Here is a 72,089-nt window from a genome sequence, read left to right as displayed (position 1 = left end):
TTTTAATGGGAATAACATGAAATGATTTACCAGTGGCACTAAGCTAAGCATTTTGAATTTAAGGACTTTTCTGTAGACGATGATAAGTGAGCTTTCCCAGGGCTGAGGCTGTATCTGTCCTATTTATTTCACTCATGGTGCCCTTTATCCATGGCAGACACTTAAGGTGTAGAATTTACATAAACATGAATGAGGGTCCAACAGAAAATGTGGTTGAATGTTCATGCATGACAGCAGGACTACCCTCCCTCAAATTCTGCCATGGGCTAAAGAGTCAAGGCTCATGAGGATGGCCGTATGAGGATGAGTAACCAAGGCTTCAGCACCTTGTATGGTGACACTTCCATGAAGATGGACACTCTGTAATCCACCCTTTGATAAGTACTCTACTAAGTCTAAGATTATTAGCAAGTAGGTGACAAAGGGCCCCTTAGGAAAGTCGGGGGCCCTCTTAGGAGATCAGGACTGATCAGGATTAAGGTGGGGAATAATGTAGGAAGAAAGGGAGTATGTGAGACTTGATGTTGCATGACGCTGGACTCTTCTAGTCTGAAATCTCTGATTCAAAGAACTGAAAGGTATCTTGACTTGCCATCACACAGATAAATGGCAGATGATTCAAATCCAGGCCCTTTGAGGCCAAATCCAGCCCTTGTTCCGTTGCCCCCTAGGTGCATGCTTCCAAACAACCCCCCATGGTCTTCTGACTCTCATCTTGGTTTGTGTCTAACCAATTACAATCAAGCAGGACTGATTTTATCCCCTTTCTGATCCTTAAGTAAGGACAGTGTGCTTTAGTTAAGCAAACTGCATTGAGAGCTGAAGGGTGAGGAGACATTCCCCATCCATCCACCACACACATACACATACATACACACACACACACACACACACACACACACACACATACACACACACTGTATTTATGGGAAATGATGTCAGTGAAGGTAGGCTGCCAGACTCCATTTTCTTCCCCAAGGTTTCTGCAGAGCTCATGGACTAGGGGGTGGCAGAGTGGGGTGGAGAGGGGGAACCATGCAGGGGGCTCTGACCAAGCCCAGCCAGACTTCCTGTTGAGCTGCAGAGGCTTTGGCCACCCTGTCCTGGAAAGCAGAATGGCAATTTCAGAATGCAAGGATAAGTGGCGTTTTAGAGCTAGCAAATGCATTCTCCATAGAGGATGTTATTCACTGTAGTAGCTTCTGTTCTGTGATTGGATTACAATTGTGGCCAGGGGGGAACTAGATTCAGAGTAATGTCCTTTCACTCCCTCACGCTACCTAAACTGGTAAAGAAAAGTCCTGTCTTCAAAACTAACAGTCAGTGGACATTTGTGCAAAGGTGTCATGACCAGAATTCTGGGGTTGGAGTCAAGAAACCCTGAATCCCACCTGGCACTAAATGGCTGTGTGACCCTGACTAAGTCATTTAATCTCTCTGAGCCTCAATTTCCTGACCTGTAAAATGTGGTTAAAAACAACACACTTTCCAGGGTTGCTGTGAAGTCACCTGAGCTACTCGATGAAAAGAGCTCCAAATGTAAAGACTATTTAAATGTGAGGTTTTGTTATTAGAAATAATAATTTTTTTTATTTCTAACTGTATGAATGGGCACCTCTCACTCTTTCTTTTCTTTTAAAAAAATTCATTGATCTGTCTTATCTTTACATCACTTTCCTCTCTAAATATCCCTCCACATCCCCTTTCCAGAGCAACATCCCTGGTAACAGGAGAGGAGGGGAAGGGAAAGGACAGGATGAGGAGAGAGGGTTTAGCCCAGCAAATCAGCACAGTAACCCAGTTGGAAAATGTATACAATATTCCACACCCATAATCTCCCACCTCTTCAAAGAAAGGAGGGAAATTCTGTTTACCTCTTGCTTTTAAATATATTTTCAGAAATTCAGAATCTAACTTTTGAAGTAGGAGTCATATTTTAACCAAATATGTTACTCCTGAGGGAATTCTGTTCTTGTAAAGACACCTACAACGCGATCTTTAATCCAATCAGGTAAGCAAGCTACTTAAGTCTTGGAGCTATTTGCTCAGGCCCATCAGAACACCCAAATGTCATGGAATCATTCAGGTAACAAGGTACAGAGAAAGCCAGGAGTGGCTCCTTAAGAAATGAAGAGCCACCATAAAGATGATTCAGGCAGTAACAGAAGAAATATTCAGTTTGGGAGCACAGATCTCAGCTGTGCTTGGCATACTGTAAGGTTGTAGGAAATATCCCTGGAATGGATCACTGACTGACTGCATGGATGAATCAGTGAATAAAGCCAGAAATTCTCAAACTTTTAGGTCCCTGTAACCATTACACTCTTAAAAATTATTGAGGACCCCATCTCCAATATTTCTTATTCATGTGGGTTCTACCCATCATTATTTATCCTAATGGAAATGAAATCTTCTTAGTATTATTGCAAAAACAGTTTTGACCTTATAGACCTCCTGAAATAGTCTTGGGGACCCCCAAGGATCCCTAGAACACACTTTGAGAATAGTTGATTTAGATAATCACTGAAAAGTAGTAGAGCAGACTTGAATGACAGAAGAGATTTTCAATGAGAAAATGGAAGATATAGTGTGGGGAGGAAGGAAGGAATGTTGAGAAGCTGGGTATCCTTAGAGCTCTCTTAGATTCATAGATTTTGTAAAGGGCTCCGTCATTGTGCTGGCAAATTCATATTTGGCTCTGGAACAAAACTCATTGTGACAGGTATGTTCCATGACAACTAGATCACTGTGCTTTGTGTGCTGATAGTCAGACAGGACTCGATATGGGGATTCTGAACACAGTCTTATAAAAAGGAGTTTATGTTCAGAGAACCTGTATCCAAAGGCCAGCTCTGCTAACCTTTAGATCCTTGGGGCGAGTCACTTAAATACTCTCTGTGTCTCAGTTGTATCATCTATAAAATGGGAAAGTGGACCAGGTAATCCCTTTCAGGTTTGATTTCTGTGAAAATGATAACTAACATTTGTAGAGAAAACAGTGAAGGGCTGTGTCAAACATTTTAAATACAATGTTACATTTGTTCTTTTCAACAGTGAAACAGTTTCTACCATTTCTATTGTTCAGATGAGGAAACTGAGTCCTGGAAGAGCAAAGGAGCTTTTCCACAGTCATATGGCTGGTATGTCTTGTAGGCAGGGTTTGAATCTAGATCTCTCCTAATTCTGGCTCCAAAGCTTTTTCCAGTTGACACTACCCTCTTCTTGAATACAAGCTAATGTTTACACTTCCAGAATTCTCTGGAACATTCAGGGACAGCCGAAATGCTCAAATGGAGAATCATTTCACATTTATGAAATTTAGTGCTAAGCATTGGCCACCCACATCCCTGCCACCCAAGGGAATAGCTGGAAGGACAATGTAGCTTGATTTTTTTTCTCTAACAGCTGCATCCTTGAGTATCTTCCTTGACACAAAAAGAAAAAGTTTTAAACAGTTACTGTGACAAAAATTCAACTTCCTTCCAAGGTTTTTCACACCTCAAAAAAATGGAAATATTCCCTAATTCACAATTACACTCAAATTTTCCCTAAATTACAATTAATAAGTAATGAAATGAATTACAAAAACATTTGTGGAGCTGGAAAGAATGTTTTAGAGGAGGAACGAGAGAATAAAGGGGCAAAGGAAAAGAGAAGAAATAGGGAGAATTCAATGCAAATGTTTAGGTTGGATAACTATGGTTCAGTGAAAACTTGGCTCAGGTTTGGTAAATTTATGGAGAATATACGGACTAGCTCTTTGGCTCCACAGTGTGCCTTGATTCTGTCTCTGGCTGTGGGTGAGCTCCTTAGATGGTTTTTGTAGCTGGACGCCCCACAGTGGGACCTGCTAAAGTCTTTGGTGAAGGGACAAAGCTCATTGTGACAAGTAAGTGCTTCAGTCATGTTTCCATCAATTAATCCCAGGTAAAAAGTAAGGCTAGATCCATTTGGGATGTTTGCAAACTAAGTGGGACAATTTCTGGTGGGAAGGCAGTGAGTACTTGATTGAAGTTAGCGGCAGTGGGGAAATCATTTTGCTGTGGAGAGAATGGTGACAATGCACCAAGGCTCAGAGGAGATGCTGGGTTACTTCAAAGGATTTTTTCTGTCATTTTTGTTGTCATTCTATTTTATTTTTGGAAATATGTCTGATAAAATCCTCTGGGTAAATGCTGCCTGAGGTGCAAAACAATCTCGTTTTTACACCTACGATTCCTTCAAAGTCCCTTTGACTTCACTGTGGCTTCATACTGATTGCATAAGAGTCTATCATATGAAGGAAAAGTTAGGGAAATATCAGCATCCATTAAAATCTCAGTAATAGTTAAAACAAGACCGCATGCAACTAACTGCATCACATTTTTACCTATGACTTTTTTATTATTTAAAGTTCTCTTTTATTTAAAAGGTCATTCACAAAATACCATATCCATAAATTTACTTCCTGTCATACCTATGACTATTCAAGAGGGATCAGAAGCATTCTGTTTGGCCCCAGCAGGCACAGCAGGAAGCCATGGGAAATGCTGTTTGCAAAGAGGCCACCTTGGTATGGAGGTTGGGAAGAATTTCCTCCTGAGAACTGCTCCAAAGGGAATGAGGTGGGAGTGAGCTCCCCTTCACTAGACATCATCAGAAAAAAAGCTGGATGGCCAGTTGATGGCTCTGTTCTAATGGGAAGTCTTAGAGGAGTCATGGGTTAGCCTAGATTTGCATAAATGTAAAAACCATTCTTAGCTCCAGACCATAGAAAAGCAAGCAGGGTGGTGGGTGGGAGCCATAGCTTGCTGACCCCAAGCCAAATGGTCACCAAGGGCCCTTTAATCTAGGGATCAATGAGTGACTCTGTGGGGATGACTTTTGTGTAAAAGTTAAACTTCACAGTTTGGCAGTCAAGTGTGATCCATTAACAGATGTTTCTTGGATATCTTTTAAAAATTGCTGGGAGTCAGGGAACCTGGGTTCAAATCACAAGTCTGTCTCTTATTCCCCCTTGTGTGATTTTGAGTAGGTTATCTCTGCTAACTCATCTGTAAAAAGAAGGAATTTTAGAGCCAAGGGTTCTAAGAACTGTGAACTTTAGATATACATAGATATATAGATATGGATATGTATGTATGTATGCATGCATGTGTATGTATATATATGTATATGTGTATATAAGTATATGTGTATGCATATACATGTACTTGTATCTAGCTTTCTATGTGTGTGTACATATATGCCTATGTATATAATTCTACAATGCATTGCAATGCATTTAGTTTCCTGGTACTCCTATGCATTTTACTTTATATATTTATATATTTAAAAAGCTTTATCCCAATACGGGACCTATAGACTTCACTGAACTGCTGCCAAAGGGATGCAGAACATAAAACCACAAAAAATGTTAAGAAATCCTGGTCTAGACAATTACAAAGATCCTTTCCAGGTCTAAATTTCATGGTAATAACAAGAAAGCTTACTTTTATATAGGTAAAAGGCAGAATTGGAACCTGAGTCTGTTCAGTCCAGGTCCCGAATTCTTTTCCATCTCTATCACACTGACTCTCATGTTATGCATCAGGAATTCCACAGAGGGTTCAGGGACAACCTGACTTCAAATGGAGAAGTGAAAAAGAAAGTCACTCAGATGATAGCCACTCTGGAAATCATTTGACCACTTGGAAGGAAACAATGTTTAAAGAATTTTTCGAGAGGATTCTGGGAAAATGGCAGAGTAGGTCATAAAATTCTGAGCTCTGAAGATTGTCCCCCACAAGAGTTCAAATAGTACCTTAGGGAAGGAGATAAGTAAGGATAGGAGCATGACCAGGGTCTTCCTGGGACAATTTGAGAAGATCAGAAGCAAAATCCCAGGACAAGGTTTGGCCCCATGAAGAGCAAACACCTCCAAACTAGCTGCAAGTCCTGGAGTTGGTTGGTTTGGGAGGCTGAATTCACTCCAGCATCTTCAACTTTTACCCCCTGGACAGTGAATAAGCCCAGGAAGACTGAGGGAACCTTTGCTGATAAGGAATGCCAGACCCAGCTGTATGGAGAAGAGCTGGGGGCCAGAAGGAACCAGTACCCACCAGGTGAGTGCAGAAGTGGGGAGTTGAAAGCGTCTGGCTGCTGGCACTTACTGGAGGTTGGTTTTGGTTTTGTTTGGTTACTGGCTTTGGTTCCAAGTTAGAGGGCAGCACTGAAGCTCTGGGGCAAGATGCACCATTTCCCAATACCCCAGGGTTAGAGGAGATTACAAAAATTAAGCTATTACCACAAGAAAAAAATATACGGGCAAAGGAGAAAGAATCCAATGATAGAAAGCTATTATGGGAATAGAGATGACTGGAGACCATGTTCAGAGGAGGATATTGAAGCAAAGAAACCCCCAAAGAGTAACCTGCCCCAAAAGAATTTATAGAAGATCTTAACAAAGACTTTAAAAATCAAAATGACAGAGATGGAGGAAAAATTAAAAAAAAAAAAAGAAGAATCCAAGAAAAACCAGAAGGTTATGAAAGGAAAAGGAAATCCAGACTCTCACGGAAGAAAATGACACCTTGAAAATTAGAATTGGGCAAAGGGAAGACAGTGAAATTATAAGAGATCACAAAATAATTATAGAAGAGAAAGTGAAACATAAGAAGAACAACAGATTTGGAGAATAGATCAAGAAGAGAAAATAGAAAAATAATTGAACTAACTTAAAGTTATGATCTGACAGAAAGAATCTTGATACAATCATACAAGAAATAGTTAAAGAAAATTGTCCTGAAGCATTAGAACAAGGGGGAAAGTAGAAATAGAAAAAAGTCCTTCGATCACCACTTTAAAAAGATCCTATGAGGAAAACTTGTAGGAATATCGTACTCAGATTCTGAAATCCCCAGCTGAAGAATAAAATATTAAAAGCATCAAAATGAAAACAATTTAAATATGATGGAGCCATAATTAGAACCACACAAGACCTAGAAGCAGAGACATTAAAGGACTGCAAGTCTTGGAACACAAGAAGAGTAAAAAAAAAAACTGGAGTTCCAGCCAAGTTAAGTATTATTCTGAATGAAAAAAATACGGATATTTGATCAACTCTCAGACTTTCAAGACTTCACTAAAAAATTCTTGAACTTAACAGAAGATTTGACATATAAGAACCAAAAAAATATAAAGTATATTTATACCAATGACTGATTATGAGGGACTCACAAGGCTAAGCTGTTTACATTTTATACATGTAAAATATATGTTTAAGATTCTTATTAATAATTGGTTAGCTAATAACAAAGATTGGGGGAAACATAACTATAATATTAATTTAAAAAGTAAAATCATTTAGGAACAATTAAAACAGTAATTATTTTATAAAAATGAGGCACAAGAGGAAGAACTGATACAGAGAAATTAGATGGGGGAAGAGGGTTAGTAGTTCTAGTAACCTACTTTCATGGGGAATGGGCTTGAGAAGGAGCAATAAATGTATGTTTAGAAAAATGTAAAAATCTTCTAAATTCAGAGGAAATAAAACGGTAGCAGCATAGGGAGGGGGAGGGGACAAGGGAGGGATCTTTAGAGGGAAGGGTGAGGGAATAGGTAAAAAGGGGGGTATGAAAAGGTGTTTAGATTTATGGAAATGGGAGGTTATGGGGAGGGATGGTTGAAGAAGGGTAGGCAAGTAATAAATAGGAGGGCAAGGTAATGAGTAGAAGTGAAGTAGAGGAGGTAGGAGGGATAGGAAACAAGAGATATGCACAAACATAGAAACAAAGACGAGGTGCAGAATATTTGGGGGAAAGTACATGTCTACATATGTATGTATATATATATATACATATACATATGGAGAGAGAGAGAGAGAGAGAGAGAGAGAGAGAGAGAGAGAGAGAGAGAGAGAGAGAGAGAGAGAACATATCTAAACTTTATTGTCACTTTCTGAGGGTTTGGGGAGAAGGGAAAAAAGAACAAAAAAACTCATGGCAGAGAACAAAAGAAAACTCACAGGGAGGCAAAGACCGATGGACAATTCTCAACACTGTATTATTCATCATAAGGCTTTCGTGAAATGAAAATTGTTACATATGTTGAATCTTCTTTTACGCTCTGCCCTGCATACGACTTGCTTTCTTTCTTACTTTGTATTTAATTTCCAATATTTAAGTTTATGATATGTTTTTGTTTCTTTTCTGTTTTGTATTTGGTTTTTGCTCTTTAATCCAAAATTAAAAAATAAAAAGATGGAAGTACTCACCTGGGAGACCCAGGAACCTGCTTCTGGGAGAAGATATTTTCCTAGAAGTGTTTCTATATTTGTTAATGTTATGTCAGTAAAGTAAATATTACTTTGTAAAAGTTCAAAAACAGAATTTTTCTAAGTACTCCAGGTGTTTTGTCATTGGTGTTTTCTCACTATCAAGAAATAAAGGTCAGAACATTCACAGTGACTGACACATGATAGTCTTCGGAGGTTCTTTGCAAAAGTGGACATGTTCTCTAACCAATCAAATAAATTAGAAAAACTGTCACAAAATCAAAAGGAGTATTTTGAGAGGAGTAACAAAAGGAATGAGGGTAAAAAGAGAAGAAAAGCAAAATTTACAGAGAATCTACTCTAAAGTGTAAGTTGGAGAACTAATGTTAATTGAAAATATGGCTGTGATTCGGTAAATTTATTTTGTGGAGTTGCAATGAGCATTGTTTAGAGGAGCAATGAGAGAATAGAGGGGAAAGGAGAAGAAAAGAAATAGGGAGAATTCAGCGCAAATGACTGAGTTGGATAACTAAGGTTCAATGAAAGCTTGGCTGGGGTTTGGTAAATTTACGGAGAATATACACACAGGAAAAAATACCATGGAGACACACCCTTTGGCCCCACAGTGTGCCTTGATTCTGTCTCTGGCTGTGGGTGAGCTTCCTTAGGTGGTTTTTGTAGCTGGCTGTCCCACAGTGGGATCTGTTAAAGTCTTTGGTGAAGGGACAAAGCTCATTGTGACAAGTAAGTGCTTCAGTCATGTTTCCATCAATTCCTAGGCATCCCAGCCATAAAATGAGGTTTGGTCCATTTAGGAAAGCAAAACCCCACAGGTCCTGAAGGTCTATAAGTAAAGCAGGCTATTTTCCAGTAGGGATGGCCATAAGGATATGGCTGAAATTAGTGGGAATTGGGAAATCACCTTGTTCTGAAGGGGGTGGGTACACATAGTAAAGGACTATGGCTCGAGTGGGGAGAGCCCCTGTTATTTTGCTGTATCTTTTCATTATTTTAGCTTATTGGGAAATGAAACTAATGAACTTGTCTGCATGATAACAAAAAACCTCAAAAAAACTGGCTAAGGTGAAAAATCAAACTTCACATTTAATTAACTGATTCCTCTAGTCCCTTTGACTCTGGTATGGTTTTACAGTGTATGTGACTTATGAGTTTTTCCAGTCCTCATCACCAAATCAGCAACTTATGAAGACCTTCACAAAACATAGCTCGGCTGATTTGGGGATGGTGGACACACAGCTTGGTGCCTGTCTTGGAGGAATATACCAGACCTTGTGATCCACTGGCACAAATTTTAAGAAGTCAAATTCCTCCCGAGACATGAGGAGGCATCAGTGTAGGATCTCAGTGGAAGAATTTAATGAAATATTGGTGAATGCATTGGCTATTTTTACCCTTCTGGCAGCAGCTCCATTAAGATGTCACATTGAGTCCTAATGATTTAATAAGTTCTTACAAGAAGCCCTCAGGGCATCAGATCCATCAGCCTCTTCACAGTTCATCATTCCCAATGTAGGTTGTAATTAGTAGGGATCTGGAACAATCCTATTGCCAGCTGGATAGACAAAACAATGGAGAAGGTGGGCATTGAAGGGTAAAGTAAGTGATTAAATGTATTTGTATTTGAAAGATGCTGAAATACATAGAAAATTCCCAATTATTAGTGAAGTTCAACCTAGGAAAAGGCAAGAAAAATCTATAACTCACATAAAACTTCAGAAAGCAAAGGCCATTTTGAAAAGACCAATCGAATCATTTCTCTGAAATGTTTTGGATAAAGCACAACATGTTATTCCTGGTAAATGTGTATCTCAAAATACAAGGTAATGATATACAAAATAAAGTCAACCCCTCTTCTGGAAAACAACTGGTGGGAGGAAAGAGCATGCTTTATCAAGAGAAGGCAGCTTTTCAAACTTAAGACATAATTTATACTTTTGGAAGGAGTATGAGATGATATGCTCTTGAATAATCTAATGATTTTCTTGTGAAAAATTAAGAAAAATGTAAACTTTGAAACTGAGCAGAATTTTTAAAATAATATTTTATTTCCTCCTCATTTACAATAAAAGCTAATTTTAACATTTGGGGTTTTTTAAGTTTTGAATTCCAAATTCTAACCCTCCCTCCCTTTCTTAACCACTACCTGAGATAGTAAGCAATCCAATATAGGTTACACATGTGCAATAACCTAAAACATTTCCACCTTTATCATATTGTGCAAAAGATTCAAACAGAAGTGAAAAATAGGATGCTCTGGTATGTATTCAGGTAATGCAAGTTCTTTCTCTAGAGGTGGATAGCATTTTTCATCGGAGCTCCTTTGGCATTGTCTTGATTTATTCTGTTTCTGACAATAGCCAAGTCATTCACACATCTTCATCGTACAGTATCATTATTTATACAATGTTCTTCTAATACTGCTTCACTTTGTATTAGAGTTCCTGTAAGTTTTTCCATGTTCTTCTGAAATCATCCTACTTGTCATTTCTCATAACACAATAATTTTCCATTATAATCACATACTTGTTCAGCCATTCTCCAATTGATGGGCATCCTCTCAATGTCCAATTCTTCGCCACCACAGAAGGAGCTGCTATAAATATTTTTTCTGACCAGAATTTTTGAGAATTTGAAAGCTCCATATTCATGTTTGAAAGCAAAAGTTGCAGTCTGATTTACTTACATTGAACACTGATGTGAAATTCCCTTTGGCAACAACATAATGTGGTTTGTTAAAACTTTTCCAAGCATTTGATCCTGTATAAAATTGAATAAATCAGGTGACATTTGAATTAGGTCTAGGAAGAGAAAAACTGGTTTCAGCATCACCTAGAAAAAACATCTGGATGAATTCTAAAGAAATACACAAGTCAGTCAGTTCACAAGAATGGCCCTTCTTAATGTCATCTCCCATACTGAAGGCCAGATTTCCTATACAATTTCCTATTCATCAAAACTGGTGATTACCCAGAAATAATGTGGTAAAAGTTTATAACGGGTTGTCATCTGGAAGAGAGTTTTGCCCTGCTCTGCTGCTTGACCCAATATGGCAGAACTGAGTCGGAAAGAGGCAAATTTCCACCCAAGATAAGGAAGTTCTCTCTAACAACTCAAGCCATCCAAAAGTAGATGGAACTGCCTTCAGAAGTAGTGGCTGCCTCAGCGGGATGACCATTTGGGTATGGTATATAGGGAACAGTTTTCCAGTTTCAGGTTCAACTAGGTGACTACTATAGTCCTTTTGAACCTTGAAATTCTGTGAGTCTAAAACAAATGGTGCCCCAAGAAGCCTAAGGGGCATCTTTCTTTGGAATAGCATTGAGGTTCAGAACTTTCTTTGACCAGCATTAGTGGCACCAATATTACCCTTTCAGTTTTTCCAATAGATATCTTTTTGTTTTTCGGTTTTCTCTGTAGATTCTGCTATTAAAAAGAAAGTACAAAAATCCATAGTTTTTCTCCCTACTTTGGAAGAAGTGGAGAAAAAAAAATCTGGGACCTACATTTGCCTGCTGGAGGATTTTTTCCCCAATGTCGTTAAAACATACTGGAAAGATGAGAAGTCACGCTCGCTGGATGCGCAGCTTGGACCTATCACTAAGGTCAATGGTTCATACTCGCAGGTCAGTTGGCTGACTGTGCAAGAAGACACCCAGCCTAAAAATCTTATCTACTACTTCCAACATGAGGAATCGGGCATAGAACCTGTGGCAGTTCGTCTTCCTTCAATTTCGGAAGGTATGTACCCTGATCTCAGGAGCAGGGAAACAAAGTTCCATATTTCTGCATGTTGACTCTTCTCTCTCTCCAAGGGCTTTCCATTAGCAGAATCAAGAATTGGCCTCACTGTCATTCATAGTTCTGCCCAGCCTCCCAAAGTCAATCACCAATAATGCATTAAATACTTACAGTATGTCAAGCATACTAAATACTGCAGTTACAAATTAGAAATTCAAAGAGCCCCTGCCTTCAAAGAGTTTATATTTTTATGGGGGAATTTAGACAGAAAGTGAGAGAGAGAATAGGAAGGAGGGAGGGAGGGAAGAAAGGAGGGAGAAAAGAGGGGGAGGAGATAGGGGAAAGAAAGAGAGACAAAGAGAAACAAAAACAGAGACAGTGAGAGACAGAGACAGAGAAAGTAAAACATACAGATAAGCCCCCTAATTGTTATAACTGAATTAACTGGTCAATAACCATACTGAAAGGACCAGACAGGATTGGGACCGTTGCATCAAAAGACATAGGTAGACCATAGAGTCCTATACCAAAGTAAGTTCTTTTGTTTCCTTCAATAAAGAGTGACTTTTGATAATCTTCCCTCCTTTTAGTCCATGAACATATCTAATGTTTTTGCCCCCACATTACATTTCATCTTCCATCCAAACAAACCACTAAGAGAAAAGCAGAGACATCTAAGATTCACATAATGTTAGAATAAATCCTTTCATCTGGTATGTGAGCTCAGCACAAAGATCTCATATCAAATATTTGCACATCAAGCTAGTGGGGCCAAGATTCTGTCCTCCCATTGTGTTTCAGTAAATTCTGGGGGAAAGGCAAAGGCAAAATCCTCTGAGTACACGGGACTTCATCTACATCCTTCTACATCTACATCTGCATCTACATCCTTCTACATCTACATCCACATCCACATCCACATCCACATCTACATCTACATCTACGTCTACATCTACATCTACATCTACATCTACATCTACATCTACATCTACATCTACATCTACATCTACATCTACATCTACATCTACATCTACATCTACATCTACATCTACATGTATATCTACATCTACATCCATAGAAAGACCAAAGGGCACTGGACTCAGCACCCAGCTCTAGCACTTACTCATTATATGCTCCTCTCCAGACCTTGGTGTCCTCATCTTCAGATTGTAGAGGGATATAACATCTTCCCTACCTTTTCAAGGAACAAAGGGCCCTTTGTGATGTCAAATTTTTCAGGACCTCAACATGAGTCATTTTATTATCAATTCATTGGTTTGAAAAAAATCATTAATTATGAAGCACTTATCATTTGCCAGGTACTGTTCTAAGAGCTGCAAAATATAGGATAAGAAAAAGCTCTGAATTCAGTGACATTTAAGAGAATTTTTATGTCATTGTATTTATTAAATGTGAGACAAACTGCTCATTTAGTCTACGGAACGTATATTGAGTACACATTTGGGTTTTCAGACCACTCAGAAGAACTCCAAGTTTGCACTAGACAAGACAATCTCCCAAGGTGCTTCCTGCTCATAATCACCGATTACAGGGACACTTATACACCAAAGAGAAAGTGAAAAAAAATGTAGAAATATATCTTCGTTAGGAGATCACATGGATCTTGGCAGATCTCACAATCCCAGCCACAGGGAATCAACCATTAGAATTTGCTGACTGGAATGTCTAGTACTCCCAGCTGCTTTGCAGTTTGTTGCTCCAAACCCTCAACTCATAACATCAGAAGAAATTCAGTCCACTTCAGTCCAAAAGCAATCTATGAAACTACTATGAATCAGACACTTTGCAAAGTACTGGAGATACAAAGACAACATGGAGAATAGCCCTTGTCCTCAAGGGGCTTATGTTCTGTGGAAGGGAGGCTATAAGTATATGCCTACTCACTAGGGAAGGGAGAGAACCCCAACAGTGAGGGAGACCGAGGAAGGTTTTAATACAAAAATTCAAAGGGTGAGGTGGGAGTCCATTTCAGTCACGAGGGGCAGCTGATGGACAAGTAGGAAGATGGAGATGTGAGTTCATGAAACAATAAGCGGGGAGTTTGGGTCCTGGTACATAGCATGCAAGCTATACTTTGGTACCTCCCTCCACTGGAAAAAAAATCTCTACATTGGACCTATCACTATATATACACACATATATGTCTACGTCTGTGTGTATACATATATAACATGCACATACATAATATATATAACAGATATAATATATATATAATATACATACGCATATATTTGAGAGAGAGTGGCTTCATGGGAGACCTAGCCTTGGAAGCCAGGAAGACTTGAGCTCAGTGTTGCCTCTGACCTTTACTGACCGTGTGACTCTGGACAAATCAATTAACTTTTCAAACTGTAAGTTTCAGAGAGGAGCCAGCCTGCTCTGGCAGGGGAAATTTCCTTCCCTGGGCATTTTCTTGTCAATAATATCACAGGTCCAATCCCTCTCCTTATACTGGTTTCTATCTCTTCTGGTCATAAAATTCCTACAATTCTCAGTAACAAACCCCAAGACCTGGTGGTGGTGTGGCTCATACATCATCACCAGTCAGTTTTAATTGGTTGATTCCCTGGTGTGAGATCTGTCAAACTGGGTATTTGGGATCATAAACAAAATACAACTTTTAAATGTTGCTTCTCAGATAAATAACAAGCTCCTTGGGAGCCTGATTTCCCTCTGTCTCTACATCTCTGGTGCCCAGTAGAGTGAACAGGCATAGAATAGATGTTTTATAAATGTTTGTTAATGGATTGGTGGCTCCTTTACCCACCAGACAGAATAACACCACCTTATCCTATGTTAGAGACATCCAAGGAGTGCAGAAGGTTTCCACCTCCCATTGCATCACAATCTACTTTTTGAAATGAATGTGAGAATAGCTTAATCATAGCAGAGAGATGGAGTCTTTTCTTTACACTCTTTCCCGCTTTTGTCACAGTGGGACAAATGCCTTAGGGGAAAAGTCTCTAGGTGTCGAGGGGAAGAGTGACTAGAAATGGTCTGTTGAGTCTGTGTCTGCTTTCGAAGGGATGAGACAATGTAGTAGAAAGTCCACTGGCTCTGAGGTCAGAGGACTTGAGCTCGAATTCTGTCTCTCTTATTACCAGTATTACATGACACAAGAGGCTTATCTCTGGACCTCAGTTTTCTTATCTAAAAAATGGAGGCATGAGGTCCCTCCCAGTTCCAAATCCATGCTCCATATCCAAAATCCTATTTTTAACAGAATTTCATATTTTTCCCCATGATACCTTCTCCTGCTATGCCCAGACACAAAGTGAAGGGAGGAAATCTAGGTGTTTCACACCCACATGTATCACTCAAGTTACTCAAGGCCTTTGACGTCAAATTAACCTCAATCCTTGGGCCTGTGAGGGTTGGGATTTTTTTTTTTTTACCATCATGTTGGGTTTTGTCTTTTTGCCTGAATAATACTCTCATGTCTGCTCTTCATTCTATTGCGTTAAACTGAGCTTTATTCAATGTCTGCATTAGGTGGTTCAGTTTTGTCTGATTGCTGACTAGTTAGCTAATAAAATGAATCCGATGGCTTTTTTCTATAGACACAGTCTATGAGCCCCAGAGGCAGGAGGAGTTTGAAGTAGAGATGAGGAAAGGAGAGGGGCAATGCTGGTCATTTCCACGAATACTGGCTCAGAATTGGGTTCTCTCCTTTGGGTTCCAGTGACTCATTCTTGTAAATGTACTTACCACTTTGGTTTTCATAGGTGTCCATTTTTTACATAGATGTGACTTTCAGAAACAACAAGGAAACCAACCCTGAGTGTCCCTTATACAAGGAAGTTGTTTTTAATGAAAACATCCAAAGAATCCCCAGACATTGTTTTTAAATGCATCTCATTTGTCACTTCAATGAATTGACTGATAAAAAGGTCACAAGAAACTCCCTAAAAAACAAAGAAATTTAGTAGAATATCATGTTTGCTTGAAGGGAAATCACTCTGCCAGACCATTCTTGGTCAACAAATGGCTTCCTTATCAAGTTTGATTTTTTAAATCTGATACAATTTCTTCCATTTGTCCTTTGTCATTCATTCTTGTCACTCTGCTGTTGATTACTTTCCAAGTGTAGAGACACAAAATTCTATAAGCTTGCCCAGCACGCAGGACAGGATGATGGGAAGGATGCTTGATTTACTAGCAGAAGACCCAGGTTCAAATCCTGGCTCTGTCACTTGTGACCTGGGACAATTTGCTTCACTTGTCTGGACCTTGGTTTCTTTGTCCATAACATAAATAGGTTGGGTTACTGCGGTTCTAATTTATTTTTATTCATGGACCCCTTTGGCAGCCTGGTGAAGGCTATGGACCATTTCTCAAAATTATGTTGTTAAGTGCCTGAAATGGAACACATAGGATTACAAAGTAAAGCAACTGTACTGAAATATACGTCTTTGACAAAATAAGTTCACAGATCCCAGGTTAAGACCACTGTTCTAGATGAATGTTAAGGCGTCCCTTTAGTGCAAGTGGCCATGTCAGCTTGGTGGAGTGTACTGGCCAAATATTGAAATGAAGGATGCATGCTTCAGCATTTTCCCAATGAAATGTCTGCCTCAGTTGACTTCTAGCCGCCCAATGGCATGTAACAATGCAACGAATATTTGTTGATTTGAATTGTTAAAGTAGGTTCCTAAGTTAAATTCTAAGGAAACAACAGTCATTTAATGATCATGTAAGAGTGAAAGAGGGTAACCATCGGTTTACTCCCTTCAAGACTTCCAAGAGTGATTTGATCAGGGACTGTGGGCACGAAGACTGAACAATCCCTGCCCTAAAGAAGCTTACATCCCACAGGAACAATGTACGCAGATAAGTCAATGCCATGGGCATAAACCATCATGTAAAGTCATTTCAAAGAGAAGTTTCATTGTGTCAGTATCATGGAGCCCACACGAACCGAACCAGGGATAGTGACTTTCCACTCAAGAAATCGAATATCTTAAGGGCTGATTCCAACCCTTGAAGGAAGGATGTCATGTGTGGTGTCCTAGCATCTGGCAGGAATCATGTTTACTCAGGAGACAAGCACTCTGTTGTTCTGACTGGGCTGAGTGATCTTCAAGCTCTCTTCCAACTCTACACACAGCACAGTTTCTAGCACATGGCAGGCAGTTAATAAATGTTTGGTGATTGACTGAATCTACCATTCCCTAAATGAATGATTTTTTTTGATTCAAAGAGTCAGACCATCCATACAAGGAGCTAACACAAAGTCCTTGAAGGAGACACCAATTTGTCTGTTTAATTGTTTGATTAAATATTACCTGCTTGGCCCATCAGTCCCACCATATGTTCAAAACTCAATGGAACTCAGTACAATGAATGAATGAATGAATGAATGAATGAGAATAGAAAAAAGCACCACCTGAAAACACTCTTTCCAGAATCATATGGTTTTCTCTGGATGGATGTTTTTCTGTGGACATAAACATATGTGTGTAGCTAACTAAATGGAAATTTTTTTCTGGTTTTCATCCTTTTCCTAGTTTTAAAAGAAAATCACTCTTCAAATCAGTGTAACAAAACTGAAGTTGGGAAAGGTAAGATCCCCAATAACTTCTTTTCTGGGTCATAGGGAGTCTTTATCATGGTCAACACAATTTTGTACTTCTGGAGATTGGGGGAGGGATAGAAGCAAGGGATCCAGAACAAGACCCCCGATGTTGCAGGGATATGTGGAAGACTGGCTTGTCTATGTAAGGACACTTCCTCTGTATCATAATCTGACTGTACAAAGTCTAGGATCTAGGGCTTCTGGGGCCAGAAAGATTGGAAGTGTTTGACTGATGCGAGCTTGGGAAGCAGCTGGCCTGGGAGGTCCAGGACAGAGGCATCCTAGACCTTTCCCCAAGAATCACCCCAGGTCTTGGTCAACCCAAGGCAAAAAAAATTGAATTAATGACCTTGTTTCCCAGCTGTAGCTCTGACTAGTTGTGTGTGAACATGGTCGAGTCACTGAAGCCCTCTGGGTCTCCACTTCTTAGTGGAGAAAATGTCGTGTTTGTAGTCAGGAAAATGCAGTCATATCCTGGACAAGACTGACAGCTTGATGCTTGTCAGGTTGCTTAGCTTTTCTGAGCCTCAATTTCCCCATCTATACAATCAGGACCTTGATACCTGGTCTCACAGGGATTTTTAGGAAAGCATTTTATAAACCTCATTTGCTCTCTGTAGGACATTGGTTAGGTCCCTTCCTTTGCCTAGCTCTTGTTTTCCTCATTGTAAAATGGGAAGAAGGTGAAGGGGATGATATCTAAGATTCCCTCTGAATCCAATGAAAACAGTCCGGCTCTATTTGCCTTTAAGCACTAATTTATGGGGCAGTATCTCTGTCACATCAGTCATGTTACATGGAATCATGTGCCATTCGAGGGGGAAGGGATTCAGAATCATCCTGGTACAAATCCTCATTTTATGGTTGAAGACACAGACCCAGAGATGAGAAGTGACTTATTCATGCAGCAATGTCACAGAATGAAAGCTTCCACAGAAACTCTGGCTCAGGATCAACAAAAACTTTTGGTCGAGGGGCACAGTTCAAGTGTCCAATCTAGGCCTGGCTGACAATGGTAACAGTAAAAATGCCTCCCATTTGTGTTTTCCAATGGGTTTTTGGAGCTTTAGTCAGGATTGGTTCTCACAGCAATCCCATCTGGTCAACAAGTCAGCCTCAGACGAGAGAAGAGGAGGGAATGAGCCAAAGCCCTGGCAGGATCAGCAGCTGGGGATGGTCCGCAACTACTGACCCTGCGAGAACGGCTCTGAAATGAAAGTTTTGCACTTGCAACACTGTCTTCTCTCCAGACCTGTGGGTTCAAACTCAAATAGGGAGGCACTAATCCAAGGCTAAAAATCCCTCGGGGCTACACTTTGACTTAGTTTTTAGATGCAACATCATGTATGTCTTCCTGAATTTTTATTTATTTTGCTAAATATTTCCCACTTACATTTTAACCTGATCTTTTTAGGAGATTTGAGGAGTATTGTGGGCTACTGGCCACAGATTTGACCCCTCCACACCAGACCATAGTGCTGCGTATTCAAGGATCCATAGGATTTTAGGGGCAGTCCCTTGCAATTACATGATCCTTTCCCAATGCCGTGGACAAATCTGTCTTAAGCAGACACATGCAACTTCTGATTGTCTCTGAGGAGAATAACTCCCATTTCCATGGACTTGTTATATCTCAGTTAGACATCGTTCTTTCCTTGCAATAAGCCAATGAGGTGAGAAGCAAAAGTATCGTCATCCCCATTTTACAGATGCAGAAGGTAAGGTTCAGAAGAGTTTGAGTTGACTGTGGTCATAAAGTTAGCAAGTGCAAAGGTGCAGTCTGAGATCTTTAGAGCCTAGATCAGGGCTCTTTCCTCCTCACCTGTTCCTCAGTTTCTAATTAGGGGCTCAGATTGGTGAAAACTGAGATTGTCTGTAGTATTTTTCTCTTGGGAGGTAGTGGATTCACCTTTACTGGGGTCTTCAGGCAAAGGCTGGATTACCATTTGATGGGAATGATGTAGATTAAGGGCTCTTTACCATTTTTGCACTGTGGGCAGGCTGGTAAAGGTTTGGGGTCCCTTCTCAGAAGCATGTTTTTAAATGCATAAATTAATAAATAATAACTCGTTATGTGCCAGGCATTGTGCTAACCATTTTATAATGATCTCAGTTGACCCTCACAACCACCCTAGGATGTAGGTGCTACTGCTATCCCCATTTCACAGATAAGAAAACTGAGACACATTCAGTGACTTACCTGCCCACGATCACACAGCTAATAAGTGTGCGAGGCTGAGTTACAAAGGAAACGAATGTGTTGAAATGCAGTTATCAATTTAAAAAAAAACTAAGTTCATGGCTTAATAACTGCAAGACTTTAGGGACTCCTGTTCAAGGAAGGGTTTCCCTAGGTGGCCTCTGAGGCCCCTCCCAGCTCTGACATAGGAATTCTCTAGAAGATCTGGAAGGATGACTCCATCCACTAGTATTGCTTTTATTATTAACGATAAAAAGCATAATAGCCCCTACTTATGCAGTACTTCAGGGTTTATAAAACATGATATAAATGCTAGTTTTTTATTAACATTATTATTATATTGCTGTATGCTTCCGAATTAGACCCAGTGAGGAAAAGAGAATCCAACAAATGGTAGCATAAAGAAGTGTTCTGAGCAAATATACAAGCACACTGGTAGCCTAGCATATCCTGCTTTCTCCAGTCTCCTTTCACGGCTCACTTTCGTTGGTGCTGTCCCTGCCAGAGCCCAGGGTCAGGGGCTTCTGCTCCCAATGCTTGTGCTCCTATATCTCCTAAAGGGCCACACAGCACTAACCACGCTCTCTCATTTTAGAGCTCCAGGAGCTGCATTTTGCCAACACTTCAGCCTTTTATACCTATATGATCCTGCTTGTGAAGAGTACCATCTACTTCACCATTACCCTCTTCTTCCTCTACCAGAAGAGAGTGGCTTGGAACCAAGGCACAAAGTAGGCACGCTGAGGTGCCCTTCAGCTCTCACAGAGGAGAGAGTTTATCTGCGTGTTCTGTGTTATCTTCTGCAGGTGGCCAGTGGCCACATTATAGATTCTCATCATTTTCTTTTTGCTTAGCAATGCATCTTTGTTGTAACTTGGAAAATACAAGATGGTTTCTTTTAATCTGTTGGACAAAGAGGAAACTTTAGGTTGTAAAAATTTTGTTCTTTTGTGTGCTTTGCTCTAGATATCTAGGCACCTCCTTACTGATAGACCTCTCCGCAATAAAAAAGTCGCTAAATTTCCCTCTTTTCTGTGTCATCTCTGTTGGTCCGACCTAGTCCGATGCTACCCAGTGATGGGATGATGACATCTCACCTCTGTGGAGCACGTTCAGGGGTGCAAAGTACTTGACACACAATACTGCCTTGGAGTCTCACAACAACCCAGTGAGGGAGGTATTGTGAGTATAATTCACCCCAATTTGCAGATGAGAAAAGACTCCCAGATCATCAATGACTTAGTCAGTCACACAGCTAGAAAGTAATGGGGGCAGAGTCTGATCTTGTGTCTTCCTATCTCCAAGTCTCATTCTTTCCTGTATTATTCTTCATATGAAATTGGAGCTGGAATTGGCTGATGTGGTTTCTTCTGCTTGTACATCTGGATACAGATGGCACCCATTTATTTGGTTCCTCTGGGTACAGCCAGGGGAATGAAGGAGGGGCTTTCTCTGTGAGTTTCTCAAGGGCACCAGCTAGAAAGCCAGTAGGGAATGAGTTAGTTAGACAGTCATTAAACATCTGTTAAGTGCCTAATATGTGCCAGCACCTGTGCTATGTACTGGGGATACAAACAAAGGGGGGAAAAAACAAACCAGCTCCTCTCCACAAGGAGCTCACATTCCAAAGGGGAGACAACTATGTACAAACAAGAAACAAACAGGATAAATCAGAGTTAAGAGGGACCAGGAGGCTTCTTGTAGAAGGTGGGATTTTAGCTGGAACTTGAAGAAAGCCAAAAAGCCGCAACGGGAGGACAGTATTCCAGCATTCTAGGAGCACAGCGAGGGAAAATGCCCAGTCTGGAGATGGAATATCTTATATGTGGAACAGCCAGAAGGTCAGTGTCACTGGGCTGTAGAATACACAGGGAAGGAGGCGGACTCCAAGTCTGGGTGAATGCAACATCATACCCAAACTAAGGCCTGAAGGAGCTAACGAGAGTAACCATGGTGAATGTGTATAATCTCATGTTACCCTTACAACCCTGGGAAGCAGGTGCTATTATTATCATCTCTACTTTACAAATAGGAAACTGTGGCAGAAAGGGGGTGACTTGCCCAGAGTCACGCTAAGTTTCTCATGTGCAATATGAGCTGTGGTCTTCCTTCCTCCAGTTCTAGCACCCTCTCTACTATCCTTCCTAGCTGCTGAGCCTCACTGGTGACTTACTTCATTCATGATGCCTATGATAAAGCCCATGCTTTAGGATACAGATTCCTTCCCTCATCAATAGAAGCTGTGAGTTGAATTTTCTTAAAAGCATGATGGGAAATTACAACAAGAATTGCCTTTCTTCCAAAATGGCAGCTTCTTTGAAATGGCATCAGATGAACTGTGCTGCCTACTGTCTGTGATCCTGGAACTCTAATTTCTCTGTTTTCTCATCTCTAGAATGAGCAGGGTCCTGGATAGCCTCTTAGGCCCCTTTCAGTTCTAAAGCAGGCCTGCATGGTTCTAACCATCTTGGTCTCAACTTCTTCCTCTACAAAGTGAGAGGGTTAGACAAGGCTACTTCTAAGGTTTCTTCTGGTTGCAAATTGGTCATGTCATGATCCTATAAGTGATTTTAACTCTCTGGGTTTCTCATTGGATTAGCACATCTCCAATAGCTCTTCTGGCTCTGAAGGATGAGCCCACCATATTTGTCTTATTTAGTGACATGAAGGTTTAAGATCTATTCATTGTTATGGTGCACAGCATCAAGACAGAGAGATGATGGGTAAAATCTGGAGAAGTTAGTTATAAGGCTGGTGCTCTCAATCTTCTGGTGGCTTGGACACAACACTCAAAGCCAAATGCACTAGCATCAGGCATTCTCCATTCCCAGGATCCCCATGATTTTGGAAGGGATACTCCCAAGGTATAAGAAAATCCCAGGTGGAACCAAGGCTTTATCAAAGTTGTGCAGAAAGTTAAATCAGAGAGTGAACTTGACAAAGTCAACATAAAATCTTGGCATCACCAGCAATGGAACAGTCCTGACGTTGCTTTCCCTTTAACTCTCATAAGCTCATAGAAGATTGGAGAGAATTTTCTATCTATTTAACCCAATGCCTAGCTGCCAGCACCTCCACGTACTTTGGGGGAAGCTGAGTCACACTAGTATTGAGGTCAGAAACATGAAATATATTCAGTGAGTGAGCATAACAAATCAGGGGATTCCAGATTTGGAGCTGGAAAGAGTCTCTCAGTTCTCAGCTCAGTGTGCTTGCTTTATAGATGAGGGAACAAAGACCCAGAGATGGTGGTGACTTGTCCCAGGCCACCCAGTGACTCAGTCAGGATCATGTATCTAGAGCATCTTATTTAGTCCATCCTCATTATACAAATTAAATGACTTCCCCTTGGTCACTGGGCTAGTGGTAGGGTCAGGGATTCAATCTTCCAGTGCTTAGCATCCTTTTCTGTATGAGAGCTGACTTGATGATGGCTAAGGTCCCTTCCCTACCTTAGCATTATATAATTATCATCCAAATGAAGGATAAAAGAGGCAAATAACAGCCTTAAAGGTGGTAGGGCATGCTTGTGCTAAAGTACATGCAGAACTACTTCAAAATCTTGGGGTCTAGGGTGTGAGACTGATACCTCTTGTATGCTTCTGGAGACAAAGAGAGAAGGTCCACACTCCTCCATCTGTTACTGGCTCACTTCCTTATTAATTCTCTCTCTGGGTCCAAAGACCATCTAGTAGAAATGTATTGATATGTCCTCAGAAAATACTTCTAAAATTTCTCAGTCACACATTCACATTCTCTTTCACTGTCTCTGAGCTACAATCAGTTATCATGAGATTCCTGCCATCACATAATTCACGTTGGCACAATCAGTTCTTTGCAGGTCCCCCTGCCACCAACAAGTTTTTAGGAACAAATATCCCTGGCACAAAATTTGTAGGTTTGCAAGGCTATATCGACCAGTGATGGGCACAGTAGCTTGAGCGTTGGGAATATTTAATATGTACGTGAACAATCATACAGAACCTACACAATTACATATTTTCTATCAGCATAAGAGGAAGAAGGGAAAAGGGAAAGAGGGAAGAAAGCATGAGAAGAAGGCAGACTTTAGAACAAATAACCCCAATAATTCCAAAGCATTGAGAGTACCATCAACATCCCAGAGGAACAGAGAGGCATCCAGGAAACCTCCCAGAGTTCTTATTTTTTCTTAAAGAGCAGGGGAGAACAAAGAGTTGGAAAAAAAAAGAATCATTTTTTTTTTTTCAGATTTTAGAGCTGCTAGCTTATGCTCCTAGGGGTGCCCAGATCTTGTCACTCATTTCTTGTTTTTGCTTATTGGTGATAAACAAACAGTGAAATGAGCATTTTCACTCAAGTCAATAAATAGTATTGTGTTGATTGCACAAATTAGCATCATTCTCTTGGGCTTGATTAGAAAGGCTGGAGGTAGAGGGGAAAGGAGAGTGAACCAGTGAGTCCCCTTTCCCACACCCCTCCTGAGGTTTGATTTGGGCTTCCAAAGGGGTGGTGGCCTCAGCAGCGGATGTGTGGATCATGGCTTCCTTAGGCTTTGCTTTGTCTTTGAGGTGGGCTGGGGAAAATGCTTGAGTCAAACAAGCCTCTTCCAGTTGAGGCTGGGGGATGGGCAGAGGGGCTAGGGTATTAAGTGACAAAATAGGGCAGTTAAACCACAGCTCAGCCTGCACCTTCTCAAAGGCCACAGTTAGTGGTAGATAAAAAGCAGCCTGCATCAAGGGGCCGTGCAAAGGGGCTGTGGCTGGCCTCTCTGGGCCTCACACAAGGAGTCCTTCATTGTACTTCTGCCTTAGGTTAAGGATAGGAACCATGCACACAGTATTAAGTCTGATGAAAATGATCAACAGGCCCTGCAGGCCCATCCACCCTTCGATGTAATGCTGTGATAGGACACAGCTTACATGTCTCTGTGTGCTGCCTCCTGAGGCCTCTTAGCAGATGACGTTCCCAGGGTTTGTTGAATGAATATTAGACTCGAGACAGTGTGCCATCTTTTGGCTCACACTGTGCATGCCAGTCCTAGCTACAGTTGGCCATTTGTCAATGCCCAGTCAGTTCCCATGCCTGCTGCCCCACACAGGAATGCCTGGATGGAAAGGCAGGGACAGTGATACTGAGCACCTGCTGCCTGACTCAGGGACCACTCAAGTAAAAGGTCAGAGCCAAAGGTTGAGATGTTGCCTTTTATTAATGATTTTAAACTGTACAAAGAGCTCATATGCATGAATTAAAAAACACACAAGGACATGTTATTCTTTTAAAAAGAAATATAAAATAAATCTGAGACAAATAAAACAATTCCATTTTGTGAGTCAGAAAAAAAAATCCATGTACTTTTGTGTTGTAGAAGATGTGTTAGGTGGCTATACTACCATGGTGTCTATTGATTAGGAATACAGCACGAGGCTTTCCCAGAGCTCCCTCCCTTTAGACGAGGCTCAGCAGCAGAGAACAGCATGGGCTGTTCTGGGACATTCTCACCAGTCCCAGGCAGGCAAACAGATATGTGTGGGTGGGGGACAATCTTCTGTGAGGTATCACAATAAATAAACCCTTGATTAAAACAGGTGGGCACGGCTTCCTGGGCAGAGACCACGATGCTGGGGGCCTTCACACTCCCAGCTCAGACAGACAGACAGATGGACGGACAGTGAAGATTCAGAGACGGGACAGGCTGGGGTGGACATAAGAAGCAGACAGGTTCAACATTCATCATTCCTGTTGTTCCCTGCACTTTTCTGAAGTTCTTATGTTTTTCTGCAAGATTTTATTTCCCCCCCAATTACATGCTACAACCATTTTTTACAATTTTTTCTTTGGGGGTTGCAATTTTTATCCCTCCCTTCCTCCCCTCCCCCTCCCTAAGACAGTAAACATCCAGTGCAGGTTGTACATGGGCAATCATCCCATACATTTTGGCATCAGAACCTATCTAACAAATACAACAGGAAGAGCAAGGGCCTTAGAGGGGCTGGTTGAGAATGAAGCCTGTGGTTATTCCGATTTTGTAAGGCAGCTTGTCCTTTGAGAGTTACATGATGAGGCCAAGCTGGAGCCTGAAAAGCAGCTCTGCCTCTTCAGCTTATGTGGCTTTTGGGGGCTCTGAGAGGGCCTAGCCTAGCCTGCCTGTCAGGGATGCCTAGAGCAGAGCTGGGGCAGTGAATCAGTGCCTGCTCTTCCATCTTAGAAATTTCCATGTCCTCGATCTACTGACCGTGGCAGTAGGAGATAGACCAGCCCCACTTTACAGGTGGAGAGCTTGCAGCAAACAGAATTGTTTTACCCAAGGCATACTCTTGGTAAGGAAGCCTGGCCCAGACTGGGCATGCCAGCCTTACCATCAGCACGGCTCCCTTCCCCACTGTCCTGCCTGCCTCTCCACGCACAAACTGGGCACAAATGGCAAACAATATACAGAGTGCTGGCCCACTTAATAAAGACTCATGTCACCTCATGGGATCAGGGCCTCACAAGTGCCTGGAGACTCCCACTCACAATGCTTTCCCAAGCACACACGTAGACAAATATTAAGGTATTTCACTCCCTGAATATCAAGGCAATTTGCTGACTGACTAAAGGATACATCTAAGGAAGGCTGTGCTGGTCACCTCAGTGAAAACCCTCCCAGAGACAGCATTTGTACTTTGGGGCTCTCATCTTTTGTTTCCAACACTTACTTTCCTCAAAATTCTCACAGCTACAGGACTGGCTTTTCACTATCCTGCTTTTCTTCTGCTTCTTCATCAGAACCTATGTGGGAGAAAGGAAGAGAAAGGGATCAAGCATTTATGAAGGGCCTACTATGTGCAAGACACTGTGCTAGGCCTCCTACGTTCATGATCCTCACGACAACCCTGTGAGGTTGTTGCTGAGATTAGCCCCACTTTTCAGATGCAAAAATGGAGGCTCTGGAAGTTGAAGTAACCAGACAAGGATGAGGGAGGTATGACTGCATGGCCTCACCAAGGCTGCACCCAACTAACCTTGTTAGCCATCTTTGGCAGGGTTACTAACATAGGGAACCCAGTGAATGCTGCTGATCTGATGTAAACAGAGTTCAGCAAAACTTTTAGTAAAGCATCTCATAACATACTTAGAAAAAGAAGATGGAGAATTGTGGCTCAGATGGTTCAGCTAGGAACAGGGAGCCGTTCTTACTGGCTCCAGGGTAGCTCAGCCAGTCTTCAGTGCTGTGGCCCAGGAATCTGGCGTGGGCCTCAGGCTGCTTATCATTTTTATGCACTTGAGCCAAGAAGGAAGAGACAGTCTGGTTGGAAAGTTTACAGACAGAATAAAGCTGAAAAGGAGAGTGCAGAAATCAGTGGACAGTCAGGCCCCAAGCACTACTGACCAGCTCTAGCCCTCTAGAGCTCTCCTTTTTTGATTTTGAAGCATTCTGACACCTGTGCAGAGTCGCTCAATGAGCCTCCTTCTTTTGTCTGAGCTGCCCCCTCCCTGGGGCAGGCCCTCCAGAGCTTTTGGGTTCCATGATTCTGTGACTTGAAGAGAAGGCTAGGTAGGAAGAGCCAGGAGTGGGATGCGTGCCCACGAGCAGGGGATGACAGGGCTGGGGCTCTATCCACTTCAACACACTGCCAACAATGCCCTTGTAGGAGAAATTCAGTTCTTACTGGTAACCAAGCAGTCCACCAATCCACAAGGCTCCAGGGGACCCTGACTCAGCCAGACTCACCACGACAGATAGGGTCCAGGCAGGGATTCAAACCTCAGTCTCCTGAGTCTGAGATTCAGGGCTCTTCCCACTGGGCAGCCCTGCTACTGCATTAGAACACCTTTCATCAGGGTAGGGACTTTCTGGGGAGGAAATTCCATTCACCAACATAGAGCTACCCACAGCATAAAAAGCATGTGACTTGCCCAGGGTCACACAGTCAGTATGTGTCAGACAGGACTTGAGCTGGAAGGGGACAATCTATTAAGTGCCTTTTTCCCCCTAAGCCATGACGCTGAGCTAAATGCTTTCCAAATACTGATCCTCACAATGCCCTGGAAGGAAGGCACTATTTATGATGATGCCCATTTTATAGATGAGGAGACTGAGGCAAACAAAGAAAAAGTGACTTGCCCAGGGTCACACAGCTAAGTCTCAAGGTCAGATGTGAGCTCTCCAGTATCTCTCAGTGACTGAATTATGAGCTGCCCACCTCACCAAAAGCCTGTCGCCTTCAAGTGATATCAGAGTGAAGCTGAGAGCACCCCAAAGCAGTCTAGAATCAGGCCTGAAAAGCCACTTCCATGTTCATACCTCTGACCTCCAGGCACAGGACCAAGAAGGGCACACCTCACACAGCTGGCCTGCCCAAAGGCTCTGGACCCAAGCAGATGCCTGCTGCCCACAGAGTGGGCAGCCAAACAAATTGTGGCCAGTAGATATTGGGTGACAGTGGAGACTTCCAAAGCCTGAGCAGATGCAGATGAATGGGGAGTGAAGAAGGATGAGGAAAACAACCTTTACAATCGTGCCAATGGAAGAGAAACATGAGCACCACAAGGACCCTCTACACAGTGCTTCACGTAGAAGCACAAGTCACAGCCATCTTTAGCAGATGATGGAGGGGGCTGGGTGGGGTTCGGGGGCGATGGGATGGTGCACTGCACACACTGTCAGGCCAGGCCACGGTTTTGCTGAACTGCCGGCTTCTTCCTCTGTTGTATTGTTTGTTACAAAGGATGGACCACCACGCAGGGGAGGAGGAGGGATAAATGAGGTAAAAACAAAAAGTACTGATAAAAATGAAACAGTTATTAAAATTTTATCATAGAAAAATCACATAAAAGTAGAAATCCCAGCCTTATAACAGAGCAGGACACACTGGGGAAAACCAGAAAGGTCAGTGTGGGCCAAGACTTTATAATGCATGTTTATTCCTGGTTCCTCTCTCTCATTCTCCCTTGCAATATGCACACAAGCCCACACATGTAGATGTCTGAATCTTTGTGTACAGTACATATGTCTACATTCATGTGTGTTAACCACTGACCTGCCCTGGCTCCACAGACTGCCTTGCCTGGGCCCATCTGCCCCCAGCAGCAAGTGAGAAGAGGCTGGTTACCAGGGCATGCTGCCCCCAGAACAGCTGCCTGCCCCCTCCACTGTGAGAAGGCTACAACTCAATTGGGGGCCTGCTTCCTGATTAAAGCGGCTGGGGTGGGAGCTTTAGCCAAGATGGAGGATCTGGAGCAGAGTTCTGCCTCACACATTCACTCGGGCCACGGTGTGTGCCTCAGCTCAGAAACCATGTCTTTGATGTGAAATTAGTGGTTTAAAAAAAATCCCCCACAGGACGCAATGAGCAGGAAGCTTTGTTTCTCAGCTATACAGTCACAAATCACACAATCCTTGCTGTGGTTTAACCGCTTTCTTCTCTGGACACTGCTTTTTAAGGTAACACTACCAATGCCTCAGGCTCATTCAGCACCAATAACCTCATCTGGCCTTTGACAAACACCCTTAATTAAGCCTGCGCTGTTCTAAAGCCTTCCAACTGTGCTCTCTCCAAAATGTGGCTGGGTATTTTTCAGCATCCGTGGGTGTCAGCTGAAGGAGAACAAAAACAGTCCCTCCACCATGTCTGGTCACCTCTCCCAAATGAGACCCAACTCCAAGGCTGCCACAATGGTGCCCGAGCTCACTCAGATGGTCTACACCAAGAGGCACACAGATTTCCATGACAGACTTTGCTTTCCCAGAACCAGCCCAGCTGAGTGCAGGGAGGTTCATCACAGAGAAGCTGGTGGGGAGGGGATGAATCCAGTGTTTCCATGGCAGAGAAACAGAGTAGCCATGGCAACAGAGGGACCAAAGCTTTTCACCATGTCATTAGCTGGTGCTTCACAGATCCCAGAGCGGTTCACACCACACCCCAACAGTGATCCGTTTCCACACAGTCTTTGGTGACAACAGAGGCAGCGTTTCTTCACCAACACCATGGGTCTCTCAGGAGAGAAATCTTCATACAATTTCTGAAACCCAGTGGCCAAAGGTCTGTCCGCCTTTCCCACTGAACAGACTCATCAGACACCACCCCTCTCCATTACATCTCCACACACCTTTGCACACACAACCAAGCCACCATGGATAACCAGGCACTGGACTTGTAATCAGCATGCCCTGGATTCAGACCTGCTGCTACCTGGGGGACCCTGGGCACATTACTGACCTTCCCCCTGCACCCCCAGCTCTGTACCGGCTCTCCAAAGCCCAGGGATGGCAGTCTGAGAATTCCAGACCAATTTCAGAAGGCCCCCTTTCTGGATGTGCAAAGGAGATCATCTACTTCCTTCTGATTCTAAGGAACATTTACATTTTAATGTGTTTCCTGCACTGGAAACTCAAGAGGTGACAATGACAAAGAAATACAGAATTACCCAGCCTGGCCCCACCCCTCCCTCCTTCCTCAAAGCCCCGCCCGGCTGCCTGGCTATGGTGCCAAGGACACTCCCCAACACCACCAGGTGGCACCATGAGCAAAGAAAGCATAGCCAGTCAGAGGCCAAATCCTACCATTCCTCCCTTTTGGGGCAGTCACCTGGAACTCAGAAGCATTGAGGACACCTATCAAGAGAATTTGTGTGGATCCAGAACCTCCTCCTTGCCTCCTCGGGAGGGGACCATGAAGAGTAGCAGGCAAGTGGAAGTACCAAGCCGGGGTGGGGGTGGGGGAGTGGTTCCCAATACAGCAGGGAACAAAGCAACAGCCAAATGCCCTTTACCTGCTTCAGACTCAGGAGGAGAATAAAACTGCCCATTTGAGAGACCTCCAGGAGGCTGGATGAAGGCTGCCCTCTCCAAAGCATCCTGAACCAACAGAAGTCCTGGAAGAGAAGGGATTGAGAGCCTGGGCATTAGTCTCCCACATCAGGACAGAGGGCTAGCACCATCTAAAGATGCTTGTCAGCAGGTGCTCACACCCATGCATATGGCGGTGAAAGTGGTGACTTTGAAAATCTCTGGAACACCACAACAGCGGCAATGCCCCTCTTCTCACCCCACCCCAATACAGGACACAGCTGGCCTGTGGGACCAGAGTGCCCAGGGCTGCCACTGGACTTTTCCTTCTATCAGTCCCCTGAGAACATCCTGTTCCCTTCAACAACAAATGGGTCGCACCAGCAGATAAGAGACTTGCAGCATCTCTTGAAAGAGAAGGCATTTGAACCAGCCACACCTGGTACCTTGATGGACCATCAAAATAATAATGTGGGGCAAGAAAGAAGCTACTGTACGTGACTGGCCTCCCTCTCAGCAATGGCAGCATCTGCTAGAGCACAAGGTGATGCATGCACCAGCTCCTTGGGAGCACTGTGCCATACCCTGGCATCAAGGAGGGCATGAAGAGAGTGAGGCCTCACCTCTGCTGATGCTGGTCAGTCATGTGCTCTCATGCCCCATTGTTCTCAAGCAGTCTAATCATCTGTATCTCTTACTTGAGGTGAAGCCTTGTTCCTCCTGGCATCTCCCTCATCCAACTGGCTGAAAACAAACTGCAGGGGTGTATCCAGAATGACTCAGGAGGCAGAGGATGGACCCACAGAGCAGCCACAGGAGGGAGGAGTGCCTGACACGTGGCTTCTTTCCCCACCCCCCCAACTCACTCCTATACTGTCTTTTCTTATATTTTAATTTCATTGCCTTATTTTAAAATTCCCTGAAAATGGGTACAGAGAAACAAAGCCGTGTGCCAGGACTTCCCTAGGCATCCTCCCTCCCTTTTATTCAGTGTGTTACAGTAACATTCAGCTCCAGGCTGAACATGCAAATCCAAGAAGTGCTTTAATGATTAGTGCTGGTACTGCTTGATGGCTAGGCCTGAGCACAGAACTTCCTAAGCATTTAATGAGCTAACACAAAGGGGGACCAAAGGGTATCTAAAGGTGGAAATGGTGCCCTTCCTACTGCTTGGAATTTGCTACTTTTAGACTAAGTGCCCTGAGAGGAAAGGACATCTAAAGTCTGCAACAACAGCGTCAGAAAGAAAAGTCCAGTATCTGACCTGTGGCTCCATGAATCATTTGGGCTTCTACTCCAAGCCATCCTCTGCAAAGACAGCCCTGGGGCCCAGCGGTCAGAGCGGTGGCTTTGACGTGACTCGACGGTGAGACACACCAGGCCTTAGACACCGGGATCTCATCACCTCCTGATCCTCCACTCAGCTCTGAAAGGTGTTGTTTACAGGTCCTCTATCAGTCAGACTCAGTCCCCTTCCCTCCAGACTCTGCTCTCAGGGCAGGACCAAGATCCATCTCATATGTTTATTTCTATAATGTCCACTATATTATACATATAGATGCAGGTCCTATCGTTCCTGCAGTGTGACAAGGTCTATGTTTTATTGACCCTGGTACCTCCTCAAGCACTTAACCAACTTAGAAGAGACAGAATGACTGAGTCAACCCTGCAAAGTCACTGTGGTCCACCCCCAGCAGCCTCTGCATGGCCAAGGAGGTTCCCAGGGACCTTCCTGGGGCCCTCCCCCACCCAAGGCAAGCCCTTGAGCTGTGAGAGGGGAACTCACTGTTGTCCTCCTCAGCTTCTTGAGGCAGTACTTTGAAATCTAGGAGCCAGGTTTCAACCCACGCCAGGATGAAGGAGATGATGGAAAGCATATATCCAAAGGCGCCCTGAGAGAAGAGCTGAAAGATGGAGGGGGAGGGGAAGGGTCAGCCTTTGGCTGTTGGCAGGCAGAGTGCCCAGGAGACGTCCCTGGGGAGGGAAGAGGGCCTCTTACCTTGGACAGGATGACTTTGACTAATAAAAAGGCACTCGTCACAGCTGTCGTCAACTGAAAGACAAAGGAGTTCAATGCAGATGCCAATAACAGTCTCATCATAGGCTCAAGTTCTGTAGGAAGCGACATGCCAGCCACAGCAGCTCTGGCTCCCCAGAGAGGGAACAGAGGCCCCTGCAATGCCCCTGGACCAGGCCTGAAGCCTTGGGCCTGCTCCTCACTTACTAGGCATCCAGGTGTGTGCTGGGAAGTGATGCCTTGATCGTGACCACGGGGTGATCTCTGGGGTCCCAGATCCAAATTCACCACTTCCACCACCCAAGAGTCAGAGAATTCTTGGAGGGAAGAGAGCAGACCCACAGAGCCAGCATTGCATGGCCCTCTCTCTGCTCTCATCCTTCTTTAATATTTGAATATGGACAAATGTTGGTAAGGGTCCATCAAATGATCCCTTATTCACGTAACTTACCTGAACAGTGAGTGAGCAGCAAGTCAGTCAAAGGCCTTGGGGAGCAGCTTCACTCACAGACAATCACTGCCCAGAGGAGTTTTGTCCACTCTCTGGACAGCACTACCCCTCCCCAGACCCCTGTCCACCTGGAGATGCCACCCCTCCTTTCCTCTCTGGCTTGAGCCTCACATTTTGTCTCCCCACTAGAATGAGAAGAGGGGTCACTTTGTTTGCTTGTTCTTGAACCCCATGATACCTGGCTTAATAAATGCTTTATTTCTCTATTTCTCTAAAGAACCAAAGAATTCAGATGGATGGCATTATAGAGATCCCCTAAACCAATACACTCTTTCTACAGCTAGGGAAACTGATGATCAGGGAGGTAAAGTCACTCAGGTTCAGAATGGCTTAGGTGGCTGGCCAGATGGCAGAGGGGGCCAAATAAATGACCAATTTGGACTCCAGAGTACCCAAGTTCAAATCCTGCCTCAGATGCTGGCTGGCCCTATGACCATGGGCAAGTCACTTACCCCTCAATTCTCTCATCTGTAAAGTGGGGTAGCGAGAGTACCTGCTTCCCAAAGTAAAGCCCTCTAAATTCACTTACTGTGGGTCAGCCTCCCTCATTTGGCCCAGAGGTGGATCAGGTACCATTTTAGGCTCCTTCTGCAGGAGGGCATGGTGGGAAGGGGGCTACCAGCTCCTATGTCATATTTCCCGACACCGTGTTTTCCAGCCCCAGGGAAGGCAATCTCACCTCCCTCCCATCTGCCAGGGCCTCTGCCCTCCTCTGACTTGTGTCCTTGTCCTCAAATCCCCATAAGAAAGTAAAAGCTCCCTGGGAACAAGGTCTTGATCATATTTACAATTCCTTGCCTGCAACAGGCAATGCATAAGTGTTTGTTGAATAAGTGTCCACAGAGCTGGACCTTGACTCAGGAATCAGGCCACCCAATTGCCACTACAAAATGTCCAGGGAAGGCTTCTGAGCCTCCATTTTACCATCTGTAAAATGGGATAAGAGGATCTGACAACCTTAAAGGGTTGCTGTGTGGACCGAAAGAGATTATAGCTGTAAAGCAAGTCTTAATAAAGCTTTTGAGGCCACACAGACCTGAGCTGCTATCACATGCTACCTACTAGGAATGGCTGGGTACATCAAGTCAACAGCACTTCTGTGCTTAGCACTGTGCTAAGGGTGGAGAAGCTGCAGATGGGATGGAAGGGGGCCAGCATCTTGCAGAAGGTGGAAGGTTGTCTGGGATCCAAAGAAAGCTGGGGAAGATAGAAGGGAGAGATGAGGAGGGAGAGGACCAGGCATTTAGGAAAGAAGATCCCCTGAGCCTTGCCTGTCAGTGACACCCTTGGCGATCCAGGCCCCGGGACAGCCCAATCCCTGCCCCCCAAGCAGCCCTGAATTAGAAGACATCACCACAGACACCAGGGTTTTCCTAAGAAAGGGACATCATCACTCCCTTCACAGCAAGGGAGATCCCTGCCTCCAGACATTAATGCTTCCTCCTCCCTGGGCCAACACAAACAACAGAAAGCACAGAGTTGTCTGCAGCTGGGTCCAGGACACGAATGCCCAGTTACACAGCAGTTTGTTCCCCAAATGAGACACTGATTGGGATAACCCTGGCCTCAGGAGAGCATCAGAAATGCACCCAGAAATAAATGGAAGAAAAAAGAAAGATGGAAAGATGTCTATTTAGAATCACAGAATAATATGAATGAGGGTAACAGCTAATATTTCTATGGCACTGACTACATGCCAGGCACTCTGCTTTACAATTACGATCTCAGTAAAGGCTCAGAAAGGCCCAGGGAATCTCTTTTTAATAACTGAGGAAACTGAGGTCCAGAGTGGTCACCTGCCCAAAGGCCTACAGCCACTTTGCTTTCCCTTTCCTAAATTCAAGATTCCCCCTTTTCTTCCCTGTATTTATTTCACTTAAAGCTGCTGCCCCAAAAGTGGACTGGCTGACCAAATCCTTGCCTCCAATTTCTCCTTTCACTTTTTCTCACTTCCCCCACCTCTAGATTTCAGGTTACTGGCTGGGAGTACTTTCAGTCCTGGGTCTTCAGGTGCTTCATTGACAGAACAATCTCATGACTGCACAGATTTTCATTCCTTGGTCCCTTCAGGTATGTGCAGCATGAGGAAGGGAAGGGTGTGTCCCCTTGGCAGTGACCTATGTGGCCTTGTGATCCACAGGATGAATCCTGTTATCTTCTCATTAGTAGGTAAAGGAAGAGCCTCGAGAGCTAAACCAACCCTGAGTGTGCTGAAATGCCCACAAACGGGTTGGACGGCACATCGATGTCAGAGCTCTGTCGAAAGGCAAACTGGGCCTCTGCTGTCTCAAACAAGAGACCCTGAGGTATGAAGAAGGAATTCCAGGGGTCTCAGCGCCCAGCTAGGCTCATTCATCACTGTCAGCATAAAGAGCTGTTTTGAGGATTTGGCACACAGCACTGCATTTGCTCATCTGCGCCAGAACACTCACAAACACCAAGACTAGTTTGATGAAAATGATAGGGAAATTCAGAAGCTGCTAAATGAAAAACGTGAACTCCACAGGATTTACCAGCAGGATAGGTCATCCACCTCTATGATGGCAGCATTTAATTCCATCAAAAGCAAAGTACAAGCAAGGCTTAGAGAGATGAAAAAATCCTGGCTCAGTAAGAAGGCAGATGAAGTTCAGTTTTATGCTGTTAGTAACAATTCAAAACATTTTTATGATTCCCTGAAACTTGTTTATGGACCAAAAATCTATGGTGCATGACAACTATTCAGTGCTGATGGAGCCATGTTGATTACTGTTAAGGACACGATCCTAGAGAGATGGGCTGAATACTTCCATAGTGTTCTCAACAGACCATTGCTGAGGGTATTCATCATTTACCTCAGGTTGAAGTCAATTCCTCCTTAGCTGTACTTCCAACTGAAAAATAGGTTTTGAGGGTCATTAGGCTCCTTTCAAGTGGCAATGCACCTGGTGCTTAGACTATTCCAGCTGAGATTTACAAGGTAGGGGGACCAGTGCTCATATAAAAGCTGACTGACATCTTCCAGATTATATGGCAAGAGGAAGTTATCCTCCAGGAGTTCAAGGATGACTACATTGTCTATCTCTATAAGGGTAAAGGGAATAAATTGTCCTGTAACAGTCACAGGGGGCTCTCTCTCTTAGTCATTACTGGCAAAATTCTAGCTAGAGTCCTCCTTAATAGGCTGATCCTTCACCTGGAAGATGAGCATATACCTGAGAGCCAGTGTGGTTTCAGAAATGACTGAAGAAGAGCCGATAAGGTGTTTGCTGCCCGACACCTCCAGGAGAAATGCCAGGTGCAGGACAGAGGTCTGTACACAATGTCTATAGATCTGACCAAGGCCTTTGACATAGTTATTTGTGAGGGCTTATGGAAAAGTATGTCAAAATTTTTTTTCCTGGACTAGTTCATCGAGTCAATTTCATGATGGCATGTTTGCCTGGGTTTTGAAAAGTGGACAAAGCTCTCGTGCCTTCCCAGCCACCAGTGGAGTGAAACAGGGTTGTGTGCTTGCTCCCATGCTTTTAAGCATGATGTTTTCAACCATGTTGACTAATGCTTTCAATAAGGATGAACACGGCATCAAGGTCAACTACCATACCCATGGCAAGTTCTTCAATTTGAAAAGGTTACAAGCCAAGACCAAAATGCAGGGAGTGTTGGTGCATGGTTTTCTGTTTGCAGATGATTGTGCACTCAATGTAGCCACCAAAGCTGAGGTGCAAAAAATACGAATCAATTCTCTGTTACCTGTGATAATTTTGGCCTAATAATTAATACAAAGCTCCATGAGCCACCACACACCATCCATACAAGGAATCATCAGTTACAACAAATGGAGAAGTTTTGAATGCTGTGGATAAGTTCACTTACCTTGGTAGTATACTTTTCAGGGATGTACACATTGATGATGAGGTTGATGCATGCATTACCAGAGCTAGCTCAGTGTTTGGAAGGCTCAGAAGAAAAGTTGGCAGAGAAGAGGTATTACACTGACTACCAAACTGAAGGTCTACAGAGTCGTTGTGATGATTACATTGTTATATGCTTGTGAGACATGGACAGTCTACCAGCTCCATGCCAGCAAACTGAATCATTTCCATTTCAACTTTCTTAGGAAGATTCTGAGGATCACCTGGCAGGATAAGATACCAGACACAGAAGTCCTTGCTAGAGCTGAACTGCCAAGTATTCAAAGTATGCTTCAGAGAGCGCAGCTCCTATGGGCTAGCCATACTGTTTGAATACAAAATGTACGCTTGCCAAAAAACACTATTTTATGGAGAACTTGCATGGAGCACGCGATCACATGGTGGCCAGAAGAAACAATACAAGGACCTTCTCAAAGTCTCTCTCAAGAACTTTGGATTTCACTGTGCAACATGAGAGACACTGGCACAGGACCACTCAGTATGGCACGCCCACATCAGAAAGGGTGCAGCGTTCTTTGAGCAAAAGAGAATTGAGACAGCACAAAGTAAATGCAGGATGAACAAATTTAGGATATCCACTCCAAATATTCAAATGGGCTATCTGTGCCCAACCTATACTAGAGCATTCCAAGCTCCTATTGGTCTGTTCAGCCACAGTTGGACACACTGAAATTTCACTTTATCATGGTGATGTCATTTTGGTCCTCTTTGAAGATGAAGGACAACAACCAACCAAGCAAAGTGATTTTCCTGTGGTGTATGAGATGTTCATGGGGAAGTCTAACTCCTCTGATGTGAGGGCTACTTTTAAGGGCTTTTTTTAAAGAGCCCTTTTAAGGGCTGCTCATCCACCTTAGGTATGCATCTGTCACCCAGCTCTCACCTGTGGCTCCAAGAAGATGTCCTATGAACAGGAGCCACACTCCATCAAAGCCACCTTGGCAGACAGGTTACACCAGGCTGAGAATGACTGACAGGTATCAGCACTGTTCATGAGTCAGGAGGATGTCCACCACAAGCATGAGAAGACTTCATCTAGCACAGTGGGTGGATGAGGACTGTTCATTCCAACACCCATGAAGGGAGCGAAAGCAAGTGCTGTCAAACACTTAAGAGCTTGGTCAGACATCAAAGACGTCAAGGCCATGCACTGCATCCTGGGCCACTGCCAGTCATCTTGATAAATCTCTTGCCCCTAGAAGTCAATGATTGTGGAAGAGAGAGTGAGGCTGAGGGCTTTGTGCAACTCTGAATCACTTAAATCCAATAACACACAAGCCAAGATGGCAGCTTCACGATGTCATTGGTCCTCTTTGAGAACAAAGGACAAATAAAAATAAGAAATTCAGAAAAACAAATTTATGAAGTAGGAAATAAAACAATTAGTAAGAAAGGCTTTATGCTTGGTATTTAAAGGCAATATGCATTTAGCATTTGCCAAAACTAAGATTAAACGAAAAACAATGGTACCATAATGAAGGGAATATTACTATGACTCCTGTTGATATTAAGTTTTTAATTCATTTCCCAATTTATAAATTTTGGAAAAGCAACATTTTGTTTATTTAAAATGAGGTCAAATTCCCTTCTTGATAAATAGTCAAAGGATATGAACAGGCAGTTTTTAGAAGAAGAAATTAAAACCATCTATAGTCCTATGAAAAAATGCTCTAAATCACTATTGATCACCTATCAGATTGGCTAACATAACAATACAGGAAGATGATAAATGTTGGAGAAGATGTGGGAGAGTTGGAAAACTAACTAATTGTTGGTGGAGCTGTGAGTCGACCCAACCATTCTGGAGAGTAATTTGAAACTAAGCCCAAAGGGCTATAAGAATGTGCATACCCTTTGACCCAGCAATACCGCTTCTAAGGTTGTATCCCAAAGAAAGTATAAAAATGGGAAAAGGACCCACATGGAAAAAAAAATTATAGCAGCTCCCTTTGGGGGAGCTAAGAACTGGAAATCAACAAAATACCCATCAACTGGGAAATGGCTGAACAAGTTGTGGTATATGAATGTAACGGAATGCTACTCTGCTATAAGAAATGGGAAACAAGCGGACTCTGAATACCTGGATAGACTTATATGAATTGATGTTAACTGAAGTGAGCAGAATCAGGAGAACAGTGTACACAGTAACAGCCTCAGTGTCCAAACACTATGTTTGATACACTTAGCCCTTCACAGCAATGCAAAGACCTAAAACATTTCTAAAGGACTCATTATGCAAAATGCCAGCTACATTAAGAGAAAGAACTATGCAATCAGCACACTGAATGAAACAGACTATTTTCTCTTTTGCTATGTTTCATTTTGTTTAGCCTTATTTGTGCTTTCTCCCATTCATTTTAATTCTTCCATGCAACATGACTAGTGTGAAAATACATTTAATAAGAATGTATGTGCAGAATGGATGTATTTAATAAGATTGCATGCTGTCTTGGGGAGGGAAGAGGGAGGTAGGGGGAGAAAATTTAAAACTTATGGAAGTGATTGTTGAAAATTGAAAACAAATAAATAAAGTTGGAGGAAAAAAATAAAAATTTTCCTTTCCAAAAACATAAAATAAGATGAGGACAGCCATTTGCTTTCACAGAGAACAAATATGTGATTTTATTAGCATAGGGAACCTCCTCCAACTGAGATGAGCAGTTCATCTGTAACTTAGAGTATGAGATGCTTAAAGTAATTTGAAAATATCTAAAGATTAACTCATGGACAAGAATGCAAGCTAAAGAAAATTCAAATACAGCACCATCACATAAAGCTAAGCAATTTTTGTCTGCATACACGCACCTCACAAAGTTTGAGGAAAGCTAGACTTTTTTGCTGACTTTTTCAAAGCTTGACAATGATTACTGAGAAGGGCTCCAGTGAAGAGCGAAGTGGGATGAAGCAATACACCAGATTCTGGAACTAGGAGAAGTATCAACAGTATGAAGTACTACAGGAAACTGAACAAAGTCAAGATCACAAACATATCCTTATCCGACAAAATAATCCTGCTGTTTGCAGAGTGTGAGAAGCGCGAGTGACCCTAAATTCAAGTCATTTCCACAAATCACTTGGCCGGATTTTCTTATGGCTGTGTCCCTGTAAAACCCAACACAACTCTAAGTATGAATGATGGAAGAACACAGAGAAATCTGCATTAGAGATGATTACTAAGTTAAATTGCTAACCAGTTCGGGGTAATATCAACTAAAATCACCTGCCCGATTCTTCAGCAGAAATTCAAGTGGAAGTTGGACCACATGTAAAAGACAAGGCACACTGAAAGGCTAAATGTCCATGCCAGGGCAAATGAAAAGTGCTGTAAGAGAAATGTCAGGAAAGCCTCCAAGAGGCCCCTCATAGCTTTCTCTGATGTTATGCAGAACTCTATCAGTCTTTATGGACAATGAAGAACCTTTAAGAACGTCGAGATAGTCACCAAAATTTATTACCATACAGCAGTCTGACATAGTGTAGGATCAGAGATTTACTGCTACCAAGTCACCTTGTCCAAATGCCTCATTTTATTGAGGAGGCAGGAATTACCCCAAATCACACACTAAGTAAAGAGATTTAGACTCAACTTCTCAGACTCTGAGGCTGACTGTTCTTCCACTCTATTAGATTCTCTCTCTCTCTCAAAGAGATGTGTATCCCATCAAGCTTGGGAGTTGGGCTGGATCATTTCAACACACCTTTGGGATGCCTTCCCTCTGTGGAGCCTTAGAGTTCAGAACAATCACGTGTGGAAGACGACAAAGTTCTTCATTCATCTCATATTAAAGCTAGAAGGTTAATAAACAAATTTCCATAGCCTTCTGCACAGTGCTTAGAATTACCCCTTCTCATGCATGACCATTATATACAGAAGTAAAGAAAAATAAATGAGGGGCTAGGGAGAAGTAGAGACAGAACTGTTGAAAGCTTCTCTGTATCTGTGGGTTCCAAAGGAAGAGAGACCCAACTCCCAAACCTCTGATCTCCCACCCAGAAGGCACTACAGCAGAAGTGAGCAGCAGGGGGCAAGGCAAAGAGCCCATCTGCAGCCAGACCACAGGAATCTGGACCGTGGAATTTTTCCCTTTACTGCCTGTGTGGCCTTGGGCAGATATATCCCCTCTAAATTGCAGGAGCTTGGCCTGGGAGGGTCTCTGAAGTCAGAGCCAGCTTTACCTCTGATATCCTGGGATTAAAACACAACTTTTGACTGCATCATTCCCCTTCACTAAATTGTACCACAGTTTCCCAGTGCCTACCACAGACCCCTCTTCTCTACTACTCTGTTGTCTGCCACACCTAGGCTTTTCAGCTTTTCTACCTAGTTTAACGTCATTCCCTTTCCCCAGAATGCCCTCCAGCACTACCTACTGAAACTCTGCTCATCCTTAAAGGCCCAGGTCAAATGCTCCTTCCTCCATGAAGTCTTCCCTGGTCCCCCATCACACCCCCACCAGCTGGAAATAATCTCTCCTCCTTTGGAATTCTGGAAACACTCTGATAATCACAGTGGGGAGCAGGGTCTCTCTCTTCGTCACTGCTGGCAAGATCCTTGCCAGAATCCTGCTTCATGGGCTGAACCTTCACCTGGAAGATGGTCATCTACCCAAGAGCCAGTGTGGCTTCAGAAAGGGCTGAGCAACAGTTGATATGGTGTTTGCTGCTTGACAAGTCCAGGAGAAATGCCTAGAGCAGAACAGAGCTCTGTACACAATAGTCAACAATCTGACCAAAGTCTTTGATACTGTCAGTCATGAGGGCTTGTGGAAGATCATGGCAAACCTTGGTTGTCTGGAGTTCTTCAGTATTGTTCATAGGTTTCATGACAGCAAGCTTGCTCAGGTTGCGAATAATGGATAATGCTTTCCCAGTCAGCAATGGAGTGAAGCAAGGGTGTGTGTTTGCTTCCAGGCTTTTTAGTAAGATGTTTTCTAGGATGCCATTGGACACCTTCAATGAATATGAAAAGGGCATCTAGGTCAGCTACCTCATTGACTGTAAACTTTTTAACTTAAGAAGATTACAAAATAAACCTGCACAAATCTTTTGCATTCCTATATATTAGTAACAAAGTCTAACAGCAACAGAAAGAGAAATCCCATTTAAAGCTAGGGTAGACACTGTAAAATGTTTGGGAGTTTACTTGCCAAAACAAACCCAGGGGCTATATGAACACAATTACAACACACTTTTTGCACAAATAAAGTGAAATCTAAGCAAGTAGAAAAACATCAGTTGTTCATGGGTAGACTGAACCAATATAATAAAAATGACAATTCTGCCTAAATTAATTTACTTATGTAGTGCCATACTAATGAAACTATCAGATGATTATTTTCTAGAGCTGGATAAAATAATATCAAAATTCATCTGGAAGAACAAAAGGTCCAGATTATCAAAGGGATTACTGGAAAGAAATGCTAGGGAAGATGGCCTAGTGCTACCAGATCTCAAATTATATTATAAAGCAGCAATTATCAATACTAGTCGGTACTGGCTAAGAAACAGAAGGGTAGACAAGTGGAATATACTAGGTACTCAAGATGCAGTAGGCAAGGAATATAACAACTTCCTGTTTGATAAACCCAAGGACTCCAGCTTCTGGGATAAGAACTCATTGTTTGACAAAAATTGCTGGGGTAAGTGGGTAACAGTGTGCTGGAAACTAGGCATAGACTCATGCCTGACACCATACACAAGAAGAAAGTCCAATTAGGTACACAATCCTGGTATAAAGACTGATACCATGGATAAATTGGGGGAGCAAGGAATAGTGTATTTATCAGATTTATGGAGAAGGCAAGAATTCTTGACTGAAGAAGAGACAACAAGCATTTTGAAGTGCAAGATGGATAATTTTGGTTACATTAAACTAAAAAGTTTTTGCACATCCAAACCCAATGCTACCAAAATTCAGAGGATGTAGTAAATTGGGAAAGAATTTTTATAGCTAATCTCAGGGACAAAGGCCTCATTTCTATATTATATAGAGAAATGAGTCAAATGTGCAACAATACAAGTCATTTCCCAAATGATAAATGGTCAAAGGATATGAATGGGCAATTTTCAGAGGAAGAAATTAAAGATATGTATAATCATATGAAAAAATGCTCTAAATCGGTATTGATTAGAGAGATGCAAATCAAAACAACTCTGAGGTACCACATCACACCTATAAGATTGGCAAACATGACAGAACAGGAAAATGATAAATGTTGGAGAGGATGTGGGAGAGTTGGAACAATAATTCATTGTTGGTGGAGCTGTGAGTTCATCCAACCATTTTGGACAGCAGTTTGGTACTATGCCCAAAGGGCTACAAAAATATGCATAACCCAGCAATATCGCCTCTTGGACTGTATCCCCAAGAAATCATAAAAGTGGGAAAGGGTCCCATGTGAACAAAAATATTTACAGCAATACTCTTTGTAGTTGCCAAAAACTGGAAATCAAGAGGATGCCCTTCAACTGAGGAATGGTTGAATAAATTATGGTATATGAATGTAATGGAATACTATTGCGCCATAAGAAATGATGAACAAGGGGAGGAGCCAAGATAGCAGAGTAGAAAGATACACGTATGCTAGCTCCAAACCCACAGCCTCTAAAATACCTGTGAAGAAGAACTCCCAACAAAATCTGGAGAAGCAGAAGCCACAGAACAACGGAGCAGAGGAGATTTCTGTTCTAGAGAGACCTGAAAAACCAACGCGAAAGGTCCATTGTGCACTGGACCTGGAGTGGAGCCCAGCCCTGCCTCAGCTGCATGGCACTGAGAGGAGCAGATCTGAGTAGGCTTCAGGGATGGAATCTCCAGCAGCCACGCAGGTCCCTCTACCCAGAGCACTAAAGGTCAGTGAGAAAGTCTTTTTGGCTCGCTGAGAAGGGAGCAGGGTGTCCCCCTACCTCAGGCCCCCTCAGGAGGCAGCAGCCGAGGAGGCAGCAGACAGGGGCTCCCGAAGGAGGCAGGAGCCCAGATCCATTATTGAAGGTCTCTGAGTAAACCCCCTAAGGAAACTGAGCCCCATGTGGCAGCCCTGCCCCCACGCAAGCAGCTGAACTTAATCTCACACTGAATAGCAGCCCTGCCCCCACCCAAAGCCCTAAGGCTGGGAAGCAGTATTTGAATCTCAGACCCCAAGTGCTGGATGGGCAGATCTGGAGGCAAGGAGGGTGTGGAGAGGACACTCAGAAGACAAGTCACTGGCTGGGAAAATGCCCAGAAAAGGGAAAAAAAATAAGACCATAGAAGGTTACTTTCTTGGTGAAAAGATATCCCTTCCCTTCCTTTCAGGATGAGGAAGAACAATGCTTCCCATCAGAGAAAGACACAGAAGTCAAGGCTTCTATATCGCAAACATACAGAATAAATATTCAATGGTCTCAGGCCATGGAAGAGCTCAAAAAGGATTTTGAAAATCAAGTTAGAGAGATGGAGGAAAAACTGGGAAGAGAAATGAGAGAGATGCAAGCAAAGCATGAAAAGCAGGTCATCAAATTGATAAAGGAGACCCCAAAAAATGCTGAAGAAAATAACACCTTGAAAAATAGGCTAACTCAATTGGCAAAAGAGGTTCAAAAAGCCAATGAGGAGAAGAAAGCTTTCAAAAGCAGAATTAGCCAAATGGAAAAGGAGGTTCAAAAGCTCACTGAAGAAAATAGTTCTTTCAAAATTAGATTGGAACAGATGGAGGCTAATGACTTTATGAGAAACCAAGAAATCACAAAACAAAGCCAAAAGAATGAAAAAATGGAAGATAATGTGAAACATCTCATTGGAAATACAACTGACCTGGAAAGTAGATCCAGGAGAGACAATTTAAAAATTATGGAACTACCTGAAAGCCATGATCAAAAAAAGAGCCTAGACATCATCTTTCATGAAATTATCAAGGAAAACTGCCCTGAGATTCTAGAACCAGAGGGCAAAGTAAGTATTCAAGGAATCCACTGATCACTGCCTGAAAGAGATCCAAAAAGAGAAAGTCCTAGGAACATTGTGGCAAAATTTCAGAGTACCCTGGTCAAGGAGAAAATATTGCAAGCAGCTAGAAAGAAGCAATTCAAGTATTGTGGAAATACAATCAGGATAACACAAGATCTAGCAGCTTCTACATTAAGGGATCAAAGGGTGTGGAATAGGATATTCCAGAAGTCAAAGGAACTAGGACTAAAACCAGGAATCACCTACCCAGCAAAACTGAGTATAATACTTCAAGGGGAAAAAATGGTCTTTCAATGAAATAGAGGACTTTCAAGCATTCTTGATGAAAAGACCAGAGCTGAAAAGAAAATTTGACTTTCAAACACAAGAATGAAGAGAAGCATGAAAAGGTGAACAGCAATGAGAAGTCCTAAGGGACTTTACTAAAGTTGAACTGTTTACATTCCTACATGGAAAGACAATATTTGTAACTCTTGAAACTTTTCAGTATCTGGGTAGTTGGTGGGATTACATACACACACACACACATGCGCGTGCACCCACACACAGAGACAGAGAGCACAGAGTGAATGGAATAGGATGGGATCATATCTTTAAAAAATGAAATTAAGTGGTGAGAGAGAAATATATTGGGAGGAGAAAGGGAGAAATGGAATGGGGTAAATCATCTCTCATAAAAGAGGCAGGCAAAAGACTTTTTAGTGGAGGGAAAAAGAGGAAAGGTGAGAGAAAAATATGAAGTTTACTCTCATTACATTAGACTAAAGGAAGGAATAAAATGCTCACTCATTTTCGTATGAAAACCTACCTTATAATACAGGAAAGGGGGGGAGAAGGGGATAAGCAGGGTGGGAGTGATGATGGAAGGGAGGGGAGTGGGAGGAGGGAGCAATTTGAAGTGAACACTCTTGTGGAGGGACAGGATCAAAAGAGAGAATAGAAGCAATAGGGTGCAGGATAAGATGGAGGGAAATATGGTTAGTCTTACACAACACGACTATCATGGAAGTCATTTGCAAAATTACACAGATATGGCCTATACTGAATTGCTTGCCTTCCCAAAGGGAATGGGTGGGGAGGGAGGGATGAAGAGAAGTCGGAACTCAAAGTTATAGGAACAACTGTCGAGTACTGTTCTTGCTACTAGGAAATAAGAAATACAGGTAATGGGGTACAGAAAGTTATCTGACCCTACAGGACAAAAGAGAAGATGGGGACAAGGGAAGGGAGGGATGATAGAAGAGAGGGCAGATTGGTGATAGGGGCAATCAGAATGCTCGGTGTTTAGGGGTGCGGTGAGGGGACAAATGGGGAGAAAATTGGAACCCAAAATTTTGTGAAAAAGTGTTAAAAGTTAAATAAATAAATTTTAAAAAATAAAAATTATTGTGGAAGTCATTTGGAAAACTACACATATATGGCCTATATTGAATTGCTTGCCTTCCCAAAGGGAATGAGTGGAGAGGGAGGGAGGAAGAGAAGTTGAAACTCAAACTTTTAGAAACAACAGTTGAGCTTTGTTCTTGCAACTAGGAAAAAAGAAATACAGGTAATGGGGTATAGAAATTTATCTTGCCCTTCAGGACAAAAAGATGGGGATAAGGGAAGGGAGATATGTTAGAAGGGAGGGCAGATTCATGATAGGGGTGATTAGAATGCTCAGCATTATGGGATGGGGGGAGAGGAGAAATGGTGAGATAATTTGGAACCCAAAATTTTGTGGAAATGAATGCTGAAAACTTAAATGAATAAATTTAAATACAACCCCCCCCCCAAAAAAATGAAGCTTTGTGGTTCCAGCACATTGTCCTGTGATCCTCATTGTGCTAGCATGATTTCCCATCCATTCAAAATAGACCCCCCCCCTCACCTCTTCCCCTCAGAGTTTGGGATCAATACTCCTACTCACAGAGCTCTCCATCTTGGAATTTTGGCCACCTGTCCCCAGATATAAGTCCATCCTTTAATGATCCTGTGGATTGACCAACATGGCCCGTTGCTCTAGAGGACATGGTGGGTGTTATCAGCCGAGTCAGTGCATGAGCTTATGCCATGTACATATCAAGGCATCATGTCCTAGGGAAATAGAAACAGTCCTTGTGTTTGCTAGATGGAACCTCATTCAGACAGCCATTTTCACTAAATGGAATTTGAAATAGTCCCAGTTCATGCTGATGTCTTCTGAAAAGGGCAGAGGTGTTAGAATGTGAGAAAGCACTAAAGCTCGGCCATCTTACCCAGCTCCGGTGTGATAGGGATTGGGGAATGGGAGTGAGCCAGAACCCAATCCCTGAAGTTTTTACCTTAGACTCAGAGATCAGTTCACCCAGCGCAGGAAATGACTAAGAGACCAGTGATTCCATATTCCTCGTCTAACATCTAAGGAAACTGAAGCCCAGAAAAGTTAAGTAACAGAGCTAGTAAGTATCTATGATGGGATTCAAACCCAGGTCTTGATGAAGCCAGATACAGTGCTCAAACCACTGTTTCTCCAAGGTGAATTTTTTGATCCTAGCATTTGAAAATTATGGCACTAAATAACAGAGGGCCAGGCTTAGTTCTAAGTTTCCTTTGCTGTTTGACTTTAGCGTTTCCTTATGAATGCAAAGCAATCTGTCCCAGTGCCACTGACAGACCCACTCAGGCTCAGACATGTGATGGGTAGAGAGATCCATCCCTTCCACATTTCCCCAATCTCTCTGTTCCCTAGCCAAAGTGAGAGGTGAAATTCTGGACTGACTCTTTATGATTAAGGTAGTAGAAGTCACTTAATATAATGTACAATTAGGTCTTACAAGGAAATGCTACTAAGTACCAGTTAATTAGCAGGGTGTAGTGTCACTTGAGGCTATCAACCAGAAGGTAGAACTGGAGAATGCAATCTCTTTAGAAATACTGGCAAATGAACAGTCCACTTTCATTTACTGGGGAGTGGCTCATGCTGACAGCTCTGTAGCTATTTGAACCTTTCCTTCACCTTCTTCCTCTTCATCAACTTCCTAATGTACAGGATAGAAAACAATGTGGAAAGAGATCTCCGGGGTCATCTTGTCCATCCATTCCTCCATCCATTCCTCTCCACAAAGCTGGCAAGTCTCTGCTTGAAGACCTCCATCGTGGGTGGACTCACATCCTCTCCAAGTAACCCGTTTCCCCCTGCTCTAATCCTCTTTATTAAGAAGAGTTTTTCTTCCATAATGTCACCCTGTTCCCCTCACTCATAAATCTTTTATGGCTTCCCATTTTCCACCAAATGAAATCCAAATTCTAACTTGTCATTCAAAGATCTCCACAATCTAACTCCAAGCTAGTTTTCAATCTTTTTACATGGCATTGGGTGCTCCACTCCAACTGGAGTCCCCTCAGGCCATTCCTCAGACCATCCTTCCATGTCCTGCTTCTATACTTTGAGAATCAGAGTGCTTCTGTCTCTGCTTCCTTCTTTCAGGCTCAGCTCAGATATGAGCTCCTCCATGATGTCTTCCCTGCCCCTCCCACTTACAGGTCCTCCTCCCTGCCTCTCTGTGTCAGGTTGCTGACCTCTATGCATAGATATCCCATGTGGTTTTGGTTTTTTATGGGACCAGTTGTAAGTTCCTTGGAGGAAGGGATGAGATCACTTGTCTTGGTAATCCCAGCAGGTGCCATACCGGCTAGTACATAATAAGCAGGAAGTAAAAGCTTATTGGCTGAGAGATGGCATACATGCACTCTCTCTTCTACTGGATGGTAAACTCAGAATGTACCCATTTCACTTTTGTGCCCCATGTACCTAATGCAGAATAAGCAATGGTGGTTGTGTTGAATTCCACAGGATTTCCTCTTCCTCAGGGCAGATATGCTAGTACTCATTATCTGTGCGTACTCCTTTCTTACTTCCAGTGTTGATATGGTGCATTGAGTAAAGAATCCCCCAGATCTCAGACCGTGGGAGAAGCCAAGTAACTGCTTGACGGGGAACCCACTGAACCAGCCATTCCAACAGCCTTTATGTGGACTGACAATATGGTTTTTTTTTCTTTTCAGACTTTGCCCTGGGACTTGGAGATGGTAAGACTTTTACTAAGGAGCTCTAGACAGGATCATAATCATAGGAGTCTAATTAAACAAATGTGCTCCTGCCTTCAGTTCTAACAACTTGATGATAAACATCTGCAAAGCCTTCATCTGTTAAAGTAACGATGCTTATGTGTGTGTCATGTTTTGAAAGTTCAGGAGGCACTTGATAGGCATCTCAATTAATGTTTGAACAACCCTGAGCACTTGGAATGGCTGTCACTGTTCTCATTTCACAGCAGAGAAAACTAAATCTCACAGACGGGAAGTGACTGGCTAATGGTTATGTCTCTGGTCAGGATTGGGGAAGGATTTTAACTCAAATCTTTCTGATTCTAAGTCCAGCTGATGTACAGAGGGGTCTGAATGTGTGTGTGTGTGTGTGTGTGTGTGTGTATGTGTGTACTATTTTGTACATATGTGTTATAAATGTAAATTCTCATATTCACTGAATCAATGTAAGCTGATGTTATTACCATCCTTTGGCCCCAGATCATGGGCAGTCTAGGAAAGGCTGTTCACGTTTTCCTCCAGATCTTCTGAAAAACTTAAGTCTGTAATAAATGGGCCCCCTTGTTGACTTCCATACACAAGCCATGCAACTAATTCAGCACAGAGAGGTTAAGTGACAATGCCAGGCAGGATTCGAGCCCATATCTTCCTGATCTCAAGCCTCTAGCCCCTGGGCCACACTGTCTCTTCTAAAGAGAAGCTAGCCCAAAAACCAGTCAGAACCTTCAGGTAAATGGGAGAAGATTGCTAGGTAGCATGTCAGTACATGAAAATAGGCTTTTGTTTTTGTCTTGCCCAGAATGTTGGCATTGGCTACTTGAGCCCTTCATCCCCCCACAGCCTTTTCCTAGTTGCTGCGTCCAATTTCTTGCACCACCACATCCCTGTGGGACCCAACGGGTTCTTGCTCTCCAGAATCCAGCTCTGCTGGCCTGCTGACTTCATAACAACAAGCATAGAACTAGCCAGGGTTTTGGATGTGAGTGAGCTGGGGTACGGGACAGGAGACAGGACTAGGAGGAATCTGGGAAATCCACTAGTGCAGTTGGCCTCATTTTACAGAAGAGAAACTGAGGCATCCCAGAGAGGTGAAGGAATTCAAAGCCAGGTCCTTAGTCCTCAGTGCGTCTGTGAATATTCTGGCATCTACCCGGCCTGCCTCTCTATCTTTGAACTCTTTGGGGGTATATCCTTAGTAGTGAGACACCTGACTCAAAGGGAATGAAAATTTAACGATTTTATTCACATGATTTCAATTTTGTTCCCAGAATAAGATCGATTCAGAACCTCATCCACATGGACCTTAGTTTCCCTGTCTTCCCAAAGCCTCTCCAGCAAAACCTGAGTTATTTTAAAGGGATCAATTGTCCAAAAAGCTTGAAGGAATAAATTCTCAGCTATCCAGAAAACTTTTCTCTCTAGAAGCATTCCTCCCCAAAGAGTTCTTCTGAATAGTTGGTGTCTTACTATAAGGAAGAAACAGAGCTGTTGTTTAAGTGAACACACAGACCAACAAAATGAACTGCTGGTCTTCCAATGCAAATGCTCCAATTTCTTCTTTCTTGTTCTTGTTCTGAGTAAGAGACCAGTGCCCTTGCCTCTACTTGGGTTTTTTCACTAGTGAAACTTTGACTGTATAGATAGAGGTTTCGTAGCTAAAAGTGCAGCTCTGGCGAGCCAAAAGATTTCCTCCCTTTAAGCCTTCAAGAGAAGGTGAAGTTAAGTATTTTTGGCAATAAGTGCTTCTGAATACCTTGGAGCACCAGAAATGATGATGATGATGATGATGGTGGTGGTGATGATGATGGTGGTGGTGGTGGTGATGGTGATGAAGATGATAGTGGTGGTGATGATGAAGAGGATAGCTAAGATGATGGAAATGATATCCTCAAATTTTGCAAAGTGCAACACATATGTTAAACATATATAAATATATGAATTTTATTAACATATATATATATTCTCCCTTTTGTTTAACTTTTCAGTCACTCATTCAATAAACATTTGTTAAAATACTTGCAGTATGCTAACTACTTTCTGAAGGTTCAAGGAAGACAATGTAACATGAAAGTTGTTTTAAGCGTTTATTTAAGAGAATATAAAGGACTTAATTTCAAAGGTATAACAAGAGAAGGGCCTCTGAATCTTTGCTTGTGACTGTAAATTAAGAAGAAACAAACAATACCATCCAAGGGTGTGCTTCCCCCAGTTCCAGCTCATCTCCTGGCTGTCCCACCAAGGGTGGTGGCCTTGACTTAGTGACCTATTTGTAGCTAAGAAATTTAAAGTGTTTAAATTGCATCCAGGAATGCCTACACTCCATGGGAGCTATGCCCAATTCTTGCTCGTGTCCTGTCCAACTCTTCAGGACCCCACTCGGGGTTTTCTTGAGAAAGATACTGGAGTGATTTGCCATTCAGTTCTTTAGCTTATTTTACAAATGAGAAAACCAAGGCAACCAGGGATAAGTGACTTGCACAGGGTCATACAGCTATTAAGTATCTGAGTCTAGTTTTGAATTCAGGTAGATGAGTTTTCCTGATTCCAGACCCAGCACTCTCTCCTCTGTGTCATCTAGCCAGACTCAAAGTCATTGCTAGTTACAGCCTTGCTTATTTCTTACTTTAATGGCTCAGCTGGACACTGGGTTCTAGTGAATTTCAGTACTCCAAGGAGTTCTCTGGAGAAGTAGAATAAAAACATAGGAACGAGGTTTTGGCGAAATTTGAGTTTGTACTCAAACAAATGGTGAGGTCTCACCTCTTTGGGCATCTTATTTGTGGGTAGTGACAGCCTTGGATACCGATGCAGTTGCTGCAGCTGTTGGAGCCCCAGTGGGGGCTGTCGAGGGGTCCCCAGAGGCTGTCACAGAAGGTGAAGCCCTCCCCTTGGGTGAAGGAGTGAGTCTCGTTGAGGGCCAAGCTGTTACAGAGACTAGGGAGGTCACCGAGAGTGATGGAACTGGGGCAGAAGAAATGGAAGCAGTCAGAATCCAGGTAAAGCCTCTGGTGGAAAATGGCAGCTTTAGTGTGAACTCCCATCAGACGAGGAACATTTTCATTTTGGAACTGTGAAGGTTTTAGACTTCAAAATATCTCTGAAAATTTCTTAATAAAAATCTGCTTTTACTTATTTGCTCTGTGTCACTCAGGGCTGCTATTTGGATGCAATACCTGTTGAGTTCTCTTGCAACAAGATGAGACCAAGATTCTATTTTTTTGGAAAGTAACATTCTCTGGGAGTTCAACACTCTACTATCAGCTTCCTTGCATCGCTCAACTAATCAATAAGCACTTCTTAAGCAACTACTGTATGCTGGACCCTATGTCAGGTACTAGTCATACACAGACAAGTATTCAATCAAAAAATATTTATTAAGCCCTTAACTGTGTCCCAGGTCCTGGTTTGGGTGCTTGAGAGTCAAGAATATCCCAACTCTCAAAAATCGTAAAAGTGATTAAAAAGAAAGAACATTCTCTAAATATTTTGAGGTGCTTTTAAAATACACCATTGAAATGTTAGATAAACAACATTCTCACATGCAGTAATATGGGTAAAGAGAAATGTCCAGTTATACTAAATGACCTACAGACTTCTTTGCCACCTTTTTGCCCAGCCTGTATTTACTTTCCCATGGTGTTCTCAGATGAGTAAATGATGTTGACTAATGCTTCTCATGTCTTCCCACCATAAGCCAGGTAAGAGTATTTATTGGTGGGAGTCTATTGAAAACATATTTTTGCCAGACATGACTTTTCTTCATTTGTATCCTTTAAGAAAAATGTTTAGCCCTAGGCATCTTCTTTTGTTTGTCATTTCTAATGTATCCCAGGTTGTGATTTGTCCTTCCCATGAGCATTGGTGGAATTATGGGAGGAAAAAATGCTTGGAAGAAGTGGTCAGAATGCATTCCCCTATCATCCATTATTTGAAGCACATATTTATCCTTTGTATGGATAGCATCATCATTTCCAGAAGGGTGTTTTTCTCATCAACTAGGATATTATCAGTTATTTTGCTGAGTTTTTTTATCTCCATACTTCCTCTCTCCCTTAGTCAAAATTCACTTGTCTTAAGGCTTATATTTCTTGACCTTTGGGCAACATCTATTTATATGCCCCTAACATCAAAAATGCAAATAAATGAAGCTTTGTGTGTGCTCACTTCTAATGTGCTTGGGTTGTGTGAGGCACAGGCTCAGATTAAATTCACTCCCCCACTAGCCCAAATGGGTTCACCTTCTTTGGAGGATTCATGAGGATCAACAGTGACCAGGAGATAAATCTCTCCTAACAGGTTAACTTTCATCTTCCATTCTCAGCCCCCCAAAGTCCTTTGAAGCCATATCCAGGAATTTTTCCAGTAAGCCATGCTATACTGCAGGGTTTAGAACCAGAAGGGACTATTAAGGTCATCTGTCCAACCCCTTCATTCTGACTCTCCCTTGTCTGGTCTGTTCCATAGAGCTACCTCTATTTCTAACCAAGACCAGAAAGTTTTGAGAACCAGTGCTTCATAAGATAATCTGAAGTCTGGAAGTGCTCTTCCCTCTTCATCTCTATTATCTCTTTTCATCATTTCTCCTGATATTCCAGAGCTTTTGCTTTTCCAAATAAACTTTGTTATTATTCTATCAAGTTCTATAAAGCATCCCTTTAGTAATATGATTGATATAGAACAAAAGCATTAATATTGCCATTTTTATTATATTGGCACAGCCTCACCATGAATACTGAATATTTCTCAGCTATTTAAGTTATTGATTATTTCTTTATTAGGAAAGATGATCTGTTTGGAGATAGATCTCTCAGTCTTATGAGAGAAGCAATTTCAGTTTGTGAAATTGACTTTATGATGAGTCCAGTCAGCAAGAATGTTAGTCACTTACTGTGTGCCAAGCACTGAGGTGAAGGTCGACATTACACTGTCTACCTTGCTGGGAGCCCATCAGAATTGGCTTTGGGTAAAGCCTGCACTTATTCAAATGTATAGGACCTATTTTCTCCTAGAAGAATGCAAGTTCCATAAGAACAGGGATGCTTTTGTTTCTCTTTGTAGCCCCAGAACCTAGTGCAGGACTTAGCACATAAAAGGAGCTTTAAAAATGTTTGCTAGATCGATGTGTCAATATAAAACCACTGTATACATGCTAGGGAATCTTCCTCTGCCTCCTCCTCCTCTCTCTCCTCCTCCCTTCCTTCCTTCTCTCCCTTCCTTCTCCCCTTCATCCTCCTCCCCCTCCAGCTCTCCCTTCTCTCCCTCCCGCTCTACCTCTTCCCCCCCTTCCTCCTTCCCCTCCCCCTCTTCATCATCATCATCATCATCATCATCATCATCATCATCATCATCATTATCATGACGTCATCAGCATCACCACCATCTTGCTCTGTGTGCAGTGGAAAGAGCCCTGAATGAAGCTAGAGGACACTGGTTCAGATGTTGCCTCTGATGATTACTCAACATCCTTAGCTCTTCTCTTAGAATAATGGGATGGGGTGGCCTAGATGATTTCTGGGGTCTGTCCCATGTCCAGATCTGTCTTCCTCTTCCTCCCCTCCAGCGTTGGGTACAATGACCCTGAGAGACTTGGCCTTTCCCTTGCAGAATGCAGGCTGGCTCATAGGTGTGAAGGAATCAGACTGGCTTCAGTTCAGAGACCTGGACACTTACAAGGGCCTGTTCCCAGAGAACTTCACCCACCGCCTGGATTAGTCAGCCTGTCCCCCCACCCTCTACTCTCCAGTGAGCTTACTCAGTGGCTTTCCACTGACGGGAAAATGAGGGGCCCACCTGGGCAGCCACGCTACTGACACTTCCAGACTGGTGTCCATCAGAGCCGGGGGAGATGTGCTCAAGGAGCATGTGTTGAAAAAAAAGTTAAATTCAGTAACATTTTAAAAAGTAAAGTGAACTCCTCTGATGAAGCAGGGGAGGGCATCCTCCTCTGTCCTTCTGTTTGTGACAACAGGTTTGTTTGTGCTTTCTCTGAGATATGGTGAATCATGTACTTGATCCCTCCCCCCAGAGTCTAAATTAGCTTCCTGCACTGTGTTCAGCTGATGTGCTGCAGAAAGTGTGATGAATAATCCTGGAATGAGGCAGTCCCAGTCCTCCTCCTTCCATCCCCCATCCTCTTTCCCTTTTTTTCCCCTTCCTCCTCCTCCTCCTTCTTTCTCTGCCTTTTTCTCCCTCTCTCTCTCTCTATCTCTCCCTCCTTCCCTTTCTCCTTCCCTCTCCTTCCCTCCCTCCTCTCCCTCTGTCTCTGTCTCTGTCTCTTTCTGTCTCTCTCTGTCTTTCTGAAAGCCTCAAAGAAAAATGTGAATTGGTCTCAGGCCATGGATGAGCTGAAAGGGGATTTTAAAAGTCAAGTAAAAAGGTGAAGGAAAATTGGAAATAAAAACGAGAGTTATTAAAGAAAATCATGAAAAAAGTCAAAAACTTGTTAAAGGCGATGCAAAAAAAACCCCTGCAGAAAGTAACACCTTAAGAAATAAATAGGCCAAATAGTAAAAGAGATGCAAAAATCCAATGAAGAGAAGAATACCTTGGAAAGCAGAATTAGTCAAATGGAAACGGAAATACCAAAATTCACCTAAAAAGGAATTCCTTAAAAGTCAGAATTGGGCAAGTGGAAGCTAATGACTTCATGGGACATCAAGAAGCAATCAAATAACATCAAAAGAATGAAAAACATGGAAGAGAATGTGAATTATCTCACTGGAAAAACAACTGACCTGGAAAACAGATCAAGGAGAGATACTTTAAGAATTATTGGGCTACCTGAAAATCATGATAAAACAAGAGCCTAGATATCATCTTTCAAGAAAGGAAACCTAGGAAAACTACCCTGATATTCTAGAATCATGAGGTAAAATAGAAATTGAAAGAATTTTCAAGTCAGCTCCTGAAAGAGATCCCAAGTGAAAACTCCTAGAACATTATAACCAAATTTCAGACATCCCAGGTCAAGAAGAAAATACTGGAAGCAGGTAAAAAAAAAAACAATTCAAGTATCATGGATCCTCAGTCAGGATAATGCCAGATTTAGCAGCTTCTACATTAAAGTATCAGAGGGCTTGGAATATGATATTCCAGAAAGCAAAAGAGCTAGGATTATAATAAAAGTCAACTACCCAGCAAAACTGAATATAATCCATCAGGGGTAACAATTGATATTCGGTGAAATAGAGGACTTTCAAGCATTCTTGATGAAAAGATAGAAGCTGAAGAGAAACATTTCACTTTCAAATACTAGACAGAAAACAAACATAAAAAAGTAAACAGGAAAGAGAAATAATAAGGAGTTTGATAAGGTTAAACTGTTTGTATTTTTACCTGGGAAAATTATATATAATATATATATATATGTATATATATATATACATATATATATATACATATATATACATATATATGTATATATATATATATGTATGCATATAACTCTTAAAAAACTTTTTCATTATTAGGACAGTTAAAAGAACTATACATGGAAAGCAGAGGTTTGAGTTGAATATGGTAATATGGTTATCTAAAAAAAAATTAAATTAGGGGATGATAAAGAAGAGTTCACTAAGAGAAGTGGAAAGAAGACACACATCAGCTCAACACAAAGATCTGTACCTTCTGACTGAAAGAACCAGAAGCTACAACACTCAGCCAACATCATGAATTGGAAAAAGCAGACAAAAAGTGAAAAAACCATAGAATCTTTCTATGGGGATAAGGACCAAAACACAAACACCAAAGAGGTCAGAGCTGAGACTGTACTTCCATCTGAAACCTCAGAAGGGACTATGAATTTCTCGCAAGCACAACTAGATTACCTGGAACAGCTGAAGAAGGAAATAAAAGAAAAGTTGGCCAATGATTTTAAAATTATAAAAAAAGAATTCACTGATGAGAACATCACTCTGAAAAGGAAAATTGAACAAATGGAAAAGGAAGTTCAAAAATTAACTGGAGAGAATAATTCCCTAAAAGGAAGAGTTAATCAAACAGAAAAGGAAACCCAAAACCTAATTGGGAAAATTGATCAAATGGAAAAGGAAACACAAAACCTAACGGGGAAAATTGGTCGAATGGAAAAAGAAGTACAAAAATTAAATGGAGAAAATAGCTCCTTAAAGGGAAAAATTGGTCAGATGGAAAAGGAGATACAAAAGTTAACTGAAGAAAACAATACGTTGAAGATCAGAATTGGGCAAGTAGAAACTAATGACTCAATGAGGCAACAAGAATCAGTCAAACAAAATCTAAAGAATGAAAAGATAGAAGAAAATCTAAAATATTTAATTGGAAAAACAACTGACCTGGAAAATAGATCCAGGAGAGAAAATTTAAGAATTATTGGCCTGCCAGAAACCCATGATGAAGAAAAGAGTCTGGACAATATCTTCCAGAAAATCATCAAGGAAAACTGCCCAGAAGTACTAGACTCAGAGGGCAAAGTAGTCATCGAAAGAATCCACCATTCCCCTCCCGAAATGGATCCCAAACTCAAAACCCCAAGAAATATCGTTGCCAAATTCCAGATCTATCAAGTGAAGGAGAAAATACTACAAGCAGCCAGAAAGAAACAATTCAAATATCAAGGACATACAGTCAGGATCACACAGGACCTTGCAGCTTCTACATTAAAAGATCGAAAGAATTGGAACCCAATATTCTGTAAGGCAAAGGAGTTGGGACTTCAACCAAGGATCAACTACCCAGCAAAGTTCAGCATAACATTTCAGGCAAGGAGAAAGTCATTCAACGAAATAAGGGATTTCCAGAGCTTCCTGACCAAAACACCAGAACTCAATAGACAATTTGATCTTCAAATGCAGGTCTCCAGAGAATCATAAAAAGGTAAACAGGGGGGAAAAAACAAAAACAAAAACTTGCTACTCAATTAGGGCAAACTGTTTACCTCCCTATAAGGGAAGATGATACCTGTTAATCTTGAGAACTGTGCAGCTATTATGATAAAAGGGATATATGTAGAGGGAAAGGGTATAAAGTAAATGATGTCATGTCAAAAATATGATTTAAGTATGAGAAGGGATTGTAATAGGAGGTGTGAAAAGGGGGAAGCAGAAAATGGCAAATTATATCACAGGAAGAAGTACAAAACTATAGTAGAGGGAAGGAGGGGAGGGAGATGAGCATTGTTTGAGAGGTACTCTCATCTGATTTGTTTAAAGGAGGGAACAATAATCTTAAGTAGATAATCCTAACTAGCTCTATAGGTAGTAGGAGGGGAAGGGGGAAGAAAGGGGAGGGTGGCTAAAAGGGAGGAAAGAAGCAATAAGAGTAAAGGGGAGTAAAAGGGAGGGGGACTAAAAGAAGGAGGGGAAGGCTGCAGGAGGAGGAGGAGAAAAGTGAATACTATTGAGGAGGGGAAGGGAGACGGGAGAGCTAAAAGCACAATTGGTGGGAAAGAGGTTGGAGGGAAATACACAGATTGTAATCATAACTGTGAATGTGAATGGAATGAACTCTCCCATAAAACGGAGACGGATAGCAGAATGGATTAAAAGCCATAATCCAACAATATGCTGCTTACAAGAAACACATTTGAAACGGGGGGATACACATAGAATAAAGGTCAAAGGATGGAGCAGAATATATTGTGCTTCAGCTCATGTAAGAAAGGCAGGAGTAGCAATCCTAATCTCAGACAAAGCGAAAGCAGAAATAGATCTAATCAAAAGGGATAAGGATGGAAACTATATCCTGCTAAAAGGCACCATAGACAATGAAGCAATATCATTACTAAACATGTATGCTCCAAGTGGTATAGCATCCAAATTCTTAGAGGAGAGGTTGGGGGAGTTGAAGGAAGAAATTGATAGCAAAACTATACTAGTGGGGGACCTCAACCTCCCCCTCTCTGAACTCGATAAATCTAGCCTCAAAATAAACAAGAAAGAGGTTAAGGAGGTAAATAGAACTCTGGATAAGGTAGATATGATAGATCTTTGGAGAAAATTAAATGGGAATAGAAAGGAATATACCTTTTTCTCAGCGGTACATGGAACATATACAAAAATTGACCATGTACTAGGACATAAAAATCTCACAATCCAGTGCAGAAAGGTAGAGATAATCAATGCATCCTTTTCAGATCATAATGCATTAAAAATTACATGTAATAAAAGGCCATGGAAAGAGAAACCAAAAATCAATTGGAAACTAAATAATCTAATTCTAAAGAAGGGTTGGGTTAAGAAGAAATCATAGAAACAATCAACAATTTCATTCAAGAGAATGACAATAGTGAGACAACATACCAAAACTTATGGGATACTGCAAAAGCAGTTATTAGGGGAAGTTTTATATCTTTGAATGCTTACATAAATAAAATAGAGAAAGAGGAGATCAATGACTTAGGCTTGCAGTTGAAAAAGCTAGAAAAAGAACAAATTGAAAATCCCCAAGTAAATACCAAATTAGAAATACTGAAAACCAAAGGAGAGATTAATAAAATTGAAATTAAGAAAATTATTGAATTAATAAATAAAACCAATAGTTGGTTTTATGAAAAAACTAATAAAATTGATAAACCTTTGGTCAATCTGATTAAAAAAAAGAAAGAAGAAAATCAAATTACTAATATTAAAAATGAAAGGGGTGAACTCACCTCCAATGAGGAGGAAATTAAAACAATAATTAGAAACTACTTTGCCCAACTTTATGCCCACAAATTCGATAATCTAAACGAGATGGATGAATATTTTAAAAAATACAAATTGCCCAGATTAACAGAAGAGGAAGTTGAATACTTAAACAACCCCATCTCAGAAAAAGAAATTGAACAAGCCATCAATGAACTCCCTAGGAAAAAATCTCCAGGGCCAGATGGATTCACAAGTGAATTCTATCAAACATTTAAAGAACAGTTAATTCCAATATTATATAGACTATTTTTGAAAGTTGGGGAAGAAGGAGTCCTCCCAAATTCTTTCTATGATACAAATATGGTTTTGATACCCAAACCAGGAAGAGACAAAACAGAGAAAGAAAATTATAGACCAATTTCCCTAATGAATATAGATGCAAAAATTTTAAATAAGATTTTAGCAAAACGAATACAGCATCTTATCACGAGATTAATACATTATGATCAGGTAGGATTCATACCAGGATTACAGGGCTGGTTCAATATTAGGAAAACTATTAGCATTATTGATCACATCAACAACAAAGCTAACAAAAACCACATGATTATCTCAATAGATGCAGAAAAAGCTTTTGACAAAATACAACACCCATTCCTACTAAAAACACTGGAGAACGTAGGAATAAAGAGAAGTGGAAAGGGAGACGTAGATTAGGATGAATTATCTGACAAAAAAAGAGACCTGAAAGAGAGTGAAGGGGGAAATGAAGGAAGAAGGGAGAGGAGCATGTGTACCTTTATCTCATTGGAATTTTCTCAAAGAAGGAATGATATACACACTCAACTGGTTATAGAAATGCATCTTATCATACAGGAAAGGAGAAGGGAAAGGAGATAATAGAAGGGGGAGCTGACAGAAAGGAGGGCAAAAATCATGTGATCGAGGGGAGGGTACATTGAGGGAAGGAGCAACCAGAATGCAAGGTATTAGGAAGTGGGGGGAGAGGGGGGATGGGGAGAAAAATTGGTCATGTTGCAAAGTGAGGTAAAAACAGTTAGTATTAAAACAATAGACTGAATTAATTACTGAGAATAAATCTATGACATCTTTAGTTTGGACAAAAGAATTTCAGTCTAACTTTCCAAGAGGAAGGTAACCTCTGATAAAATTTGGCATTGATGGAAAAGTCAAGGTTTTAATGGTAAATTAGATTTTGTGATTGCCATTTAATCAGGAACTTGAACATATATAGAAAGACATGTAAATCACTTGAGACTTGCATAAAAGATCTGCCTTAGCTAAAGTGAAACTATAATCATATTTTAAACCTGGTTATAGGAACTTGCCATTTTTAGATGCTATGGGACTACTAAGTGACTGTTCTTCTGAATTTAACTTCAGGTATGAGAAGCAAGAAAGGCTATCTGAACCTCCATTACATGATGCCAATATGCTCATGAGATGCTGGTATGAACTGCATAGGTGATCTCAAGGGAAAAGTGGGAGAGCAGCTGTTCAGCATGGGCTGAGGTGGGATTCTCCTGACTCAATTTCCCCACTGACACCTGGCAGACTTTAAGCCTGACTGAATGCAAGTGGATAATCTAATCCTGCCTGAAACTGACATGAAGTTGAGGAGGTATTGTTTCCCTGCAATGTCCCTACTCTTGGTGGCAATTGCCTATACTCAAAAGGTTTATAAGCTTAATACTAGATCTATTCAGTTATAGATTATGGATAGGGGAACATCCGAGGCTGTCTAAAATTAAACTATTAGGCGTAGGACTTTAGACCAACAACATTAAGTTAAGGTCATTTAATTCTTAGTAATAGCTTGGAGAAAATTAGGTCAAGTGCTTGTGAAGTTAGCAACATAAATATTATTTGTGTCTCAGTTGGTTAACGTTTAAAAAAAAAATTCTTGTGTGGTCCGTATTGTAAATGATTTAAAAAGATGTATCACCTGATCAAAAGTTTGAATTGCTTTATCTGTTATAAACTGTGTTAAAAATAAAAAAAGATGTCATTTGGAAAGTTGATGTGTTTCAGAAGGTGAGAATTTAACAGACAAATATTAGGCACCCAGAATTCATCCCACACCACCACCTGTGTGAGACATTCAACAGACCACAGAAAAGTCTGTGCAGGCTCCCTCTCCACCCCTAACCATGTTCCCAAGGCTTGGAACCAATGGGGTCTGGGTCAGAGGGGTGGCAGGCAAAGATGATGGATCACACCACCATGCAGGAGACTCACTACCATGTAAATTTTGCTTAAAGTTCTCTCCGACACAAAGTGTACCCTAATGTCTGACCAACATAGAAACCAACCCATTGCCAAACATTTATTAAGCTCCTCACTTCCATACATCCCTCATCTCTGCATACACTGGATGTAGCCAGCAAGTTCAGTAAGTGACAGTGAATGTCCCTGCAGATTACAGAGATTACCAAGGGTGGCTCTAAAGTTGCAACTGCCTTGCAGAGCTATGGTCAGGCTCAGATGAGATAACGTCTCTGCAGTTCTTTGTAAACAGCATGCTAGAGTGTAAGATAGGTGTGTCCACATGACGGGGTGTGGGTCAAGATGTATATAGACAAGGCTTGTGGGCAGCATGCCTAGATACAGTCTGAGGTCTCCTCTTGACAGAGGAAGAGGGGAGCAAAGATGTGTGCCAGAGTCATTGGCACACTGGGCAGAAAGGCCCTGGGAGCACCACTGAGGCTGGGCACACTTTTCTCCCGTCTCCAAGAAGTGAGCAGCACATTAATATCTCTGGTCTAGGTATCTGTAGTCTAGGGGGATGAGTCTGAGTTCAGAAGGAAAACCAGTGATGCCTATCTGCTGTGGTACCAAACTAACAGATCCCTAATGCAGGGATGTGGCATTCTCTCCACCAATCAAGAATCACAAATCCCACCATGTATGTTTGTTGGTGTTGCTTAGTCTGACTCTTTGTGAGCCCATGTGGGGTTTTCTTGGCAAAGGCTTAAGTGACTTGCCCAAAATCGCACAGCTGGTAAGTGTCTGAGGCCAGATTTGAACTCAGGAAGATGAGTCTTCCCGACTCCAGACCGGCACTATGACGCCACCTAGCTGCCATGGCAGGCAAGAATATTGGTGAAAGTCTAGTTGCAATAGAGACATCCACTAGTTGCATAAACATCATCACCGCCCATTGATAGTCATCTTGATGAACTGGGTAGAGAGCCAGCCTCCAAGCCAAGAAGACCAGGGTACTTGAGCTCTGTTCTAGCATTGCCTGTGTATCCATCCGCCACTTTGGGCCTCAGTTTCTTCATCTGTAAAATGAGAAGAAGAAGGTTTGTGCTCTACCTGCCTCTCAGCATAGCTGTGAAGGATGTGCTTTGTAAGCCTTAATTAAGATTCTAGGGAAATGCCAGTTATTCATGTGATCTCTGGGATGTTTGAGAGATGTGGGAAAGAAATACAAGGCTCCAGACCCCCTATGGTGGAGAATGGACAGGAAGTCTCAGAAAAGATTTGCTGAAATGTGTCCGGGTGGTTCTGTCCCCTCTGAATGGCTGCCATGTGCCAGCCCCTGCCAGACAGAGTGAGATCCAAAGAGAAGGATTACCTGAGCTTACCATGGAGAAGCTTTCAATTTAGGAGGGGAAAGAAACCACACATTCCAATAAGTGTAATGTGATGTCCAGAGATGACTGCCCTACAAAAGAGTTACCCAAAAGTACCAGGAGAGGGCAAAAGAGACCAGATCTCTTCTGACAAGGGAATAAGATTGACTTCATGGAAATGTCCTTGTAGCTGGGGGAGGGAAACAAGGGAAGGAAGCAAGGATTTATTAAGCACCTACTATGTACCAGGCCCTATGCTAAGTGTTTTACAAAGATTATCTCACTTCACCCTCACAACAACCCTGCAAGACAGGCTCTATTGTTATTCTCATTTTCCAGTTGAGGAAACTGAGGCAGAGAGGTTGTGATTTGTTCAGCATTGCACAGCTAGTGAAGGTCTGAAGCAGGATATGAACTCAGGTCTTCCTAACCCAGGTGCAGCCCTCTATCCACCATGCCAACTAGCTGACCTCAGAAGCTGAGCCTTGAAGGATGAGTAGAATTGCAACAGGCAGAAATGTTGAAGAAATCCATTACTGTAGGGCATCCAAGCAAAGTCACAGATGGGGGACAAAAGGCAGCCCACTTAGGGGAGGGTGAATAGTCCTAAACACATTTCCCCAGAAAAGGGGATGGGAACCTCTCAGCAAAGCCGGTTTCCAGCTAATGGACAGGGAGCTTCAGTCAAGGCTATGAAAGGATAAGGAGGAATAAGTACAATGATGCCAGGCATGAGACTGGCGAGACTGAAAAGAAGACCCAAGAGGCAGATGCCATTTCAATGTCTTGGATAGGACAGGAATCCTCACTCACATTTCTGAAGCACATGAATGTTTGCAAACACCTCACACACGTTCTCCTCTTCAAACCTTCTTGAAGGCAGCCCTACGGGAGAGCCTCATAGCCCAGTGGGGAAATAGGGAGGCAGAAAATAGAAGGATCCTGGTTAACGTGTAAAAGATAAATTTGGAAACTGAGTCCTCTTTCCTTCAAGGCCAGTGCCCTAGCCATCCAAATGGAGGCTCCTCAAATGCAAGGACTGATTCATCGTTTACAGTTAACAGTGTCTGGCACAGAGCAGGTTATTATTGTCATCGTTACAGTCATTATTATTTTCATTGTAATTTTTGCTCTCCCTTATTAAGTCACATTTATATAGTGCTGTAAGGTTTGCAAAATTCCTTACCTTTATTATCTCACCATAGGAAGGAGGTGTTGCTATTATCCCTATTTTATAGGTGAGGAAACTGAGACTGAGAAAATTGTGTGACTTGACCAGGATCACATAGCCAGTATGAGGCAGAATTTGAACTCAGCTCTTTATGACTCTGAGTTAGTACTCTATCCATTGTGCCACCTAGCAACAATGTTTGAATGAAGACAACGCCTGCCTTGCAGTCACTTTTCAAAAAGTTTTATTAATATTTTCTTTTTATTACATAATTATGCAAAGTAACCCTCTCCTTGTCCTTCCCAGAGAGTCATCCTCTATAACAAATACTATTTTTTTATAGAGGAAATAATTGATTGATCCATTTTTAATATCTGAAGATACATGCCACGTGCAACATATGTGCACTTCTCATTTCCACTAGAGTGTGTTGAGAGTGTCTTCCAGTCTCTCCTCATTCAAGTCTTGCTTGATCTTTATAATTTTGTCACATTTATTTTTTATTTTGCTTCCTGTGTGGCTGTCCTTTCCATTTATGTTATTTTAATTACTGTGTACATTGTTTTCACGGAGATGTTTACTTCATTCTGCATCAGTTCATGTAGACCCTTCCATGCTTCCATATATTAATCACATACATAATTTCTAGTGGCATAAGAAATTTTAATCCATTACAATCTTGTACCACAACTTGTTTAGCCATTCCTCAACTGATGAACATCTGCTTTGTTTCTAATGCTTAGCTGTCATAGAAAAGTGTTACTATAAATATTTTGAAGTATATGAGGACTTTTTCCTTACTGATGACTTCCTTAGGGTATAAGCCCTCTAATGGAGTCCCTAGTTTAAAAGGCATAGACACTTTATTTACATAATTCTGAATTCCTTTCCAAAATGGTGGTACCAGTTCATAGTCCCATCAACAGTGTATTATTGTGTGCATTCTTTCATAACCCCCTCAACATTGATTGTTGACATCATTTGTCATTTTTGTCAATTTGCATGGTATGAGGTGAAAATTCAGGGTTGCTTTGATTTGTCTTTCTCCTGTTATTAGTGATTTGGAGCATCCTTTCATGAGGTTGTGAATATTTTGCAATTTTTCTTTTAAGAAGTATTCACTCCTACCCTTTGACCATTTATATATTGGGGAATGGCTATTAGTCCTATGTGTTATTAATCATGTATATATTTGGAATACCAGACCCATAGAGAAATTTGATAGAAAGTGTTTCTTCCCATTCTCTCACTTTCCTTCTTAATGTAGAAGCACTAATGTTGTGAGGTGGTAGAGTGGATAAAGCTCTCTGGCTTAGAGTCAGGATGACTTGAGCTCAAACTCAACTTCAGACACTACTGGACTTATGACCCTGGCAAGTCAGTTTACCCCTTTCTGTCTTAGTTTCTTCATAAGCAAAATGGGAATTGTAATAGCATCTGCCTCGCAGAGTTGTTGGGAGGATCAGCACTTAGCCCAGTGCACTATAAAAATTTTAGTTGTTATCGTTATCTGTTCAGAAGCCTTTCAATTTCAAGTAACCAAAGTTGTCTACTTTCTCTTTCATAATTGCCTCGATCTCTTCTTTGGTTAATAATACAAATCTCACCCATAGCTGGGTTTCTTGCCTAATTTTTAATAGTATGATCTTTAATATTAAGGTTACATATGCATTTGGAAAGTAGTATGAAATGGGTTGTAAAATGTTTTTGACTAAATGTGATTTCTAGAAGATTACTTTCCAGTTTTTCAAGCAGTTTTTATTATATGTCAAGTTTTTCCCTAGGTAAAATGTTTTCGACTTTATCAAACAGTTGAGTTATTGAATTTCATTGTTTCTGCTTCTTCCATGTCTAGTCTGTTCCTTTGACCTGCCTCTCTACTTTTTTTAGCTAAGACCAGATAATTTTGATGACAGCTGCATCATAACATAGTTTAAGTTCTGTAAGTGCTCTTTCCCTTTGTCTCGGCTTTTTTCATAATTTTCCTGGATATTCCAAATCTTTTGCTTTTCCACATGAATTTTGCTACAATTGCTACTATATCAATTAATATAAAGTACCCCTTTGGTAATTTGGTTGGTATAGAATTAAGAATGGAAATAAATTTTAACAGCATTTTAATTTTATTGGCAGAGCCAATGAGCACTGAATGTTCCTTCAGCTTCTTACTCTATCCTTCATTTCTTAAGGAACACTTTGAAAGACCATTTTACCCCTGAAGTATTATACTCAGGTTTGCTGGGTAGGTGATTCTTGGTTTTAGTCCTAGTTCCTTTGACTTCTGGAATATCATATTCCACACCCTTTGATCCCTTAATGGAGAAGCTGCTAGATCTTGTGGTATTCTGATTGTATTTCCACAATACTTGAATTGCTTCCTTTCTAGCTGCTTGCAATATTTTCTCCTTGACCAGGAAACTCTGGAATTTGGCCACAATGTTCTTAGGAGTTTCTCTTTTGGGATCTCTTTCAGGATGTAATCCGTGGAGTTTTTCAATATTTATTTTGCCCCCTGGTTCTAGAATATCGGGGCAGTTTTCCTTGATAATTTCATGAAAGATGATGTCTAGGTTCTTTTTTTAATCATGGCTTTCAGGTAGTCCCATTATTTTTAAATTGTCTCTCCTGGATCTATTTTCCAGGTAAGTTGTTTTTCCAGTGAGATATTTCACATTATAGTCCAATTTTACATTCTTTTGGTTTTCTTTTGTGATCTTGGTTTCTCTTAAAGTCATTGGCCTCCATCTGTTCCATTCTAATTTTTAAAGAAGTATTTTCTTCAGTGAGCTTTTGAACCTCCTTTCCATTTGGCTAATTCTGCCTTTTAAAGCATTCTTCTCCTCATTTGCTTTTTGAACCTCTTTTGCCAATTGACATAGCCTATTTTTAAAGCTGTTATTTTCTTCAACATTTTTTTGGGTCTCCTTTAGCAAGGTGTTGGCCCACTTTTCATGCTTTTCTTTCATCTCTCTCATTTCTCTTCCCAGTTTTTCCTCCACCTCTCTTACTTGATTTTCAAAATCCTTTTTGAGCTCTTCCATGGCCTGAGCACATTGAATATGTTTGAGATACAGAAGCCTTGACTTTTATGTCTTTCCCTGATGATAAGCATTGTTCTTCCCCATCTGAAAGGATGGGAGAAGATATCTGTTCACCAAGAAAGTAACCTTCTATAGTTTTATTTTTTCCCCTTTTTTGGGCATTTTCCCAAACAGTTACGTGACTTTTGGGTACTTTGTCAAGAGCAGGGTATAGTCTGGGGATCTATAACATCTCAGTTCCTCCAGGTGGCACAATCAAGGGTGTACCTTGGTCTGGGAGCAGAGAGAGATTTTTGTGCCCAGAATTTGTGCCAATTTTTGTGCAGTTACCTCTCCACAGCCACCTGGCCTCCAGTTCAGCCAGGCCAGCACTGGGGGCTGGTTTTCAGATAAGCTGCATGGGCAGAGCCTCCATTCAGTGGGAGATAAAGACCAGCTCCCCCAGGGCCTCCACACATGACCAAAGCAAGAATCAGCTCCTCAGTGACCCAAGGGTCTTGTGATCCAACAATGGATGCAGGCCACTGCAGGGGCTGCCATGGAAACTGCTGCCTCCTGCTTGATGTGGCCACTGCTGCTACTGCTTAAGACTGGAGCTATGGGAAGGCCCTTCTCCCTTCCTGGCCAGCTGAAAAAACTCTGTCACTGACCTTTGGCACCTGTGGGTTGAGGGATCTGTGAACCACTGCTACTGGGACTAGGGATTCTGAGACTGGAGATTCCACCCCCAAGGGCTGTTCTCCAGCTGCATGCCATGGCCAAGGCTGGGTTGGGCTCCACTCTGCATCCAGTGCAACAGACATTTCCCATGGGCCTTTCAGGTAACCCTGGGCTGGAAATCTCCTCCACTCTGTTGTTCTCCACTTCTGCTCTTTCAGAATTTGTTGAGAGTCCCCTTCTATAGGTATTTTTATGGGCTGTGTGGGGAGAGCCTGCATATGTGTGTCTTTATAATCCTCCATCTTGGCTTTGCCCCAGGAATACTTTATACTTGAATCTGTATAAATCTTCTGTGTGCGTTAGGAGGTGAAAATTCAGGGTTGCTTTGATTTGTATTTCTCCTGTTATTAGTGATTTGGAGCAACCTTTCATGAGGTTGTGAATATTTTGCAATTCTTCTTTGAGAAGTATTTATTCCTATCCTTTGACCATTTATATATTGGGGAATGGCTATTAGTCCTACATATTGTTAATCATTAATCAAGTTTTTTATGCATTTTGATTTGAAATAGGATTTCCCTTTCTATTATTGCTTCTTTTGTTTCATTGTTATTAGAATTTTTTGTTGATTTCTGAGGTTTTATTTTGTAGCCAGAAACTTTGCCAAATCTCTTACATTAATTTGTATCCTTACTGATTCTCTAGGATTTTCCGTACAATCAGCAGATAGGAATAATTTAAGATCTCTTTTCCTATTTCCATGCTTTTAGATTTTGTCTCACTTTATTGATACAGCTAATATTTTCAGAACTAAATCAAATAATACTTGGGGAAATTTTTCTAAAAGTTTCACGTGGTGCTAGAAAATGTGTATATTATTTAGTGGTACCATTTAGAAGATACGATATTTTTTCACTGTAATTTCTCCAGCACTTCATTCAGTTCCATATTTTCTCTTTTGTTTAACTTTCTGATAAACTTATCCAAAACTGAAAGAGGGCTATTAAAGTCTAGTGTCACTACTGTGTTACTACCTATTTCTTTTTCGAGCTCAGATAATATTTCCTTTATGAATTTGGATGCTAAGGCATGTGAAGCTGTTAAGTTTTTATTGGTATTGGTTTGTTATCTATAGTTCTTTCAGTCCAATATAGTATCCCTATTTACCACTTTTTTTTTCAGTGTTTGTTTTTGCTTTGTCGGAAAGCAAGATTTCAAATGTTACTTTTTTTGAATTCTCTTGATATAAAGTAATTTTCCCCACTCCCTCAGTTTCATTTTGTGTGTCTTTGTTTCATAAATGTGTTTCCTGCAAGTAACAGATTGCAAGATTTTGTTTTATTATCTAATCTGTCATTCTTATTTGCTTATAGGATTGTTTACATCTAAAGTTATGAATTTATTTTATATTTTGTTGATCTATCTCTAATGTTGAGTTTTATTCAAGTCATGATTTTCCCTCTTTTTCTGTAAACACAAGATTATGGCCCTTCAGTTATTTTAATCGTTTTTTTAAGCTGGTATGGCCACTCCCTGCTTATAGTTCTGATTATACAACCCACTACCGAGTTCTACACCCTCCCCTGGCTATCCCTTTCCCTCATGTTTGCCTCAAAATCTCTTCCCTATGTCCATACTCTTCCACTCCCCTGAGCGCCAGTTGCCCTCTGTGGTTTCAAGCCTCCTATTCCAATATAAAAGAAGTAAACTTTTCAAGCACAAGTTCTCCAGACCATATCCAGTGTAAAGTCCTTAATTCCTTACATGCACCATCTTTCTTCACCTGTAGGAGCTTTCAGCGATGGAACACCTCCCATCACAAACTACAACCTCCTTCCTTCCCTCTCTCCCTTTTAATCTTTCCTTCCTCTTCTTTATCCACTCCACTGCAGGTTTTTCTCTTTCTGAGATGACAGAATTCATCTTCCCTTCATTAATAGACCTTGATTGGACCCCACAACATTGCACATTCCTCTCCTCTTTCTACTGTTTTATGTACCCACACATGTTGTGATGTAACCTCCCCCTGCAAAAAATACCACTGATTCATCTGTAGCTTCTGTACCTCTTTCACCTCTGTCTCATTGTACACATTTTAAAAAGCAGTCTTTTATTGGTCTCTGCTGTCATTCTGTCGCTGCTGGTGTCCTTGCTTATTGAATTTAGTAACAACTCCTGCATTTCTGTTGGTCATTGTTGAGAAGCAAATAACCACTTTTATTTTTCTTACTAAAAATATTTCAATTTCTTTGTTATTATTGAACATCCACCTTGTTTCCTATATGGTTAAGCTCAGATTTTCACGAGAGGTTAACCCTGGGTTGTGTCCTTAGGTCCATTGCTCTTCAGAACACATTATTCCATTCTCACTTACCTTTTCTAATAAGTGCAGAATAGGCTTGTGTTATTCAGATGCCCTTTCCTTTGAATTTGAAAATCTTTCTCCTGATCTCTTGAGAAATCACTGTTTCTGAATTGAATTCCTCTGAATTCCTTCTTTACAGTGTTGAAGTTTTTGTCTTGTCATGATCTATGGTCCTTAAATTATCTCTGAACAACCTTTCTTCAAGATCAGTATGTTTTGCTTACATAGTGAGCACATTTTTTATCTTGCTTCTCTTCTAAACTGACCTTCATTTTTGTGTATTTGCCTTCCTAATCTATTGTTTTGTCTTTTGTTTCTTTGGTGAGATTGCTTTCATATATTTAAGTTTGAGGGTTTTTTTCTATTCTGTTCCTTGTTTTTGCTGTGCAGGACATAAATTTCTCTCTCATAATTCTCGTTTCTTTTTTGCACCACTTAGGAACAGCAAGTTGTGATTCCCTGTTCTCCTCAAATTCCACAAAACCCTCTGTTTCATCTACTGTTAGATCATTTTCCTTTGTTCTCCAATATTTTATCATAGATGCTTGAACTCATTTACTAGGTCTGGATGCCATATTTCCTTCAGCTGTTACTGTTTTTCCTGTTGATTTATGTGTTTATGTTCAAATCCTTGAGTTTTCTTCTTCCTGAAATCATTGGTAATTTCAGTCTTTCCCTTCCTTATTTTCACTATCACTCCCTATCTCTCCCTTCTGATTGTGGTTTTCTTATTAGCAGAATCTCAAAACATCTCAGCCTCCCTTCATACTGAGAAATTCACAATTTGCCAGACTGCAAGTCTGCCCCAAGTGACTTAGATGGTCAGAATTGACCTCCCAATGGCCTCTTTTCCTCAGGTTTGGAAGAGTGTTGCACACCATTTCTCTCCTCTCCCTCCCAGGACAGTGTCCTAAAATCCTATATGTCTCCCTCTGTTTATTATTTCTTTGACCCAGAACTGTCAGTTCAGATCTTTCCAGTATTGTTACTACAAGGTTGTCTGCCCCAGCACTGCTCTGCTGGTGTTGTGAGATTATTGTACTTGGCACTAGTAATTCAGAGCTCTCCAGTGCCTGGCACATAGTAGGTACTGTATAAATATTAATTATTAACCACCAAACCTCCCTGGGACTCTCATCATCTCTAAAATGTAGAGAATGTACTAGATGGCCTCTGAGGTTTTCTCTAGCTCCAAATCCCAGGACTGGAAGTTCCTCATCCCCCCTGGGGCTCAGGTTCCTCATGTGGTCCCTGACTTGCTTTTGCTCCTGAGAGACTGTGGTCACCTAGCTTTCAATGCAGCCAAAGGATCAATGAGCATGGCTTCATAGATTTATGTGAGGTAGAAATATGGGTATTTCCCCAACCATGTACATTACCTGCTACCCAGTAGACAATAAATACTTGTTGAATTAAAGAGTTGTTGTAGTTACCACAAATTAAAAGACGAGGATGAAATGGCCCATGCCCTTGAGAAGATCTTTTGCTGAGAGAATACAACATGAATAACAAAGGTTCCATCCAGAAAAACAGAACACAACCAAAATAATTTTCCTTAATTTATGCATGTATGGTAACCCTCCCCAGGCCCAACTAGAACATGAGTTCTTTGAGGGCAAGGCCTATGTTATTTTGATCTTTGTGCCTAGCACA

The 72,089-nt window shown here is 41.7% G+C and overlaps 1 long non-coding RNA gene and 1 gene segment (V, D, J or C); one reads left to right on the top strand and one right to left on the bottom strand.

Annotated features, from left to right (window-relative positions):
- The first annotated feature begins 3,120 nt into the window (after window positions 1-3,120).
- LOC140497761 (T-cell receptor gamma chain C region DFL12-like) lies at window positions 3,121-20,815 on the top strand. The segment is given in 4 exon segments: window positions 3,121-3,889; window positions 11,675-11,995; window positions 17,524-17,577; window positions 20,387-20,815. Coding segments are annotated over 4 exon segments (591 nt in total).
- A 5,653-nt stretch (window positions 20,816-26,468) lies between these two features.
- Window positions 26,469-30,658, bottom strand: LOC140497760 (uncharacterized). Its single transcript, XR_011964837.1, has 2 exons — window positions 30,526-30,658; window positions 26,469-26,541 (listed from the first exon to the last, which is right to left on the bottom strand). It is a non-coding gene; the product is annotated as an uncharacterized lncRNA (long non-coding RNA).
- Between the last annotated feature and the right edge of the window lie 41,431 nt (window positions 30,659-72,089).

Source organism: Notamacropus eugenii, chromosome 3, assembly GCF_028372415.1.
Source record: "Notamacropus eugenii isolate mMacEug1 chromosome 3, mMacEug1.pri_v2, whole genome shotgun sequence".
NCBI classification, from domain to species: domain Eukaryota; kingdom Metazoa; phylum Chordata; class Mammalia; order Diprotodontia; family Macropodidae; genus Notamacropus; species Notamacropus eugenii.
The sequence above is the reverse complement of the archived record's forward strand: the minus strand, read 5'-3'. Positions and strand labels throughout refer to the sequence as shown.